Source organism: Mytilus trossulus, chromosome 14 (genome assembly GCF_036588685.1).
Source record: "Mytilus trossulus isolate FHL-02 chromosome 14, PNRI_Mtr1.1.1.hap1, whole genome shotgun sequence".
NCBI classification, from domain to species: Eukaryota; Metazoa; Mollusca; class Bivalvia; order Mytilida; family Mytilidae; genus Mytilus; species Mytilus trossulus.
Genome location: NC_086386.1, coordinates 79,819,388 through 79,891,476, shown reverse-complemented (window position 1 = coordinate 79,891,476; position 72,089 = coordinate 79,819,388). Strand labels below are relative to the sequence as shown.

General features: G+C 31.8%; 2 protein-coding genes across 4 annotated transcripts; one reads left to right on the top strand and one right to left on the bottom strand.

Annotated features, from left to right (window-relative positions):
* The first annotated feature begins 3,934 nt into the window (after nt 1-3,934).
* LOC134696148 (uncharacterized) lies at nt 3,935-22,141 on the top strand. Of its 3 annotated transcripts, none has more exons than XM_063557795.1 (6): nt 3,935-4,149; nt 11,801-11,914; nt 12,240-12,318; nt 14,204-14,319; nt 20,589-20,735; nt 21,725-22,141. In XM_063557795.1, the coding sequence occupies exons 2-6, from the start codon at nt 11,833-11,835 to the stop codon at nt 22,027-22,029; spliced, it is 729 nt and encodes a 242-aa protein (XP_063413865.1). In that variant the 5' UTR covers nt 3,935-4,149; nt 11,801-11,832; the 3' UTR covers nt 22,030-22,141. The 3 variants fall into 3 exon arrangements, with proteins under 3 accessions (XP_063413865.1, XP_063413867.1, XP_063413866.1); XM_063557797.1 differs by having other exon boundaries at nt 11,762-11,914; XM_063557796.1 differs by lacking the exon at nt 3,935-4,149 and adding an exon at nt 10,661-10,770.
* A 6,859-nt stretch (nt 22,142-29,000) lies between these two features.
* LOC134697243 (rho GTPase-activating protein 6-like) lies at nt 29,001-67,655 on the bottom strand. Its single transcript, XM_063559391.1, has 12 exons — nt 66,381-67,655; nt 48,503-48,659; nt 42,036-42,149; nt 41,386-41,524; nt 40,846-40,930; nt 39,248-39,446; nt 38,234-38,289; nt 37,377-37,527; nt 36,865-37,016; nt 34,193-34,372; nt 30,770-30,867; nt 29,001-29,929 (listed from the first exon to the last, which is right to left on the bottom strand). Exons 1-12 carry the CDS (start codon nt 67,197-67,199, stop codon nt 29,185-29,187), a joined length of 2,895 nt encoding a protein of 964 aa, XP_063415461.1. The 5' UTR covers nt 67,200-67,655; the 3' UTR covers nt 29,001-29,184.
* Nucleotides 67,656-72,089: the final 4,434 nt, after the last annotated feature.

Below are 72,089 nucleotides of genomic sequence, written 5' to 3'. Positions count from 1 at the left end.
ACTAGTTTATGTACTAAAATTGCAGCACAAATATCACATTTAACAAAGTTTTGTAACTATTTACTTTTGTTTTCGTTTTAAATTCATATATATATATTTTCATATTAATAACGTATTTATTAGTATTACGTTAAAACTTTAACTTTTATTTTGCGTTAGTTGTTTCAATATAAGAGTAGATACTATAATACCATTAAATCTATGACATAGAAATCTCTACAATTTTTTTCAATTACATAAATGTGTAAGGATGGCCCCATCGTAGTTAGGACTGTCCTAAGACAGCTTTGTTTTACATCCTGAGACATGTCTCAGACACGTCCGAAGACCATCCTAAATAATGTCATAAGACATATTTTAGGACATAGTTATCCTAGGTTACTTTAATTGACCCGGCCCCTGACTTCGTGTTACATTTTTTTGTAAAAGCCGTACTTTGACTTATAATTGTGAACTTTTTATACATTGCGACTTGGATGAAAAGTTGTTTCATTGGTACTCATACTTCATCTCCTTATTCATATTGCAAAACTATGTAATGCAACTTGTCGTTATATTATTTGTAAAAATATAGAAAAAAATGTATGCTAGTTCTGAAATTCATGTTGGCCATGCATAACTATAACAAAAGAGAGTCAAACTACAAGCATTGTGCACCGTTTATCTTATAGGAACAACGATGAAACGACACACAACAATAACAAAACATACACAGAAAACTATAAGATTGAACAACACGAACCAAAACAAAATCTGAGAATGAACGCGGGTCTCCGATAGTGATCAGCAGTCCGTAGAGAACTTCTAGCTAAGCTAGTACCACCTCACCGTGATCTATGGTTGAAATACGAAGATGGTTCAAATGAGGTAAATACGCATACTATACTAGTATGAAAGCAGATCGGTGTAGTTCTCTTTTCTGCAACCCTAAACATCGATTATTAATAACTGTTTTGGTGTACTGTTATACCACTGTCACATGTTAGGGTTGGGATCCCGCTAACATGTTTAACCCCACCACATTATTTATGTATGTGCCTTTCCCAAGAGCCTGTAATTCAGTGGTTGTCGTTTATTTATGTGTTACATATTTGTTGTTCGTTCATTTTTTTTTACATAGATTAGGCCGTTAGTTTCACGTTTGAATTGTTTTACATTGTCTTATCGGGACCTTTTATAATTATAGCTGACTATGCGGTATGGGCTTTGCTCAGTGTTGAAGGCCGTACGGTGACCTATAGTTGTTAATGTATGTGTCATGTTGGTCTCTTGTGGACAGTTTTCTCATCGGCAATCATACCACATCTTCTTTTTTTTTTTTTATAAAATGTGAAATTTTGATATAAATCTACAGTTTTAGGACAAAGAATGGACACGACTGTTATCGTTAAGAAACAACACAGACATTTCGAAATAATATAGGACAAAACACAACACTGAAAACTAATCCAAAAGCAGCATTCGTAAAGATTACGAAGGAACGGCTCTACCATTGGAACCCATTGATGCAACAGCTTTCTTGAAAGAAACATTTCCCAAAATCAAGAAAATCATGATACGAAGCGCAAGCCTTGTAATAACGTATCGTATTTTCAATATCAAGTGATGGATTGTTGGCTTGCTGCACAGAAAATCGAAAATCGAAAATCGAAAACCATCCCTCTTGTTTTAGTAACAATTTATAGATGTAAGACAAGTCAAAACAGAGGCCGACTTAACTGTAACAGTAAATGTGGCATATCCTCAATAAAAAGTGTAATTAACAGTTGGCAAATTAGTTTAGTGACAGGACTAGATAATCGCTGTATTTTCATTTAATCGTTCTTCACGCATAAATATAGGATTAACACAATACAATTCTCCGTATTATTAAATGCTAAATTGTTTTGATTATCATTTGAATCCAAATCAAATAAAACTGGTGGTTTGGATTCTATGTTATGGTTATATTATCTTATATTATAGTTGAGTATAAAACATAAAGGCAAGGGGGTGAGGTTGGTGAGCGAAAGATTTTGTTTTGGAAACAAAAAATGTTTCCAGTTTTTTGCCCTGAAAAAAATTTGTTTGTTTCACCCTCAGCTGCTACTATATATATGCTAAAATTGATTTCGACTTGTCACAAAATTTGTCCTGAAAAAAAAATCAATAGTCCATGAAGTAAATATCTCAAACCTTTTTTTCGGCTGTAAGCACGCTGCTGCAGCTAACGTTTTCTAATGCGTAATCGAGACATCTCTAGTATATTCAAACTACTGCAAATTATAAAAATGGCTTCCATAAAGAAGTAACCACTTAACTTAAAAAGGGGAGGGTTATTTTTTTTATCTGAGTCAGATTTTTTTTTCGCGCGTACATTTTTATTCCTTGTTTTTCGATGCTGGTTATCAAATACTTTTTTCAATATTTTACACTATAATGTACAAATGTATTGGGAAACTCTTGATTCAGAATATTTTTTTTATCACCTGTATGACCATTTATTTTTTTTATTATCAAATTGGGGATCGGAATATTTCCATTCCCACCCCCGCCCCCCTTTTGAAGTCAAATGGTTGTTCCCTTACCGCTAGAAAAATTGTCTAAAAATTTTGAATTCAGTTCTACGTAATGAACATTTAAATGGCATATAGTTTACAAATGGGAACAAATCTTATGTACAGGTAGCTAAACAAGGTGTATAGATGTGAACAAATGTAATGTGAAACCAGTGTACACTATACTAAACTAATTGTAAACATGTTTACTCTATACGGCGTTTGGTGTGAACACGGCCTAAGATGTACAGCATTGCCAGTTGTGCATTCTTTACATGTACGGTTTGAAATAAATATCTTTTTTTCTGTTTAAATATATGTATGTTGGATGTGTACGGATTGATTGTTTAGTCTTAGAGGCATGATTTTTTTATTAGTTGTTAGTGGCTTTGAACTAGCTGTCAGATAACTGCAAGTACTCTCAGATCTGTTAATTGTGTCTTTTTGTGTCGGGATGTATAAGTACCCGGCCACGTCCACTTGTATTTTTGTCTATCTGATGAGTTGAGCCTTTTTAAACTAATTTTTATAGTTCGTTCGTATGTTGTACTGTGATACCACTGTTCCAGGAAAGGGGGTTGGGATCCCGCTAACATGTTTAACCCCGCCACATTATTTATGTCCCTAGTCAGGAGCCTGTAATTCAGTTGTTGTCGTTTGTTTATGTGTTACATATTTGTTTTTCGTTCATTTTTTTAACATAAATAAGGCCGTTAGTTTTCTCGTTTGAATTGTTTTACATTGTCCTATCGGTGCCTTTTATAGCTGACTATGCGGTATAGGCTTTGCTCATTGTTGACGGCCGTACGGTGACCTATAGTTGTTACTGTTTGTGTCACTTTGGTCTTTTATGGATAGTTGTCTCATTGGCAATCATACCACATCTTTTTTTTTATATGCTCGATGGTCGGGTTGTTGTCGCTTTGACACATTCCCCATTTCCATTTCCATTTTATATGATTAAATATTTACATTCTTTTTGTATCACTGTTTTTTCTTGTTTCCTTTTTTTTGGAGTTGTAATTCTGGAATAATAAACATGCCTATTTTTAAAGAGTCATGTTTATTATTCCCGAATTACAAAAAAAAATGAAACAAGAAAAACCAACTTAGAACTTTAGTTTTCCAATGTTACATTGTGGTACTATTTATAGGTTTTTTTTGTATTATTTATTATCATTCCTATTGTTTGAATGTTATACTTATAAATCTAATCTTATCCTTTGGAATTGAACCGTCTCGTTAGGATAAGCCCCTTGAATATGTTCTAATTTCAGCTTATTATGTATGATAAAAGTGTGAATATATAATAAGGAACCATAATAAATCCTTTAATGTTTACACAATTTATATTTTAAATATCAATTTTTTTAGCATGTGACGCTAATCCTAATAACTGTCTTATTTATTTTTTAATCAACTGATATAAGTTATACATGTACTGTAAAATATTCCTTGTTATTTAGTATTTTCGGTACTTTTTAATATAGAGTCCTTTTTAAATTTGTTTACTGGAACCGTACAACAACGTATTGCTGGTGTTATACTGTATATTGAAACCGGTATACGCTGAGAATTGGAATAGTCCAGACGGACAACAAACACAAGTCAGGTATGATTTTTCTATAATCTTTAATCAATTTATGAAGCTACATCACAAGAGAAAAATGGGTCCTAACATGATATAATACAAGATCTCCATCTCCTTATACTCAACGATTAGCGGATCTAAGATTCTGAAAGGATGGCTAGCAAGCCAACTTTTGATTGATACTCGTAAAAAGTCTTTATTTAAACAATTTGCTGCATAAGGGCTTGTTACTTGTTTATGTCCCCATGTGATAAAATTATTCACGCACATTCAGCTTAAGATGAATGTTTTCAAACATTTAGTTATTTGTATTTTATGCCCAGAGTTAAGTGTGTTTGAAACCAAAATTAAAGTGTATTTTTTGCTCAAATTAAAGGCCTGTATTGCCAAAAGTTAAGTGCCTTTGTTTGTTGCTCAAAGTTAAAAAAAATATCATAATAAAATAATGTAAGATATGGTATCATTGATAATGAGACACCTCCCTACCGGTGAGACGAAATGGTGTAGAAGTTAACAAGTATCATATATGAAAAAAGAAGATGTGGTATGATAGCCAATGAAAAAGTTCTTCCAAACGAACATCACCATTAACGAAAATAACAGTATGTAAAGAAAATTCGTTCCTTTTGTGCATGGTTACATTTTGTGTAATGCTAGCCCTTCTAGAGAAAAACTTAAATATCTAAATCGAGGAAAGGAGGTTTTTAACTGTTGATCTATTTTGAATTAAGTGCCTTTTCTTTGTATTTATGAAATAATTAAATAAAGGTGATTCTCAGTAATATGCGATAATACAATCCTTGACTTAGCAGTAATCCATTGATTATGTTCAATGAAATCTAAAAATATCACAGACTTATTCGAGACGATTGGAAGTTTCAAAGTAAATAAAATGGATAATTAGATCCCTTCACTATGGAAAGCCAACGGGGTCAAAATTCTTAATTCGTAACATGTCAATTCGTAAATTGTAACTGTGTAATTTCTAAATTGTCAATTCGTAAAATGTGTATTTGTAACTTGTTATTGTTAAATTCATAATGCCTAATTCGTAAATTGTCAATTTGTAGCTTGCACCTTTGTAGTTTCAACATTCTTAATCGGTAAATTGTCAGTTTGTTACTTGTAACTGTGCAATTTCATAATGCTTCATTCGTTAATTGTCAATATGTAACTTGTATCTTTGTATAAAAATTCTTCATTTGTTAATTGTCAATTTGTAACTTGTAGATTTCATAATTCTTTATTGGTAAATTGTCTTTTTGTATATTGATGTTTTGTAACTTGTAACATGCGATTTGTCGATTCGCGAATTGTCGATGTGTGAAATGTCGAAGTGTTAAATGTCCTCGTTATGTAATTATGCTAACGATCATTATAACGACAGATGGCGCTCGGGTTCTTCTTCGGTGTATAATCCTCTTGTAAGTAGGAGCACCGCCATATGGAATATATACCAAAAGAGTTTAATTCAATTATGTACAGCGCATACATATAAAAGATAACAAATAAATAAATACATTGTTTGTTTTATATGGCATGTATAACAGGGACTCGGTTTTATATTTAGGTAACCTCGTATTAACATATTTATTTAATGTACTGGTCACCAAACCTGCAATGAGGTATGTCACTTCCTTTATGAAGGTATACATGGTATATAGACGTGTCGCTGGAACGCGCTTCTTTATCAACTTCGCAAATATATGACTGTCACTTGGCAAGAAATTTCTAATTAATATTTAACCGGGTCAAAACAAGACTCAAAACATGAAATATAAGACGGTGCTGGAAAAATACTAATATTGTCCTGGGCCCGCAAATTTTGGACTCGATGCATAATGGCAGAAATGGTTTGACAACCATCATTCTTTAATATTATAATCTCAATATTGAAATTTCAGAAAAGAATGTAAATATATAATGATATTTTTTAATCCAAGAAACAAATGGACGAACAGTCTTTATTTAGCTCCTGAGTAATGAACAGTTACATAAATCAGGAATCTGATGTACTGTAATTGTCGTTTGTTTATATAATTTATATGTGTTTCTCGTTTCTAGGTTTTTTGTATATAGATTAGACTGTTGGTTTTCCCGTTTGAATGGTTTGCACTAGTAATTTAAGGGCCCTTTATAGCCTGTTGCTCGGTGTGAACCAAGGCTCCGTGTTGAAGGCAGTATCTTGACCTATAATGGGTTACATTCATAATTTGTTATTTGGATGGAGAATTGTCTCATTGGCGCTCATAACACATCTTCCCATATCTATAACATGTTTAATGATAACATATAGGTACTTTGCAAAACAAACTGTATGAAAAATTATTTTAAATGAGTCACTTATTTAATGTATACTATATGTCAAAACTGTGTTGAATATGCACTATTTTGTAATAGAATATAAAGGAACGAGAAAACTAACCGAGGTCCTAAAAGAGATATTGTCAACCGGAATGCGAGAAAACAGCGTATATTTAAATGTTCAGGTCAATAATAAGATATCATACCGACAATAGTATGGGACCAGTTCATATCTACAAACATCAATAAGCTTGAAAGAATATACCGACAACCTGTCAGATTTATAACAGGAGAGTTCAAATCCAGAGAAGTTGGTTGAGTCTCAAACACGCTCACCAATCTGAAACTACAAGACATACAGACAAGACGCTCAAATCAGAAGCTAATATTTCTGTACGAGGTGGTCTCAGTGATATAGAACCAGACAATTTGAAAAAAAAGCTCGTCCAAAAAGAACACTAAATTGCTGCCAAGGACCCGATGAAACAATAATCAGTCAAGAAATATTGTGAACAAACATGCAGATTAAAAACTACACGAAACGTTTTGAGATCTCAACGAGTAAAATACAACAATATTCTAACTCATTTTTTTTCTCTCCTAAAAACAGTATTCAAATAGAACCACATTGAAGAAGCGTAGTGCGTACACCGAGCGTTGACAGCCGTTCAGAAACTACTCTCGTGCATCGTCAATACATCTACGGCGCTCTCTCTACCGGTATTTGTATCTACAAAGTTCTCCTACAGATACAGATCTAAAATGATCATGGTACTAGATCGAAATATACTAAGAGGTGTCCCCTCTATATATTTTTTAATGACCATGGTCGTTAAACTATGAAACTGTTATTTTTTTACTACACGCGTTACCTACATAAATTTGAGAATGGAGATGGGGAATGTGTCAAAGAGACAACAACCCGACCATAGAGCAGACAAGAAACGAAGGCCGCCAATGGGTATTCAATGCAACGAGAAATTCCCGCACCCGTAGGAGCTCTTCCGCTGGCCCCTAAACAAATATGTATACTAGTTCTGTGATATCGGACGTCATACTGAACTCCGATTATACCCAAAAAAAATTTAAATAAAAATCACACAAGTCTAACAAAGGCCAGTGTTTTTTTTTGGCAATCTCAAACCCCCCTTCCGAATATTCCCACTTTTAAACAAATTGACGCCCTCTCCCTCTGACTTGTCAGAGAAAAGATCTTGCCATATCGCCGTTTGCATGAAAGAGGCAATTATCTCTTATATGCTTACACTAATTATACCCCCACGCAACGAAGTTGCGGAGGGTGTAATGTTTTGACCCGTCCGTCCGTACGTACGTCATTCTCTCGGTCCTGTTTCTTGTCATCGCAACTCCTCTCAACCCACACAACAGAGTTTCATGATAATAAGGACATACTAAGTAGATTTGCATATCGACAAGAAATTACAATTCATTTTTTTTTCTAGAAGTTACGCCCCTTTGAACTTATGTGCTTCGATATACCTCTGCAACAGTTTATCGTCGCAACTCTTCTGAAACCACATCACAGAATTTCATGAAACCTTGTACATAATAAGGACATACTATTTAGATGTATATATCGACAAGAAATTATAATTTTTTTTTTTTCTTATACAACTTTTTTTCTTAAAGTTATTTTATTTCTCCAGTGCCAATGTGGGGACGTGGGGCATGTGAGCGCGCTCACTAAGGTTCTTAAATTTTATTACTCCACGAAAATATTTGAACATTATTTGGGGTTTGGCCAAAGGAGTATGTATTTGGTCATTTTCAGAGTAAAATGATAGCCTTGGATCCTGGCTGACTGCTCGACAGAAGAGACAGGCGGAATACAACCTGGTTTATCAATAGGATATTAGGATTATATTGTTACGAATTCATTGCAAATGATTTTTTATTTTATATTTGACAAAAATGAGATTTATTGATTAAAATCGTAAATCATTTCAGTTAATTAACGATTGACAACATGTTAGATTTAGTAAGGTTGCCGGGCTATAAGGAAGTGTGGCACCAGGTGGGGTTCATATTGGGAGTACGGGGCATTCGGCAGCTGTTGAGATCGAGGGACTCGTGAATATTTTAGTCTTTTTGGTTGTACATTTTTATTAGGAAATCTGGTAGAGGCAATTTTTAAGCTTCTAGACCAGAAAAATTCAGAAGGCAAATATATTAATACATAAAAATGAGAATGGAAATGGGGAATGTGTCAAAGAGACAACAACCCGACAATAGAACCGACAACAGCAGAATATAATATATATGTGAGCCCTTCACTGTCAGAATAAAATGGTCCGATAATAGCATTTTATGATTAATAGAAATCGTTTATTACTAGAACCTGGGTTTTCCAGTAATGATGTAGCCTTTTAAAGCCGACTATATGGTATTAGGTTTTGTCATTGATGAAGGCCGTAGCCAGGTTGCCTATAGATGCTTTCATCGACTTTATTTGTACTTCGCGTTGGTGGATAGCTGTCTCATTGGCAATCATACGGTTTATTAACACATCTCCTTATTGTATATACCTGAATAATCCAGTCGTAATATTACACTGACCAACGACTATTACATTAACCCCGTAATTAGGAGAGATCAATTACCTTTAGGGACTGAACTAGTCGGGATGGTTTTTTTCTATAGTTTCCGTTCTCAAACAAAAGTCCACGTTAGTAAACAAAATAAAACTGGGATCCTGTACATTTTTGTTTTTCTTTTTTTAGACGCATTTGCTGTAATTAATGGATTAAAATCACTTAGGAATACATTCCACATGGAGGTACTCCGACTTACAAGAGGATTATACACCGAAGAAGAACCCGAGCGCCATCTGTCGTCATAATGATCGTTAGCATAATTGCACAACGAGGACATTTAACACTTCGACATTTCACACATCGACAATTCACGAATCGACAAGTTACATGTTACAAGTAACAAAACATCAATATACAAAAAGACAATTTACCAATAAAGAATTATGAAATCTACAAGTTACAAATTGACAATTAACAAATGACGAATTTTGATACAAAGATACAAGTTACAAATTGACAATTAACGAATGAAGCATTTTGAAATTGCACAGTTACAAGTAACAAACTGACAATTTACTGATTAAGAATGTTAAAACTACAAAGGTGCAAGTTACAAATTGACAATTTACGAATTAACAATTTAGAAATTACACAGTTACAATTTACGAATTGACATGTTACGAATTAAGAATTTTGACCCCGTTGGCTTTCCATACTTCACAGCAGAATGCATTAAGTGTGTATGTAAAGGGAATAACTTTGGTTAGGTAGACTACCGTTCTTTCGGAGAAGACGACTGGTCTACCCCGAAAGGAGGATAGTATACTTCAATATAATACTTCCATGTCAATATAATACTTCCATGGTATACCTAACCTAATAACGACTTCACGGTTTAGCTAACAAACAAGCTAATCAAAGATGCTACCTTTAATACTTCATACTCAATGCTGTAAAAACAACAAGCCCTGTATGGAGTTGGAAGCACATGATTTGTCTTTTATATTGGTTTCTATTGAATCATATAAAAATAAGAAGATGTAGTATAAATAACATGTACCAATGAAACAAATATCCACAGAAATTCAAAAAGGGGATTTAAGCGAGTGTGTTAACACACATAATTTAGTGGGGCTACATGATACAGCTATTCAAAAACTATAGCAATCCTAAAATGTACATACATGTAGCTGTTTCACATAAAAAATGAACTAATCAGTGCTCAAAAATTGAAGCAAAACATGACAATAAATGTTTGAAAATATCACTAAATACATCCAGATAATTGGTTTTAAGATGCAAAGTTCTGAAAATATTCTTATAAACAAAGTGAAGTCTCACTATCATGTCTTGTATATGTAATTTTCGTACATTTGTCCCTAAAATTTAATTAAATTTGAGGAAGTTCGTTTACAAATAAAAAATAGACTAGAAATCAGTAAATGTATATATTATAGAATTGACTAATTCTTTATTTATATGCATAGGTTTAAAATCGTGTATTGTCGAAGTGAAGATTTACACCAAAGATAATTTAAAAGTAAGCAATAAAGTCAACTTTAATTATTTTACGACACGCTGCTATTGTAAAATGTACAACCTATTTGTTTTTTAACCTTAAATTAGAAAAACAAATATCTTTGCGACACTTAAAGCAGTTCAAATTGAGATTACAGTAAATTAAAGTTTTTCTAACGATCTGACATATTGAAATCGTTCTTTTACGAAATCTTCATCGTGTGAAAAATGTCTGGAAAATAAGAAAAAATACATTTTTATTCAAGTAAGTTAATTCTTTAATGTTCTTAAAATTATTTTGTGACTTAAAAATGAAAAAGAAATTAACTAAATAATGTATAATAGGATATTTTTCGAACACACTCTGAACTCCGCGTAAGAGGATCTTTACTGGATTTACTTTTACCAGGAACGCTCAAATTCGAATATTTAAAAGCCAAAATGGTGTAGGAATAAGTTATTTATGTCATGAAGCTATTAGTGGAATAGACTAAGTTATCATAATTAGTCAGAAGCTGGTGTTAAAATGCAACCCTTTCCGATATTTATGCACTGTAAAAATATTACATGAAATACATTCATTTAATTGTACCGACGTAAAACGGTATATTATGTAGTTCATCTGTTTTTCTTTTACATTTATGTACTGTTTTTGCAGTTTCATGGCGATTTCAATGCAATTTCTGTTGCCAGTTTCAAAATTTGCGGCTCCATTTCAAACTGACTGTAACGACTTGAATTCGATATATATGATCATATATCTCACACTCGAGAATAAGTATAGAATATTACATGGCATTTTTCATATCAAACCCTTTATCGGCCCAAGGTTGTGATATCAGCCCAAGAGCCGCAGGCTCGAGGGCTGATATCATGAACGAGGGCCGATAAAGGGTCTGATATGAAAAATGACATGCAATTATCTTTTTATCATATACTTCAGCAGAAGATATACGGACAAGAACTATTAGAATTCAATTTTGTTTGTCTTTGCACTTTCAGAAAATATTTACAGACAACCAAAACAAATTCTTTACTTTAATTGTTTTATTGATATAGCAAGCATTTTATTTGTTTTGTCACAACAATTATCATGTTCTTCAATATGTCACCTCATTTATGTCTTTCAAAACAGAAGTACATTGAAGCAAATAAGTTCAAAGGGGCGTAACTCCTAGCAAAAAATTAATCGTAATTTCCTGTCGAAAAATATTTCCAGGAAAATATGCTTACACATGTCAACTTTTATTTTTAAGGATTCAGACACCATAATCATTTATTTCCTTAATTTTTAGAGACTTTCCGAATGATGTGAAGTTGGAACTGCATGATGGTCGGAAAATACTTGTTTTGTATCTATTTAGTTTTTGTTTCCAATTACATTCTCCCAACAGCTGCGCAGTCGACAGGTAATTAGTTTTAAACATATATATATCGATATTTTTATTTGGTTTTCAACTCTTTACACGTTTAATAAAACTTTAAGACACTAGAAGTCATTAGAATTGTGATATTTTATCTGATCACTTGTCATCCAAAGACAACGTAGGCGTTTGTTATTTCTTTCTTTCTTTCTTCCTATTTTTGGGGTTTCTTCAGATTAATAATGACAGAACATTTCTGAAGATTTTTTTTTTAAAGAAAAAAGGAAGCTTACGTTCAAGTGTTAATTGTAAACAATATTCAGTTTTATGTCGATTAAGTCAGGAATATGTACTTGTAATTTTATTTCAGGTTCATGTGGCGTTTCAGCACTTACCCGGAATTCCTCTGAAACGAGAATACAATTCATAGAATTTAGTGGAGATAATGCGTGAGTTAAAGACAAAATAGCCATTAAACTTAAATACCAATTCGCCGTATTAGAATCTTTTGCATTCTGAGTTATATTTTCTAAAGCGTACACCATAAGATTGTGAACCGTTTTGATTGGTTTTTAAAGCAATGGCAATCTATCAAATGACGTGACGTTATTTTCATTTTGGTGTACTAACAATGACATTACCCATAGTCCTTTAGATTCTGAAAAGGCGAAATTTCACAAATATTTCAAATTGTCAAAACCTTTTAAAATTAAAAAGCAATACCATTGAATAAACAGTTGAGTACGAAAAATATGAAGGATCGACTATTTTCACCATTTCATTTCTTTCTAGATCTGAACTTGTTGAACATTTTGTCAAAAACGTCTAATGAAATGTTAAAAATCGTCATTAAAGATGTACTTAGGAGAGGTTTTGGAATTTGTGTCAAATGTTCGGACTCCTTGGTGTTTCCATACAATACACTGTAAAATATATTGCCCCATAACACCCATTTATTTTTACATATAAGACTTAAAAGCTCATAAAAGTACGTAATTTTCCAAAATTTTAAAAGATTATTTAATTCTAGATTTTCTTTCTTTTGTTCTGAGACCCAAATAATACCAATGCAAATATAAGGTATAAAAAAACGAGTCAACCTTTTCCTGCCATATTTTAAATCTCAAATATCTCGAAAATGAGGTTCATGACCTATCAATATTTTTAGCTTATCTTTATCCTTAATTGATGCTCTACCAGCTTAATTTCTAAATTTTTACCTAACCTCACTCAAGTACATCTTTAAGGTTTTGATTGTTATTGGTCCTTAAGGAAAATAATTATAAAAGAAAACAGGTCGGCTATTAAAAGTACTACAGTAGTAGATTTCATCATTATGTACATTTCTGCCCTGTCAGATAATACCCTAATGATGATCGGGTCCAGATTTGGTACAATTTGGCGTTGAAGTTTCAGAGGATAGCAGACGACTACGACGACGGACGACAAACGTCACGTTATGAGATTAAAACACTTGACCCTTTCCCTTTTTGGCTAGATGAGATAAAAAAAAACGTGTTTCATTTGGATACAAGTACATCCGTAATTAATCGGTTTGTTTATTTTTTTTAATTATCCTTCTCTAATGAACACTGATTAATTGAATTGAAATTCGTATTCTATCTCATGATCTATCTATCTGTAAATATCTTCAGCCAATCAAGGCACACCTCCTGGAACCTGGAGTGCGGTATATAAAAATGTAAGATATATCAAGGGGTACAATCAAAATCACGTGATGGATATACACGCACCGGAAGTAACAGTCGAGCAGACCGCTTGAAAGGTAAGTAGTCGTATTTACTTGATATATCAATAAAATTTAATAAATAAGGTAGTGCACCGAATGTCGGATACTATCTAGTTTTGAAATACACAATTATCCTTGCTGGAAAGCGTGCAGTTAATGATAATTAACACTTCGACACAGTTCCAAAATTTCACCATATAACTGTGTCGAAGTGTTTGCAATAACTGCACGCTTTCTAGCAAAAACAATTGTGTATTTTAAAACTACATACTATCCGACATTCGGTGTGCCAACTTATTAATCAAAATTTAATTGATATAAACAAGCAAATGCAACTACTAACCTTTCAAGCGGTGAGTTCGACTGTAACTTCCGGTGTGTGTATATCCATATTTGATTGTACCCCTTGTATATATACACTAAATATCCTCCACCAGTATTTACATTAAATCCATAAGAATTGTTTACACTGATGAAAGTTCTTTATCAGCACATAAAATAATTATGTCCGATCTTGAAATCTAAAATTAATATTGTAAAATTGCATTTTAGATATTTTGCATTTTATGTTTTATGTTTTGCAGATTTGACTGTAAGTGGTTTATAAACGGACCTGCCGGGAAACCAATCTACCTTGCTCTCAATTATCTAACAATCGGAGGGGATTGCTCACAATCTAGTATTGATTTTACGTTTACAAGTAAGTTTTATCAGGCAGTGAGTGATATGTAATGCAGTTTGTGTAAGTAAATCATACATATATATATATATTAAGGTTCATCATAAGGAATTGAAAAATATGGCCGTGTTAAGGTTCATCATAACAAATGGACAAATATGGCCGTATTTTCACCTTAACATTTACTCTATGTACAGACTTACCTGTGCTGTTTGGAAAATTTTAAGGCCTAGCATCCACTAGATATATAAAAGTTAAATGCATTTTATGTTTAAGAAAGCTAAAATCTTTTCTGGTTTTTGATGGGCATTTTTTTTCCTTTTTGCAGAAGATGTAAAAATAAACAAACACCTGAATTACTTTGATATTGTCCACTCAGCATGCTCAGATAAACTCTTTATCTCACCTGTAGTTGTAAAGATACCTACTGTCCAAGTCAATTAAGGACAATCAAAACAATACAAACCAGTTTTTTTACCTGAGGGAGCATCTCAAAGTTGTTCCACAACTTAGTCAATTTTCACACCTAATGCATGAAGGAAAAAAAATGCCCACCAAAATCCAAAAAAGATTTCATCTTTCTGATATGCAAAATACATGTAACTTTTATATATCTAGTGGATGCTAGGCCTTAAAACTTTCCAAACTGCACAGGTAAGTCTGCAAACAGAGTAATTTTTGAGTTAAAAATTCGGCCATATTTGTCCATTTGTTATGATGAACCTTAACACCTCAAAAATTACTATGAGTACAGACAAACTGGTACATCCAGGAAAGTTTTAAGGCATGGCAGGAACTAGATATATAAAAGTAATATGAAGTCTACGTTTCAGAAAATTAAAAACTTACCTGGATTTTGATGTCCATTTTTTTCCAGTCTGCAGAAGATAGCAAAATAAACAAACACCCGAGTTTCATTTGATACGGTCCACTCAGGCCGTGTTCACACCAAACGCCGTGTAGAGTAAACATGTTTACAATTAGTTTAGTGTAGTGTACACTGGTTTCACATTACATTTGTTCACATCTATACACCTTGTTTAGCTACCTGTACATAAGATTTGTTCCCACTTGTAAACTATATGTCATTTAAATGTTCATTACGTAGAACTGAATTCAAAATGTTTGGACAATTTTTCTAGCGGTAAAGGAACAACCATTTTGACTTCTAAAGGGGGTGGGGGTGGGAATGGAAATATTCCGATCCCCAATTTGATAAAAAAAAAAAAAAATGAGGTCATACAGATGATAAAAAAAATATTCTGAATCAAGAGTTTCCCCATACATTATAGTGTTAAATATTGAAAAAAAGTATTTGATCACCAGCATCGAAAAAAAAGGAATAAAAACGTACGCGTGAAAAAAAATCTGACTCACATAAAGAAAAATAACCCTCCCCCTTTTTTTAAGTTTAGTTGTTGCTACTTTATGAAAGCCATTTTTATAATTTGCAGTAGTTTGCATATACTAGAGATTTCTCGATTGCGCATTAGAAAACGTTAGATGCAGCAGCGTTCTTACAGCCGAAAAAAAGGATTGAGATATTAGGGATCACTACATTTTTATCTTTTCTGTTCGTTTCAAATGGTATTTCTTCTCCAAGGAGTATTTGATAAAGGAATAGGGTAACGTTTATTTATTTATTTTAAGTGTTATTTAACGGATCTGAGATACTAGACAAACATATCATTTACCTCACACTGTTTTTAGTCATGCATTTATGAGTGAATCGTTGTTTGAGTAAAGACCAGTGGCGAATATTTCTGTGTACGTCAAGTAGATTTGGGAATACCTTTTCAAATGAATTAAGGGCATCCGATACAGTTTCTCGATTAAATGTCATTTTTATAATTTTGTAATATGTTGTAGGCCTTGGCGAGTTATAAAATAAAACACAAAATAAAACATAGGTCACCGTGCTTGTTTTCGAGAAAATTGAGGCTGAAAATTGGGGATTTGTGCAATTTTGTAAAAAAATTGGCAATGTTATAATTTTTTTGGAGCAGATATTTTTCGTCGTAAATTATTAAGATTGGGTTTAATCTGAAGCTGTGATAAATGACAAAAAGGTAAAAAATAAATCACTACACGAATAACTATGCAATTATTCAAGCCTTGCTTGACATTGCAGACCAGATGCTCAAAGTGGTATTTTTTTAAACCTAAAAAAATGGAAATAAACTGTTTCTGAAAATGTCATTTTTATCATTTTTCTGCATAAACTGCATTTTGTCATGCTTTCTCCAAATCTCAAATAAAAAATATAGGTCACCGTGCTTGATTCCATGATAAACGCGATTTATCCTAAACATTGCGTCCTCCCTTTGTAACCTCAACGTTAGCGCCAAAGTGCACGACGTCGCTGGCAGACAATTCCGACGTTATCTCTAGCTGCAAATTACCGGCGACATTTTTCAGATGTATAAATATTGCTTGTAAAGTACTAACTCTAAATTGGTAATATTGTTTCCGGGAAAAAAAGCATGTGAATGATAAATACCTCTCTCTGTTTGTGGTCTAAGTGAGAAACATCTCAAGAAAAACTTTTTTTTAAAGTTATTACGGACTGTTGATAATTTTTACGGCTTTTGAAATTAAAGACTCGGCAATTTAGAACTTGACATACAGTTACAATAACATGTACTGTACAAACTCGTGTATTAATTTGATGTATTAATCTATAAAATATGTTGACCTCTAGATGTTGTTTTTTATTTTGTTTGATCTGCTGCTGTTTCATTACAATACTCCTTTACATCCCTCTATTCACGTTTTAATCACTTTTTATAATTTAACATTTATTCATAAAATCTAACTTTTTTTTCGGGTCATTGATTACATTTGAATAAAATTGAGAGGCTCCTAAACAGTTTAAAATTCACAGTTTGTATAGCTCAAAGACTATGCGGTATAGGTTTTGTTCATTGTTGAAGATAACTTTGTTAATTTCTGTGTCCTGTTTGTTTCTTGTGGAGAGTTATCTCATTTACAGTTATGCCATATCTTGTGTTTTATGTTGTGAGAAAACAAAAACAAAATCTTATAAAGGAGATTCTTCAATATCATGAATATGCTAAAAGATGCTTTTGTCCAGAGAGAGAAACTATACAATTATTTTGATTTTTTTTTATTCGGAAAAAATGATTGAGTTAATAGCGAGAGGACTGGACAAAGGGGCCTATTACCTATGGGTAATTTCATTGGTAATTTACTATATATATTTTTTCACCACAGTGCTACACATTGCGGGGTACATACAATATCGCACATGCTTAGCATCTGTCTGTCCTTCCGGTCCTTGTGGTTAATTAGATTTTTCAAGTGTACAATTCTTGCCAAATTTCTATGAAACTGATATCGTATGGACACGTTCGAAAATCACTGCATATCAACTATTCGTTTAAAGAGTCAGTATGCCATTCGGAAATATTAACTATATCGGAAATTGCATTGTACTTGCTGTCATTCCGTCATTTCTATAGTGTATTTGTAAAAAAAAAGTCAAGAATAAACATCTGCGCTACAAGCTCATGATACGCCCGTAGTCTAATGAAAAAACCCATAATGCATGTTTTTAAACTAACACGGGGTGGTACAGGAATTTATTGGAAGTATATCCTGACTCATTCCTTATCCTTATAAATAAAATTTGAATACAGATCGTTTAACCATCCTGAAAAAAGAACCATGTTAAGTTTAATGACATTAGGATAATATGATATTATACTGTACCATATTTACGACGGACAGCCGGACGCCGGACATTTGTATACCATACTACGTCCAATCAAAATGTTTACGGGCGTATGAAAATATTGTTGGCTATTGCCTTTAGAAATTTCCTCGGAGTTCGGTATTTTTGTGATGTTACTTTTTGTTTGATAGAATACGTGCTACGTGGAGGTAATATAAACTTTGTTCTTTTATTAAAGTTGTATCATTGTTGATATTAGCGGAATACCATTATTTATCTAACATAAATAAATTGAATAAATTGTTCAGTAATGAAGTTTACTTCTTCATGTAAAATATTCGGTATCAGTTTTAAAATAGCATTGTTGGTTCTCTGTGCTGTAATAAATTGACAGGAAATCGGATCCGGACTAAATCATGGTTTATGAAGGATAATGATATATTTGCCACTGGACGTTAAGCAATCAAAAATCAATCAATACATAGGACATAGTCTTGGTATATAGCTGAGATTTAAGGTGGCGCCTTCCCCATATCAAAAATGATAATTGACATGCATTATATTACTAGTAACACCAAAAAGGTTAGTCATTCTTGGGATTGCTTTACTATACGATATTTTGTTAAAGATCTCACAGAAACAGTAATGTGTTTTATTTCTTATCATTTGATTAGCCTGTTATCCTGTTAGAATCAACTAATATTAATGTTGTAGAAGTTAGCATGCGGGAGAAACAGAAATTGGAGCACCGAAAAATTCACATTACGTTTCTTATAACGGAAAATTACACGCATTACGTCCCGCAAAAAGTGACGTTTTGCGGGAATTCAAACGCTTAACGTCGCGCCAAGAGTTAACTCCCTTGCAACTGTATCGGATGCCCTTAAGCAGCAACTATTTACTTCATTTTTTGTGGAGGGGGAGGGGGAGCGGAGATAGGGGCGTGAGCTATTGATTTTTTTCAGGACAAATTTTGGTGACAGGTCAAAATCAATTTTAGCATTATATATAGTGGCAGCTGAGGGTGAAACAAACAATTTTTTTTTTCAGGGCCAAAAACTGGAAACATTTTTTGTTTCCAAAACAAAATCCATAGCTCACCACCCCCACCCCTTGCCTTTATGTTTTATACTCAACTATAATAGCCCCCCCCCCCCCCTCCTCCCCTCCCCCCGAAAATCAATTGGTTGCTGCCTTATGGGTTCGGCAATGATACTGCTTTGAGTGTTGATCAGGGGTTGATAAAGTACGTTAATCTGTAAAATTTAAACAACAATTTCTGTAAAGAAATTTACTAATTATTATCAAAAATATCAATTTTACTCAAAAATAGTTTCCTCCTTAAATATATACACGGTAAAACCAGGAACATATATATTAGATATACTATTCCCAGGTAAAACTAATGTCCTAAATGCCTAGTTTTGTGTACACTTAACCTACACAAGGCCTACATTGACTATCGACTGTGTGTAGATAAAACATGATTTAAACTACATGTAAACATTGAGTTTTATCAATGGGAACGCAATTGTGTTTAGTTTACGTGTGAGTAACACTAACACAACACCGAATTTAGGTCAATGTGAACACGGCCTCAGTTACACAGTTTAAACCTGTTAAATCACCTATTGTTTACAGGTGTCTATTGTCCATCTATTGTCCATTTAAATCAATACTACTCACAACATTGATTATATGAGGGGAGCTTCTCAATCGTTTTCACTACTTACTAAATTTTTGCACCTTCTGCAGGAACGAAAAAAAAAAAAAAGTTTATAATTTTCTGAAACATATAATGCAATTAAAATTTATATATCTAGTTCCTGCTATCCCTTAAAACTGTTGCAGGTGTATAGGTTAGTCTGTACTCAGAGTAAAATTTGGTGTGTAAATACGGCCATTTTAGCCAAAAGGTTATGATGAATCTTAAGTCAATATAAGATAATTTAAAAATCATTAGATATTAAAAGATGTGGTATTAGTGCCACCGACTCTCCATCCTGGTCACAATTTGAAAAGGTAAATAATAATCGGTGAAAGAACTGCCTTCAACACGGCGCCTTCGCTCACAACAAACAGCAAGCTATAAAGGACTGAAAAAATAACACGTGTAATACCATTCAAACGAGAAAACCAACAGTCTTATCTATATAAAAAAGAGAAACGAAAAATACTTATAAACTAGTATATAAACAATAATAACATTATGAGCATTCATGTAAAGCAAACAAATTCAAAAGATATTGTATTAACCGTGTATAAAAAAAAAGATGAGAAATAAATAAATAGATTAAAAGTAGAAAAGAAAAAGGAGCAAGTCGTATTTTTTCGGTGATGATGACAGTAAATAGATCTAACGAAATGGTATTAATGTATTTTTCAATCGAACTCGTTCTTTACTTTTTCTTATATGGAGAAACCATATGAATTTGAATGTAATTTAAATAATAAGTACAAACATTGACGGGTTATTTGCGCTGGTTTTCCCACTTTTGTTCAAATTTCGTGAATATATCAGCTGTATATTTCTTATTCTAAATTTATAGTTAAAAAAAATGTCCAATGATACGACCGTTTTGTTTTTAATTTGTAGATAATGCAAATGAGACCTATTGTACCGAAAATATCACATCTGAAACTCCGCTACCCATAGCGACAGGACATGCTACCATACATTTCCGTTCAAATATTGATAGTTTTCGACATGCATTTAAAGTCTCCTTTAAATCATATATAGCAGGTTAGTATATATATATATATAATATAAATAGATTTTACCACTGCATAGAGTGTAATACGATATGTATCCACTCGAGACAGTTAAATTTTCAAATTTAAAACGCGAGGCTTGATATGATTGCGAATGAGACAATTATCAATCAGAGACCTAATTCACGGTGTACATGTGCTTAGGGTGCTATAAACAGTTTCGTATAAAAAACTAGGGGTTATTCCCCAACTAAAAATAGACTTGGAGGGAAGTCCCTTTTTATCAACATAATTGGTAAAAAGGTATCATGTTTTTTATATTTGATTGTAAAAATAAGTTAATTAGCTTCAGTTAAAACAGGTTGTATGATTAAAATAATTTTTAAAATTAGATTAAATACACATGTTTTAAGGGGAGACAAACTGTAAACATCCTGTTTTTTTTGGCAGTGAAAAGTGCAAAACTTATTTGCACCCAATGTATCTCTTTTCGGAGCAGGCGAACGTAGCCTGAAGCATAAATTTTTAGAAAGACCAGGTAAAAACCTATGAAATTCATACAGTTTTGAATATGAAAAATGTGCATGTATCATGTCTGCATGGGTGTGCACATGGCCTGCTTTCATGTTTTTTATGCATAGATTAGGCAATGTTTTTCCCATTTTCTCTGGATAAAACTTTTTGGTACTATTAAAAGTACAATTTATTTTTATTTCATCATAAACTAGAGTAAATTCTGATTCTAATGATATCTAGTTTTATACAAGTATCTTCATTAACATTAACACCACTAAGGGTCAATTATAGATGGTCCCTCAAAATATGACGTCATAGGAAAAAACTGTTGATTGCACCCTTAAGTGTGAGAATACTTCATCATAGTTTTTACGGCCTTTATCAGTGAACAAAAAACATAATGTATGGCTACCTATTAAAGCAGTTATTGCATTTTGTCTTCGTGATGAAATATCTAATAGTACTTTGTATTCTGACAATTTTTATTTTTGTTTTGTTTCATAGTGGAGGAACCATTTAGCGACAATGTTAGGGGAGACATCGGAGTAATACTTGCAATAGTCCTTGGTGTAGTGTTACTGGGGTCAATGTTTGTTGCTGTTACTTTTTGTACCATCAAGCTATATCTGAGATGCAAAAACAGGGATCCTGAACCATCTGAGATGACGGCTATCACTAATATCCGTGCGGAAACAATGAGGGCGATTACATTAAAGGACGACTTTGACATAAAACCATTATCAAGATTGGTTAGGGCGAAAACAGGGTCAACAGAAAGAATACTACAGACAAGAGAAGCTTATGCTTAATCTTTGCTGTGAACTTAAAGAGGGACGAAGTGACTGTAGAGTACTAAACATGATAAAATACGTACTAAACTTGTACCGGTGATATAAATATTAAAAGGTGATAAAAGACTTAGTTTTATTAATTTACAAAATAAATTGATTTCTTCACACTCATATATTTCTGTCTCCCTGGAAAACCATCCTGCATGTAAAAACTTATTGCAGTTACAGAAAACAAATCGTACGTTGCTAGAACGAAATACGGACTTCATTTTTTTAGTATACTGTATTAGTTACGCTAGATATTATCATTCAAAGTATGAGAAGTCTACTTTACTTCCCTTTGGTTGTTTAGTTTCTAATATTTCTGTGTTTTTATAATCCCTGGCTTCAAATGTTTGGATTTGTGTGCTCCTGATAAAGGTAAATCCAAATAAGCGCGTTGGATATTCGAAATTATTTTCATATCCGGCATATAAATAACAAATTTAAACCAAAAAGGGTTAACATAATATCTATATGTCAAGCACTTAAAGGATACGCACATTCAAACGCTACTTCAAGTCGACATAAGGTGGCAACTAACAAGAAAATGATGACCTATAAAAAGATACATTGATTCCGATATTTGTTATGTATTTGCAGTTATCATATAACAATAATAGTTCGTTTCTTTGTATGTTGAATTGTTGTTTTTTTTGTTTCAACAGCTTCTGTGTTCTATTACTTTGTTGCTTTCCTCTTATAGTTGATGTGTTCCCCTCGGGTTTAGTTTGTAACCCGGATTTGTTTTCTCTCAATCGATTTATGACTTTTGAACAGCGGTATACTACTGTTGCCATTATTTCTATCTTCTGTTCATAATGGACCATAAGTTTTATTAGTTGTATTTTGATATAATATTTGATATTTGTTCACATTATCACATGTTTTTTGCATTGTTGACTTATTATAATGCTGACGTATACTCAGTATTGGATTTTATCCATAAGAAAAATAAACCAAAAGCAAAATATCTTAGAGAAAAAAGTAAAATCTCAAAAATACTGAACTTAGAGGAAAATCAATTCGGAAAGTTCATAATCACATGGCAAAATCAAATAACAAAACGCATCAAAAACGAATGGACAAGAACTGTCATATTCCTGACTTGGTACAGGCATTTTCAAATGTAGAAAATGGTGGATTAAACTTGGTTCTATAGCGCTAACCCTCTCACTTTAATGACAGTCTTATCAAATTCCGTTGTATTGAATGTCAAAGGTTATTTAAAGTATGCAAATATTCTAAATGAAACAAAGCAGTTATTGTACGTTGAAATATTTGTACCCATTTTCGACTCAGAAAATAAAAGAATAATTGTTTATATGACTCAAAGAATTAAACTGGATTATATTAATTCTCCATGGAGGTTTTAAAAATGTCTTGTTTATTCGCTAATTCATTGTTTATATATTAAAGTAGTTTGACTAAAATTATTGTCCTTTGCACATGAATTCACTACTTTGTAGACTTATGAATTTGTCTACAAGATGAGGATGTAAAGTTGTATTTTGAGGGGTCTTTTTTGTTTGTTTAATTTGTGTGTTTGTTTGTTCCTAGATCAGATTAATGTCCGATTCAAAAGAAAAGTAATTCTTCCATCATTCATGAGCATATATAGTGAACCAACATCCAAACTGCACTAGTATATTGAGTAGTTTTCTTTAATTATAATTATATATATACTATATTCCACATGTTACATTGGCTTGCAGATCCACAATTCCCTTGACAGTCCGTTGCTGCTTACTAGAATGCTATTCCACCAATACTTCTAGCTATACGTTTGATGATGTAATGGACTGTTTTATCATTTGGAGTCTGGATCTACCCCATACGGGTATATACTGCATTTTTTCGTAGCCACAATCCTATCTGTTTTTCCTAATCAACTTGGACAATGGTGAACATCTGTCGACTTAATTTAAGATATCACAAGATTTAAGTTAGCAAGATCAACACCATGGGTTCCAATTAATGCATGGTGCAGAAACAAACTTCTTGATTCCAATTCAGGGAAAAAATGAAAAACCAAAAAACTTTAATTTTCCTCTAGAAATGTAGTATTTTTGTTTTCTTTCTTTTCAGCTTACTGTCGTTTCTATTTTATTCAAAGAACTATTTGGGGATACATTTGTAGTTAACACATATATAATAAACATATGTTTGGTTTTTGATTTAACAGGAAGGTCTTTATGTATAAACATACATATTTTCAGCTTAAGGTCATACATAGGTAAACTATTGTTGACGGTTAGAGGTCGATTTCACCACAAAATACATTAATTCAGTTGAAAGAAAGTTCCATCATAAAGATTTAGTTATTCTTCTCTTTTAAATGATATATCTTCTATCCCGTTATCACTTTTCAGTATGAAATACTGATGCATAAATAGTTGGAATGAAACTCTTTGATAAGTTGATCAAAAAGACCAAGATGTTAAACTTGAATTGTTTAAATCTGTTTATATTGGCGGTTCATTAGCTGAATAAGTGCTATATCAAACTAGTTTTGACTAGAGTTATTGTCCTTTAATCATGAGTTTACTACTTTGTAGACGTTATGAATTTGTTTACATAATGTAAAATTGTTTGGTTTTTTTCTAGATATTTGTTTATATGTTCATAAGATAAGATTAGTGTCCGATTCAAAATAATAGTAATTATTCCATCATTCGTGACTTAATGAACCAACATCCAAACATTTCTAGCATATATAAATATAGTTTTCGTTATGATTATAATAGTACATTCCACTTGCTTGCAGTTTCTTAATTCCACTCCTCCAGCCTGTTGGTGCTTACCAGAAGGCTTTCCCGCCAATACTCCTAGCGATGCATTCGATACGGTAATGAACGTCTCCGGCTATCACGTAGCGGTATATACTACAGTTTTTGTACTCACAATCCAATCTGTTTTTTCTTATCAATATATAGTTCGATGGCCAAGTGGTGTAAGTAGTTACTTCTGTACTTACTGTAATGATTAGGATTGTCAGTTTTTCTACCGAAGAACTTTGGTTTTTGCTGGGCACTCCGGCTTCCTCCACCAATAAAAACTAGCCGCCACTAAATAGCTCAAATGTAGTGCTTAAAAGTGGCCCTAATCGGTTTACTAGACTTGGACCTAAGTCAACTTCTGTCCCCTTAATTTTGTGATATCACAAGAATTTAAGGAAGCAGGATCAACACGATGGGTTCCAATCCATGCTGTAGAAAAAATATATTTTCCTAATTCCAGTTTATGTTTGGGTTGTGTTGCTTCACATTTGTGTGTAGTATTTTGAGGGTAGTTGTGGACTTTGGACTTATTTTTTTCTTTTTCGTGTCGTTTTCTGTCTTGTTTTACCGTTTGGTTTGGAATACTTGTGTAATTTTCTTACTATTATCGTCCAACAATTTTACATAATAACAAGACAAGATACGTGGAAATAATAGACATTTCCCATGAGCTAAGATAACTGCCCAGTTAAATGAAAATCTGTAAAACATAAAAGAGACATTGAAACTTTTATTTTCCTTGGCATAATCACCTATAAAGATTTTTGTTTGTTTTGTGTTCTGTTCAGTTACTGTCGTTTCTATTTTATACCAATAACTTTTTGGATAAAGCTAACACTATATAATGAAACATATTTGCGGTTGTCGATTACTGACGAAGTTATTTCTGTATACATTTTCCTGCTTAAGGTCATACATAGGCATGTTTGGTTAATCACTGTAAACGTTTAGAGGTCGATTCGACCACAAAATGCCGTAATTCGGTTGAATAAAAAAATCCATCATAAAAAAATGACACCGGTATTTGGAAAGCTCTGTGAAATAAATATTGGCTCGTTAGTTCTTTCTGTCTTTGGTAAATGATATATCTCCAATCTCGTTATCACTTCTCAGCATATAATATGTATCAATCTCTTAATTCACGTAAATTTGAGAACAAATGAAGGCCAATCATATTTAATAATTCTATTAACTTTTGTACATGAATTTAGATCCATTAAGGGCATACGATACAGTTTTGATCCCGTATTTACAGTTTGAGGAAAATATTTCCATAAAGACTTTTTTTTGCCTGATTGAATCAAGTATGTAATAAAAAAAGAAAGAAAGCCATAACTTTTTTGTTTTGAAAGATAAACACCAAATTGTTTTTTTGTTAAATAATTTGTAATTTCTGTGTTTTATAAGTATTATAAAAATTTATGCAGAAATTTATGCAGAAAAAACTCATATTTATCAAATGGTCATGAATTGAGAAAAAAAAACGTAATTTGTTGCTGTATATATCAAAATTAAAAAAAATTGCACTATTTACAGTTTTATCAAATTTGATCCAGATAATCTTCCTGCAAAATGAAACAAAATATCGTTTTAAGAAAATAATATTTTACGTTAGCAACGTCATTACCTTCCCTGTAAATGTATCGTATGTCATTAAGTGGAGAACTTGCCATATGCTTTTCCTCATGAAGACTGATGTAATATCAGTCAAAATTATTTCTATTTAAACTGTATGCAATGAAGATGTGCACTATTGTTAAGTTTCTACATTATAATTTCTAGAATATGAGAAGATGAAGTACCTGGGGCGAGGATTTTGAGTGACATCTTCTTTTCAATTCGTTCTATTTATTTATTGCAAATAGGAACGAATTAAAAAATCGTTACCGCTTCAAATTTTCGAATTAAGTCATTGTAAAAATCTTTTCATTTGCAAATGGAAGTTTTTAATGACCTTGCATGACTGGCTATACAGTCCTTGCACTTTTTCATTTTTGAAAGATATAGTACCTCTTATAAATAACAACTGAAATGCTCTGCGGTAAACTGTGACCCCACCACATTCTGTATATGCCTGCCCAAGAAGTCTGTAATTGAGTGGTTGTAATTTTCGTTGTTTCTCGTGTTTGTTATTCGTTTATTGTGTGACGTGATGCTCTTGGATGGAGAGTTGATTCATTGTCACTCTTACGACATCTTCGTCTTCAAATAGTAATGCACGCAAATATAAGAAATGTAATAAATCACTAGTTAAGTTAGTTAGAATTAAATAACTTATTTTGTCGGGAAAGTAATGTAAGAAGGTATATACTATTGTTCATGAGCGTCTTGTTTATAAATACAGTAAAGGATTATTCGGGCATAAGCCAAGGACGGTGAATTATTTAACGCATTTAACACAGAGACATGCAGCAATTATGTAATATTGTTATTATAAACATGTACTGCATTTCATTCTACTTGTTTTGAATACGTAACAATATGAAACTTAATACAGAAAGTATAACATAATAAGACTGATTTAAATATCAAAATACGAAAAAAATAAGTAGATAATATGGTATGATTTTTAACTAACCAACCATTTATCTAAGATCAAAAGACACACACAAATGTAAACAAGTAATGGACACTGAAAGGAATCCAACAAAGAAACCATACCGTATAGTTTTAGCACATGGATCAAAAATAAAGCGAAAACAACCAAATTATGAAATTAAAGGCATGAAAGTCCGTTTCTGTGTGTGTTACATTTTAATGTTGTGTCTTCTCTTATATTTAATTAGTTTTCCTCCGTTTTAGTTTGGTACCCCGATTTTGTTTTTTTGTCCATGGATTAACGAGTTTTGAACAGCGGCATACTGCTGTTGCCTTTATTTAAGCTAATACCATCAAACAGTTTCTGTTGGATGGAAAATGCTAAACGGCATTGCAAAAAGTAAATAACAATATTATCGAACTCCGAGGAAAATTCAAAACGGGTAATTCCTAATCAAATGGCAAAATCAAAATCTCAAACACATCTAACGAATTGATAACAACTGTCATATTTCTGACTTGTTACAGACATTTTCTTATGTGGAAAATGGTCAATTAAACCTTGTTTTAGAGCTAGCTAAACATCTGACTTGTTTGACAGTCACATACAATTTTATATGGTTATCTCCTTTTGCAAGGAAATCACGAAATAAAGTCACAATTAAAGCTAATGTCGCTCCAAAAGTGTCGTTTTTGTTGTAATGTTCATATCCATATTGAATATCTGCTAAATTTAGTCAGTATATGTGTACATTGTATGTTTTATGTTTCTTCTTTCAAATCAAACAGTTTTGATCCTTCTTATACTAGCTATTGTGTAAGTGTATTATACTCCTTTAGGAGAATATGGTAATATACATTCCATAGATTGTTAATGGGTCATATATGAAGTAGACCCAAACAATACTACTACAACATTGGCTACACATGAGGATCCCGATTACTTGCTTAATTGTTCAGGTTTGGTATCATTCAAATTTATATTGTACGTCTCTTTTTGAAAACGTTCCCTTATATCTAGTGTATTGTTCTCATTTAAAAGTCCACTTTCCAAAGTGCCTATACCAAATCAGAAATATAACGGTCAACCGTCATGTGGTCAAGGAGTATTGTTTTGAAGACATTTTTGCAAAGCCAGTGAGAAACCCAATGACAGCAAAAGTTAACGACAGAAGAAGTAGCGATATTGATCAAATGGCAAATATTCACCAGACAAATGCAATTTTGTTTTTAAGACCGCTTTTTTCCTTATCTAAGTATGTTGGCGTTTGTTTTTGTAGGGATACAGTGTTTCTGTTGTTCTGTTGTTTTACTCTTATAGTTGATGTTTTTTCCTAGGTTTTGGTTTATGACTTCAGTTTTTTTTTCTCGCTTTAATCAATTTATAACCTTTGAGCAGCGGTAGACTTCGGTTTCCTTTATTTAGTCATAAATAGGTTAGGTTTTGGTTTGTGACTAGAATTTGTTTCCGCTTAAACGATTTATCACTGTTGAACAACGGTAACCTTCGGTGCCTTTATTTTGTCAAAAATAGGGTACCACCTTGATATCTGAAGTTGAAGATTTTGCGACTACAGTATGTAAAGAAGGTATAAAACATGAATGTTGGAACAAAGACATACAACAGTAAAATATAATAATATAATTTTATTCTATTTTATATAACTGCCTGTGAATCCCCCCAATGAATAGTTAACAAATAAATAACATGTCCAATTATTAATAACTGTTCTTGATTGATATTTTAACAAATGCACTCTGTGTCTGTCTAGAACATTTATGGTAATATAAATAAATATACGAACAAATCAAAAGATCAAACAAGTGTTTCTTTTTCATATTTTTCATCAACATTTTCCTTTGCTAACATCTCCCATTGACGCCATCGTTCTCTCTCCCAATCAGAATTGGCGAATGGTGTTCTTGGTATTCTAGGAATTCCTCCGAGTCCAAGAGGTCTATGCCTCGATGAAAAAGCTCTAGGCGTTCGTGGTGTACTGCCTGCCGTTGATGGTGTTGACGGTGATGATGATTGCATCCATTGTCCACCCTCGCCACTGATTGGATTTTCATCAGCAGAGGTATTTGTTTGACTGTTTATTGCAGATGTACTAAGTTGCCGCGAATACTGAGGTTTCGGAATGGCAAGACAATTACTTAAATTTTCTGATTGAGGTCTATCTGTTATATTTGATCGATGCCTTCTCACAACGGCTGGACTAGATGTTTCTTTTGTTATTTTAACCTTGGGAGGTCTAGCGGACCTTGGAGTTCTTAAAGGTTGCGGACTAGGACTTCTATCAAGACGAAATTGAGGCCGTTCCTTTTCAGTGTTATTATTATCATTCTTCTCTGTTTTATCATCGTTTCCTGATAAAAAGAAAAACCTCCGCCTCGTTCTAGGTGTCATGACCTCTTCACTTTTGGAATTTCGTAAAGGTGTGTGATCATATTGTCTTTGTGGATTAAGTTCTGCTTCACTACACGGAGATCGTGGAATCGAGGCTGTATCGCTGTCATCGTAAATACTACTTGATGTTGTATCTGGATCCGGTTCAATACTACAATAAATAGAGAACAATCTTGTTAAAACAGGTTATTTTTAATGCTAATTGTTTATTGCGTCTAGGTTGTTTACTGAACAAAAATAGACTAGACTAAATGGCAAACAACACGATATACAGATTTCCGTGACCAAACTGACAACAGTTGCACTGAATGTAATAAACAATAAACAAAGGATTTTTTTGGTAATAACACATGCACCATTTGAAAAATGGTCATGACAACTTCTTTGGTTGTCTTTTTTTCCTTTCGTATATTCTAGTGCTTTTCTTGTGTGTTTTTTTTTATAATTAGCTCTGCGTATTGGTGTAGATTTGTGCTTTTGCATTTTTAAATATACCTCTGTGTCTACTCTCTGTCTGTTTTAATGACTATATTACATATGTGAAGATTAAAGTGCTAATTTTGCAGGTTAAGGGAACTCAAGAACATGAAAATAATTTTGTGGACTTTTTTCGAACGAATTATAGATACATAGATAACATAAGTTGAGTAAATATCAATGTGACATCTACCCTCCAACTCAAGTCAACAGTGATCAACAGGGTATTTCCTATTTTTTTCTACTTTAGAATCGTCTCGCATCTTTCATTGTTGAAGTCTCAAATAATAACTGTACGCTTCAGGCCAAGTGTTTGACAACGCACCGTCATACTTTTTCTTCTAAAACAATTATATCAATACTTTTGAAGGTGTGTATCATGACGAAAATCCTGATGATTCCAAAAGTTCTTTGAAACAGAAAGAAAAATGAAGCGTTTTCAAACCCTTTTAATCAAAGCATGGGCACCGGATCTGTATTCTAGTCAGCTTATCAGTTAGTAAAAACTATTTACCTGACATCACTTCCGAAAGATTTTAAAAGGTGATCAGCAGTATCTGGGTCGGTCTCCAAAAGCAACCGTAAAACCTCATCTCTCAATAAGGCAGGTACCTAAAATATAAAGAATAGAAATGTTTTTGTTTGTTTTTTTACTACAATTTCATCCGACCTTCCATGAAATTTGTTCAAACTAAATGGCTATAGTAAAAAATCTTATTTCACAATTTGCAAATTGAAGATACTAGGGGTAATTCTATTTTGATCTAAGCCTAGAATAAATAAAATTAAGGACGAAGACCATAAAAAGCTAAAACTAGGGGAATTAAGTTTTAAATCTGTTGTGAATACATTAGATCTTTATTTATTCTACAAATAAATTAAAACTAAACCAGTGCATGTACTTTTCTTTAAGCCTTTAGATAAATAATTATTTTCCATGAATGATTTATTATAGAAATTTCATAAAATTATACCAATGCATATGCCAGTAGCAAAAACATATTAACACATTTCATACAAATGGATTTTGTATTATTTTCGGGTCAAAAACCATAAGTATGAATTTAATATGTTACAATTAAGTGCACTGTGAGGTTACATTTTTTGCAAGTTTAATAAGCATCTAATTCAAATTCGCCGCATTTTAATAAGTAACACAATCATTTTGTCCTTGCGGTATGCAAATTTAAACAATGACATTCAATTCAATAAAAGTCATTTATCTTTACTTATTGCTAAATAGGCACTAAGTTACTAATTATAATATTTTATGATAGTAATAGTACTAGCTCGTATCATTTAACAAACTCTGTGCTGTCTCATCAGTTAAAAAGTTATGAATATATAAATTTAATATATATTTAAAAGAATATAATATGTCGATTCGACATTTAGGACAGATATACTATATTACAATATCTATATTATCTAGATATACTTTAATATCTCCGATGAAGAGGTGTATCAGGTTTATGAATTATATCTAGACGATATTCAAGAATATATTCATTTGATATGTTACTTTTAATAGAACAGTCTGCAGACATTATGGCAAAGTTTTGAATTTCAATTTCTTTTAAACTAGTAACCTACTGCCCCTTCTAGTGGACAGTTCAAAAAGTGGACACAAAATGGTTACTATAACAATTTAGATAGTCTGGCAATACACTGTCAGCCAAGGCACGGGGGTTTAATAAAAGAAATGACGTTATTGAAGATTTAAAATAATAAAATATCAAGTACTTAGAAGCTAGAGTATGGATTGAGAGGTCGTATTGCCTTACTCTCAGAAGTTGGGGGAGGTTACACAAATAAGTGTTTCTCTCTTTACAGGGAAAAAAAATTTAAAACATTAAATTGAACGAGTAAACCTTTCTATTCAAACGTTTGGGTTTGGGTTTTTTTGTTGTGCTGGTCATTTTCAGAAGTACCCCATAATATAAATCAAATAAACCTTTATTTTAAATAAGTGTAGAATTTAACTCTTAAACATATTTGAAAAGTAAAAAAAAAAAAGCAACATTCAAATCTTTTTTCAATTCCTTTGTCAACTGGATACGAAAAATTACAATTCTGCACTTAATATCTTAAGTAGGTCATGAACATCATAAAGTATTATAATTTATGACGGCTCCAATTTAATATGTTTATCTGATCGTCACATGATCTGCTTCTATTCTGGTATAATTTTAGGATGAGATGCAAGCTTTATGAATTTATAATTTACTTTCAATCCGGTTTTTTTTAGAATATGTCTCCGAACAAGTCCATCACAAGAAACTTCAAGGCCAGCGTATTGTATTCTGTACTTGTCAAAACACCCTTAAGTGTCAATAGCATTTAGTTCAAATATGCAATACAAAATTAAAAAATTTGCAAAAAATCTATTCATATTTTGTAAAAATTTAAAGGATGTTATTTAGAAGATTAATAAAAAAATTTCATTTCAAGGGACCTAAAAATTACCTTATCAATTTACCTAATAGGTAAATGTCCTTATTGTACAACATAATGACCCAATCATTTTTTAAATGTGATAGTACCTTTTTTCGTTATATGACAAATACAAAAAAAAACGATACTATGTCTTTAAATATTTTAGGTTGAGGACAATGATGATACACAAAATGCAAAGGAGTAGGTCCGGTAAGAACCGATTTTGGCCTCAAATTTCAGATTCATCTGACGAAAGATTTTGACCACTTTTTTAACACTTAAGTGTCTATTTCATTTGATTCAATTAATTTATGTTGAATATTTTAACTAATTAAGTCATTTAAAACGTTGTTTCAAGCTTAAATATGAAAAATCTACCAAATATGCCGAAAAATGTCACTTTTCAGATGGTTTTTATCAAAAATGAAAGTGGCCGCATCCGTGTTTATCCTCAACCTTTATATATGTTATGTGCTATCATCAAATACAACTTACATTTCAATATTTAGAATGAACACGAATGCGGCCACTTTCGTTTTACACGGAAACCGTCTAAAATTTAACTATATGCTAGAATTATGAAGATTTCAGTAATTTCGCATGACTTATTGGTGCTAGTATCCGATATTTGTCCATTGTATTGTCAAAAATAGCCCATATTTATGTAGCAGAAGCATTCTACTGTCCATTAAATAACTAAATCTTTACATTTTAACAATTTTGTAAAACTGCTATATTTTGGGCCAAAAAGGGGTCTTACTGGACCTACTCCTTTTAATCCTTGTTACTAATATCTAGAATACGATAACGTATTTAATCTAAGTAGTTATTAAGAAAACATTGTTTTTATTTCATATTTAATTAAAATACAGTCTTAAGAAATTGATATTCATTTTAGATTATAATTAAAGTAAAAGTCGGCTTTTAGAACTTATAGCTTTCGTCAATAACCTCAAGATAGATTTACTGTCTCTTTGACCTTACAATGAATTAAAGTCACTATGTCTTGACATTTAAGCACGCTTGTTTATTCAAAGCTTTATTTTCTATAAAATGGGTTATATATTAAAACTCTCGTAGTGTAGTACACAATTATGTGAAAGAACGTACATGTGCAAACGTCGTAGCCACGCGCAAAAAGTTAGTCATACTTCTGTACACACTATCAATCTTGGTATCTATGATTAGCTTATATGTTTCATAGATTTTGTTGCAGAATAATAATTTTCATCCTGTTATATGCAAGGTTATTTATTTTCCAACCATGCCGATATATTCTTTTTTCAAAATTCCTTTGTACCCTGGACAATCAAATGGTCGTCCCTTCATCAAAGTTGAATATCCCCTTTTATAAAGAGACGAAACACCACTACTAAATGTGTATTGAAACAAGCCCCACCAAAAACCTAATATGAAATATACACGGTCTCTTCGCGGTTGCTTTTAACCAATCATATTCCAAGGAATGTACAGGAGGTAAGATAACATAACTGAATATTACCTCAAATATTTTGTCATAGTTCTCAATCATATCCTTCACTACTTCGATAACTTCTTTGCTTTCTTCTAATCTTTCTACACTCTCTACATTAAACTCCTTTTCGGATCCCTTAGTTTTCCGTAGTATATTAGGACCGAAAAGAGTGGCAAGATTGTGTGCATCCATCTTGTTTCCAGGAAGCTGTAAATGAGATGAGTAATTTAGTTATAATTATTGTCTTTTTAAGAGAATAATTCTTAAAACAATTTTAACAGAGGTTTTCAGTCTTGTGCATTTATGATGTCTGCTTTGCAAAGAAGACCGATGATGAGAGCGTGTCTCTATTCCATGCAATTTACAATTGGCATTGAATATGACATCACTATTCCGACCGAACGTAATTGCATGTCCATCCCGAGATACATCAACGCGAAAATTCCTCTCAAGCATGGATTATACAATCGGAGGTTATACAATCAGAAAACGGTCAAGAATGAGCACATGTCTTTACCCCAGGTCAACCAACTCGGGTTCAAAGTATCGAATGGGTTCACTAATGTATTACAAAATATAAGTTGACAATATAATGACTTGTAAAAAGATAGTTTTATAACTTGCACCCAGAACACGTAATTTATTGAAAAAAAACTGACAACCAAAATATATTTGCAACAAGAATGTAAACTAGAAAGTTTGTACTAAATATCTTAGGTGATATCCAGATCTATAATTTCATGGGTGATAATAGTAAATTTATTTGTCTTAAATTCACACCAATGCTGTTTCTTTATCATATGTACAAAATTTCATGTAATCCATTCATCTTAATATTAAACTATAAATTTTGAATAATTTACGTTCGAATTTTTTTTACATTTTAATAATACGTGCTTTATTAAAGAGTTGCGCAAAATGATTGTTTTACGTGCAAGGTGAGAAAATAGTTAATTTCAAGGCTTGGTACATGGTAAAATATATACATTTAAATCCATTAACCTTTATTATTCTTTTTATGATATTTGCACTTATAAAGCATTTGAGATTTCAAATCATATTTAATTTTATAAAATTTACGACTCAAAAATGAGGGATTGTGGAAAACACCTACTTTTCCATTAAAAAGGACCTTGTTACTCTACTTATTATTTAGTATATAACGTATATAGTTACTTATTTAGATTTTTCCCACATTAATTTTATTCATAAATCTACAATTATCACATTAACGAAGCAGTGAGGTATAGTCGAGTTTAGCTGAACAGTCACATAAATGTCACCTATACATTTTAAATGCTTTCTGTTTCGTTTAAGCCATTTTATATATGTTTGCTATTATACGACAAGCTATAAAAAGTAAACAAAACTATCCTTAAATTAAAATACATTTTATGTTCTCAAAACCTTTAATTCCTACAATTTTAAAGTTTATTTTGTTATTATTTTATTTAATATCATTAATCTTCAAAATCACCCAAAATAATAGACATTTAAAAGTGTTTCAGATACAGTTTAAAATTTTTGTTAAATCATCATGATATCTAAATTCTACCCGTCAGCCAAACACATAACATTATATCATAATCCGTGATCTGGTCCGTGCTAATAGTAACATAATTTTGAATCAATTATTAAAACGTTTCAATAAAAAAAAATCTAATGATTTGTCGATCATTACTATCCCTTTTCACTGCCCTAGTGTTATTGACTGTATAGGGCTTGAGGTGTAAATATGACATAAAAAGATTAAGTGATATCAAAATATGATTTATTTATGACCGTACGTGGACACTCATGGCACCTATGGTATCCTTCATTCACTATCCATGAAGTTGGTCACTGGATTTCATGCTTCACTATTCACTAGAGAGAATGTTGTGGGCGCATTGTGTCCAAAATCAATATCCCGGGGCTAAAGTACACTGATATATCGTAAACTACCTTAAATAATCCGAACAGATTTAATGGCGTAACAGTATGATACTGAAGTGTAAGATTAATGTCTGCTTAAGTTTACTGCAATTATAAATCGTCTTAAGCGTATGATTGATGGTCAATCGTCTGTGGGGGTATTATGATGACTGTTTCTGAGGAGAAGCAAGTACTTGTAAATACATTGATGTTGGTCATATGTCTGTCCTATAAACATCGACCGAACAAAAACAGCTTTACTTTATCTATACAGTGCAAAGATATTAAATTGTGGTGTTTAATGATGACAGGAAAAGCATACTGAAACAAGAGTCCCGTAATCTCAATAATGCGGTCAGTTGGTCATATCAGTAACTGCAGTCAAAGAAGTTAAATGTGGCGGTTGTTCTAAACCAGTAACCAAAACGCCCACTACTTTTCGGAACTAAGAGTCTAGTTCTTCTGGTGATAGCTTCAATGGTGTGCTTAACAGTAAAATGAAATATATGAACACGCGAAAGCACATTAATCAAATATCAGAATAAACTAGTCATTACAGCAAGGAAGTATACTGTTTTGTCCAGTTTTTACCTCAATACCTGACTTTTTTGCAAAGTCAATAGTAAACAGACAAAAATATATGAAGGGTACCGACAGATATATTCAAGCACGGTAACAAAACAAAAAAACATAGGATCAAGAAGCAAACAATAAGCTGAATATATCTATATTGGCAATTCAAGAATATATATTCTAAATTTATTTGTGTTTATCAAAATACTAACCGTTTCTCCATCTGCATCGAGAGTGTCTGTGGAATGTTGAACAACTTTGGCTAGAAAATTCAGCAGTGACTGTAGAGTATCCCTACTTGATGTTGGAAGTAAAGCGACTAGATATTGCATTGCAGCATACTGATTTTCTCGTGAAGAAAGTTCTGCAATAAAAAATAACAATTAGCATTTTTATCTAATTGTCTTCTTTATAAATGCAACAAATTGTAGTTTATCATTGTACAATAATTGTGTAAATACGCAACTAAAATTAATATCTCCGTTTACTATATAGTAGTTTGATGCTTTAATAAGCATTTTTAAGACTGGATTTGTCATTCTTAAAATGTGCTCATTTGACTAAAAGATGGGCGAAAAATACCAGAGGGACAGTCAAACTCATAGATCAAAAATAAACTGACAACGCAATGGCTAAATAAAACAAAACAAACAGACAAATAAAAGTAACCAAGACACAACATCTTGATATCAGATTGAAAATGTAAAGTATACTTTATACTTACTTCTCGTTGCAACAAATGGGGTATATAAATCTCTCGTGAGTAATGGATCTGGTAAATCCCGGAAATACACTTTTAGTAAAGCCCCAACATCATGTGGACTGTGAGATTCGTCCAAATGTACGTCCTTTCCACTGTCAAATTCATCTCGAATCTAAAAACAAAATAAACGCATGAAACTAACAATGTATACTGTTTATGCGTTCTTATATTTTTTCAGTATTCAATATCATACAGGGAGGTTTTTTTCGAGCTAAGAAATAATTATACAATGTGTGAGAGTTCTATTAAAGAGGAACGGTTGTTGGATATGCAACCAATCATTCTTCTTGAACGACCTGGACAAATATCCTTTGGGTAGAAATATAAGGTCTAAATGTGTTGTTCCTTTAACTTTTTTGTCTTTAAGCATTTCATCCTTTCTTATTTTCGCAATATATTTACCCTGTCTATTTGATTGTACGCTAAACTTTGTTTTATATATATAGTGTATATCGGTTATCACTTTGTAATTTTACAGAAAGACTCAATTAATACAATCTACACCATAAAGTTTATATACACTTTACACTTCTATAGAGCTGTGATGCAAGTGTTATGTAATAACCTCACGTTTTCTTTGATAAAATGTTATATTCGAGCTTTTATAAACATTTATAGGACTTGTCACGGTACTTTTCTATCCCAAATTGATGTATTTAGTTTGTCACATTTGTTATTCTCATCGGATTGTTATGTCGTTGTTCTCCTCTTATATTTAATGTGTTTCCCTAAGTTTTAGTTTGTAACCCGGATTTGGAGTTTCTAACAGTGGTTTACTACTGTTGCATTTATTTATGACATAGGTTTCTTCTATTTACCTGTTTCACACGTTTTTTAGAAGCACCAACTCTAAAAATTCCCAATACCCGTAATCCTGAAAAAAAACATGGTCATTAATTAAAGTAAGTTACAAGAATGAGACTTTGTGTATACAGGTGTGGTCCATTTGTGAAATCTATTCCTGAACCAAATGTCTATAAAAAAAAAAAAAATATCGAACTCCAAACAAAATTCAAGACGTCGAATTCCACAAACATTGATAAAATCAAATACTAGTAAATATTTTTTCAGATAAGTTAAAACAAATATAAAAAATATTCTTCAATTAAAGATGAAAAAAACATATTTGGAAAAAAAATAAAAAAACAAAAATCCCGGAATTTTATAAACTTTATTCAAATATGGCGCAAACATTTTCAAGTCAACAAATTTTGTATAAAAAGAAACCAAGTCTTGCACTTGCAATTACCAATGCATACTCTGTGACTTCCTTGAGTCTGCGTATTCTATGACTGAGTAAAACATAACAACCTCCGTAGTTCACTTTGGAGGACACAAGGTCAGTATCCAACAATAATATCGGTCATCAATATTTACAATATTTTCACATTTTTATCAAACAAAATGTAAAATAAATTCATGTAATTCAAAAGTCGTTGAGATTCTTTTGCCTTTTATTTTCTGTATTTATCTTGTGCCATAAGGGCCATAAAAATAACTCATTCATAAAATTTGTCATTTATATGTCATGATCTGAAAGCTGTTGAACATTATATATCCCTAATCTGTTGAAGTATGAATCAAACAAAAAGAATGGAATTTATTGATCCGTAAGTCTTGTCATAAGACAATATTTCGCAAGTACCTATGAACGTTACTGATGCTCGGGACCGCTAAGGTCCAAGTAGTACACTTAAGTCATCATGAATATAAAGTAAACCGATCTTATACATGGTAGTTATAAATCCATGTTTTCACATTTTATTTTATCAATTTATCTTATTTCATCACCAGATAATAAGATGTATGCATATATTTCTTTAAAAACTTACCATAAGTTTCTATATGTTTAAAACAACAATTGACTATATGTGGCACTTGTGGACTATCTGAAGACACATTTGGCAAGGTATCTGTGAGTAAACTCCCCTGTCGTGATGACGTAGACAATGACAAGGCATCTACTAGACTTGAATTAGTTGTATGTCGGCTGCAATCCGATTCTGACAGCGAATCTGAGCTTGCAGCACACTGCAAACATTAAAACAATAAGTGAAGAATATATCACTAGCATATGAATTTGAGTCTTGAATGGTCATTTTGATCTAAACGTGATCTGAATCATTTAAGTCATGTTTACTTTTGCTGTCAATTTTCGTTCTTGACAGTTTTATCAAATGCTGGTCAGACAAATCGTTTGAAGTCAATTCAGCACTGTCATGCAGCTTTTGTGACAATTCAGTACGATGTTGATGAGTTGTATTATGTTGATCTATCTACTACAGGGAATTAAACATGAATCAAATGAAAATCTTTTCAATACTTGTAAACAAAGAGTGTACAGAATGCCTAATTTGTAAATATCGAACAGTCTGAAAATATACTGAATAGATCTGAATTCACTGCAAGCTAAATGTCGAAACAGAACTGACTTGTGGGTCAGTTTAAAAATTGCATGAAAATCTGCAAATGACTTTATAAAATATTGATGAGTCTTTTTTAAGAGCTGATTTCAGATCGAATTGAATGTTTCAAGACAAAATTGGTTTACTAGTGTATAAGATAATTTTTTCAAAGTATTTCATTGTGTACAAATTAAACTAAAGTTATCACAACGCATTTGTTCAAGAATGTTGAAGAAAAAATAAAAACAGCCGTTCAGAATGCCTCTCCAAAATACGATATAATTCAATTATATCAAACTGGTATAAAACTAACATACATATTATGACATAGCTATGCAACCGGATAATCTGGATTTATTAAACTAAGTTAACTACAATAATGTAATTATTTTATATCGACTTGTTTACAGTATGGGTCTGCTTTCTAATGACTCTGTAAAATTATCTCAGATTTACTGCTTTCGAGAAATTAAAAGACTAGGGATTTCTATATAGAACTGTAGAGATTAAAATAGAAGCTGAATCATCTTCTATACATTGATCACCTTCAGACAGACATACAGATGATAATGCACTTAGTGTATGCCAAAATACACATTTCTCATCCATGCTGAAAGAGCTAATAACAACTAATGATCTTTTTCGCGTATTCTGTTCATATTTCTTATATATCTAAAAGGATTTCTGACTTCATTTACACGTTTATCAAACATTGCAAAGCTACATGCGGATCATAGAGATCTCTAAAGCCAGATAGAAATATGTGTATGGTTCCAGTTACCATACTTACCTTACTTTTTAGTCTCAATAATAGCCTACACTTAAGATTTTTCTGTCATTTTCATTAAGCACTGTTAAAGTCAGGATATTATTCCCATAGCCTCAATGTAAAAAATTATATAAAAAAAAACAATCTCACTTACTAACCCTTACTTTTTTTATGTTACTGGAACCACACATACTATTTTATTTGGCCTAAGGAAAAAACATGTGTTTTATCAATCCCATAATCCTTTTTTACTTACCCGGGTGAGTTTATCAGGTGACAATGTTGAACCACCATTTTGCGTGTAGTTGTCAAGGGAACCATGAGATGAACTACTGGATTTCCTATAAAAAAAATACAATAAAAAAACTTCAGTATGCTTAATCGATTTTTCCACTGGTAAAACGTAAAAAGTAAAATTACAAAAATACTGAACTCTGAGGAAAATTCAAAACGAAAATTACAAAATCAAATGGCAAATTCAAAAGCTCAAACACATCAAAAGAATAAATAACAACTTTCATACTAAATGATTACTGGCTACATATTCAAATACTAATAGTAGGTATCTGATTCGGATTTCGGATCATCTTATCAATTATTTTTTTCTACATGGATGTAACCAGTTATAGTAATTAACAGTTCAAATTGGTCAAAATTTATAGTTATAAGTTAGGATGTATCGTTATTACAATCTTCAAAGAAAAAAGCAACAATAAAATGCTTCTATTACATTTAACACTGAAAGATCTTCAATCTTAATATCTTTACATAAAAACCCATCATTACGTTATCATACCTTTGATCTCTTCTAGTTATCACAATATCCCCATCATTTGCTTTTTCTTTCGTTGCCGCTCGCCGTTTTCGAAGTTCATTGTCATTAGCGATGCACTTTGCGAGAGGTATTCCGAACACAAGCCCAACAGGCTGGGAATCTGTAATGCAAAAATTTACCATATAGTTTATCTAAAAATAATTCAATGTTGACAATTGGTAATTCATTATTAAATTGTTACATTTTATGTAATATGAAAATAAGGAGATATAGTATAATTGTCAAGGAGACATCAAAGGTCAAAGATGTAAAGAAATCAAGTTCATATTGCGGCCGTATACAGTGAGCAAAGCGCATACCAAATTATAAACCATGAAGGACTTATGTTTGACAAAAGATGAAACAGTTAGAAAAGAACCAAGGAACAACTAATATTGATAAGAAGGTGTGGTATGAGTGCTAATGAGACAACTATCCATCCTAGTCACTAAATAAAAACAGTTAACAGGTCGAAATACGGCTTTCAACAAGAACAGCAAGCTATAAAGGGCCCCATAATGACTAGCGTTAAACAATTCAAACAGAAAACACATTGTAGGTCTGAAGAATAGGCGTGTAAGTTGTTTTTTCTTGCTTACATGTCTGTTGTATAATGGTTCACCAATGCTTACCTTTATTTTCTTTATCTTTAGTATCATGGATTTTATCTATTAAGGCACCAAGGTTTGCTGAATGGGATTTCTTAAACGCTAAAACTTTTCGTTTTCGCTTTGTATCAGGTGACTCTGGAAAAAAGAAAATTATTCATTAGAAAAAAAATCAAGTATATACAAAACGATAATGTGTGTATGTGTATTCATTGCAGAAGCATATAATTAAATTTATATCAAAGTAATGAATTAATTTGTCATGCAAGTTGGTGCTATTTAAATCTTAACAAAATATTAAATTCAAACGAATGACTTAAGGGATAATTCTGGAGAGATTATATTGTAATTTTCATTGTGATTTTAGTATTGTGGCGTGGTCAATTACATGTGTGGTCTAACAATAAAATATATTAACATTTCTTTAAGCTAAATCGTAACTAACTGATAGACACAAATAGCATAAATACTAATAAAGAGTGAAAGATAACTAGGAAGAAAACAGCTTTATTTTTGCTTTTGGACATTTTATTGAAATCCAAAATTTATATTATTAGAAACGATTCAATCATCTATTTTCTGATAAAGCAGATAAAGAATTAAAACGTTAGACTGGCTTTCGGACAATTTTATTAAACAATGACATTTAGAATGCATTCCATCATATTCCAAAACATCCCTATGAAAAACGTGAAATAGCACCTAAGATTACGCACCACCCCATAAAAACAAATAGTGTTAACAGACAATCTTTGTTGTTCCTGATTACTAATTAAGTTTTTCTCGTTTAATTAATTAGTCATTACTTTAATTAGCAACGAGAGGGTCATAAATTTCATTTTAAATAAGAAACAAGTTAATTCAATTTTTATGACGTAACAAGATGACAAGTGTATATAATTATGACAACTTGTTTCCGTATAGGTAAGATTTATATATTTATCACTGTTCATTGAACTTGAGTGTGTGTGCGTTATTTGTTCACGTCGTAGATTTCGTACTTGTCAATCAAATGTTGTTTTTTCATCATAAGTCAATACTTAGTTCATATGTCTTTGAGCTAGTCCACGTATGTAGTGACGACACCTCTGATCTACCGATATATTTTTTTCTGTATCATTCCTGGTTATTTATTAGGGTTTGTGGTTTGTGGTTTGTTTGATGCATCTGTAAACCAGGGTTAATGACTCCTTCGTCAAGTTCATACATTATTTATTAAGGGAACGACCATTTAACTTTAAGGGGGGTTATGTTTTTTTCTCTAAAAAAACTTAACCCTTCTTTTACCCATACCTTATAGTGTTAAATATTGAAAAAAAAAATTCGATTGATAGCGTTGAAAAAATAATAAAAATGTTCGCGCATAGCTAAATAGAAATTTGACTCCGACAAAAAAAAACTATAACCTCCCTTGAAGTTAAATGGTTGCTCCCTAGATTGAAACTTTCAATAAGATTGAACTTTTTTTTAGCGCAAAGACAAACAGCGTTATATTTTACAGCTATCAAATATGCCTCTGGACGTTGTACATGTTTTAATATTTATATGTCTATAATAACACTATACAAAATTCATTTATTTACCTACCGCGTGATAAAAAAAATAACATGCTTACAAGTATATATGTCAGTCTATTATGATCGATAACTCCAATTATAAGACAGTTTCTTGTTAACCCTATCAATAAACATACACATATATCTTGAATGTAGAAGTGTGATGCCCCTTTCAGATGCCAGTATTTTGAACTATTTTCATGAGACTAAAAACTGTTTAGAAAGTTTAAAACTCAAAATGTTTTTGAGCATGTGTGCTGGAATAGTGGCCATGTGATGTAAACTGGAAAAGTGGCCATGGGGTCTAAATGTTCCAAATCTAAAAGAATAGCGGGTCAACAGGGTTGCAAAAGAGGGACGAAAGATATCAGAGGGACATTCAAACTCATAGATCTATTAAAATCTGACAAAGAAATGGCTGAAAACGAAAAAAAAAAACAATAGTACACAAAACACAACATAGAAAAATAAAGACTAAGCAACTTAGTAATGATAATTTGCTTTCTCCTTCTTTTACATGACTTCACATATTAGCTGACAGAAGCTCGTCGGTTTGTATGGAAAGGACCACAAAACATGAATTACAGTCAAAAGCCATCACAAGTTATACATTTGACAAATACGGTCAAATAGGAGACAATGTACTAGAATCAACGCCAGACGACCTCTACTTTTTTTTATTGTGGAATATATGTAACTAGAAAATAGGTCTGACATTAATACAAAAAATGGAAAAACTGAGTCAGCATTTTCAGACCAATAAATGTACACATGAACAAGGAAACTTGACTTCGATGGAAGAATCAACGTCAGACGACTTTTACTTTTATTGTGGAATATATGTAACTTGAAAATAGGCCTGACATTTATTTCATTCCTAATACAAAAAAAAATAAAAACTAGGCCTTTTCAGACCACCAAATGTACACATGAACAAGGAAACAGGGCTTCGATGCTGGTTTCAACTTCAGACGACCTTTACTTTTTATTGTAATATATATGTATATTTTTGACAGTTCCGACTTTTGATATAATTAAAATACCAAAACGAATGGAAAATAAACTGTTCGATACATTTCATTTCTAATCTCAAGTATTAGCATGAACCAGACATCTGGACTTCAATCCTAGGCCATAAACGCCAGCCTTTCAAAAATGTTTTTCACAGACATAAGTATTACCACAAATATCTAAAATATCTGGTACATGTATGCTCGAATTGATCGATGTAGGTCACGGCTCATTGGTAAATTACTAATATACAATAAAAAAAAAAATGATTGCTTTTCAAAGACCTTGAGGTCTATTATTTTTACACATTTTAACCCACGTAATTGTACCATTAGATATATGTTTTTTTGGATAGGTGACAAAATAAAACAGAGGGATTGTTCGTACAAGACAAAAACAACTGTAAAACAACTAACGTGTTAATATTTCCTAAAAACAATTTATTGATTTCATTCATAAGAACATTTTTGTGGTTTTATAAAGGTTCATAAATAATATAAACAATATCGTAATCGACTATCACTGGAATTTCTCCTTAAAGCATTTTAAGTCTGTAGTGGTCATTTGTGACTTTTGGTCTTAATCCGACTTCTTACATGGATAATTGACATTCTTGACATTGTGTGGTCTACAATTGGCATACCACGGAAGGCATGTTGAAGTATACTTTTTGGATCTTTAAAACAAAAGATCGACATCCAAAATTTCAATTGAGACAGATACAAGTTTGCAGATGTGAATGAGAAATTGATTGTCCAGTCACAAATGAAAAGATTTTTTGAAGCTTTAAAATTTTAAATTAAACAAAAATGACGTTATAGATTATAGGTATCATTGCCGAATATGTGAATACTTTAAACAACAGATATATATTCAAACAACATGGTGTGACTTAACCAAATACTTGCAGACTCAAGATACAACATTCCAGAAGTTTAAATACTATATAAATTGAATCTTCAATTATTAGATAATTTTTATTTTAATATTATTTTTTTGTTTATAAACTGCATATTATGATTTTTATTTTTCAAATTGTCAATTAATTATATTATAAGTGCTTGCCCAAGTGCAGTGCATATTTGATACAGCAAACATTGTATTGGTTAAATTTTCAAAATCATTTGATATTTAATCTACATAGAACACATTTCATCTCATATAAATTTCGTATCCAAATACTTTTCAGTACCAACTTAATGCGAAATTTGATCATGCCAATAAGTGTCTAAAATCTAAATCACAAAGATGCCATGGAAAAAAAAATTGCTCAAAGCGTATTATTTATTTCCTTTATTTACTTTAATTATAAGTTCTAAAGTTTCAAACCGACAAAGTTTTTCCTACTAATTTCCAAATAAATTATTTAAGTTAAACTTTAAACATATAATTGTTTTTCATTTTCCCTATAACTTTCAAGCTGATATACGATTTTAACAATAGGTATTTCTGACATTTAGAATTGGCGTGACATTTTTTGTTATTCGTTTTTTCTATCGACCCGTAAGGTGTCAGGTGGGGATATAAACCCAAACATTCAAATCAAATTTTTTGTCACAATGTTTGTTTTGTATAACGCCGAAACACATATGTTTCAATTGTATGTAACCTACTGCTTGTAACTGGTACCCCTCTGTGTGCTGACAATACCGAGACGACTAAATAGGTAACACAAACACCCGATAATCCAGATCAACAAGGTTTAATGTCCGATTTATGTAACCATTTGAATAGAATACAAACAGGTCAATTTGTCAAAGAATGCGTGATATCCTCTTCCTATTTTTTTTTAATAATTGACACAAAAACATCTAAACATCTGTATTTTAAACAATATCCATCACGTTCCCAATATAAAAAAGAAGATGTGGTATGATTGCCAATGAGACAACTATCCACAAAAGACCAAAATGACACAAACATTAACAATTATAGGTCACCGTACGGCCTTCAACAATGAGCAAAGCCCATACCGCATATAGTCAGCTATACAAGGCCCCGATAAGACAATGTAAAACAATTCAAGCGATAAAACTAACAGCCTAGTTTATATTAAAAAAAAAACTTTAATATTTTGAAGTTTTGTTATAAAACGGAGGAACATAAACACAAATACCAATCTCTGCAAGAGAAGGTCAAAACGGAAAGTCCTTTATAAAATGGCAAACTCAAAGGCTCAAAAACATCTAACGTATGGAAAACAACTGTCATATTCCTTGACTTATATATATATAGTGCAGGCATTTCCAAATGTAGAAAATGGTGGAGTAAACCTGGTTTTACTAGCTAGCTAAACCTCGCACTTGTATGACAGTTGCATTAAATTCCATAATATTTTTCAAAAATGTGTGCGCAAAGCAAACAGGCATAGTAGGTAAAAACGTCAAAAAAAGGAATAAACTGTGTTTTTCTGAAAACTCAAATTGAATTATATTTCTTAGTACAGAACTGCGATAAGTTCCTATAGTTGATTCATGACAGAGAGCTATTGTTTTTTTTCAAAAGATTGAGCTTCTATTTACATTGATTTACCGTAAGCACTCAATTACCGCAAGTGGTCTGCGTGCAGACGCTGTAAGAAACTTGGTCTTAAATGATAGGTATGCTTATCCTGGTGTTTGTTTAGCTTAAAGTATGCAAACATTGAACAACATCAGTCATCAGCTTATGAATTAATAGATACTGACACATTTAGTACTTGTTGATACATATGTTTGTTGGTTCAAGTATTCGACAAAAACATTTCTCAAAAGTTCGTTTAGGATTGAAGAGGAGAGGGCAATTCTCTCGTTTTTTACACTATATTCCTCTATCTTTTACTGTTGCAGTACATCATCACTTCGAATGTAATCTTGGGAGTTGAAATAACATCATGACAAATTTCTGAATTAAAATCCAAAGTCCTGCAAATGCCTCAAAACTGCAATTTTAAAAGAGTTTTTCAAATTTCGGGTACTTATCCTAAACTTGAACGAGTGGAACAAAATCATAATTTACACAATAATTCACTTTGGTTAAACAAGGAGGTTTCAACAATATATTTGTTTATTTTATACGAAGTAATTATCAAGCTTTAAGAAACATTTTTCGAAAAAAAAACTGTGGTTGGAAAAGTCTAAAAATATGATATCATGTTAATTTAAGTCTATTAATATTTAAATTAATGAAGCCGTTTTAATGATCTACGACTGTATGACTCATATTCGTAAAAATTAGTCTGAAAGTCTGACGAAAAAATACCATGTCTAGTCAAGATTTTAAGTTAAAGAAATTAATTAACACACTTTTTTTTTCTTTTTTTATATAAAAAAAAAATATACTTCATTTACATTATATAAAAAAATATAATAATAAACTCATCAAAAATACACGAACTAAAATTTTTGAATTCAGAGGCGCGTTTCGTCTATAAAAAAAACCTCATCAGTGACGCTCGATTAAACACAAATAAAAGGTGAAACATGAACCCTTTTTGGACCTCTCCTTAGTACATTTTTTATATTTTCAACTTTTTTATGATGACGATAACATTTATTTGAAGTGTCATAAATGCTTCGAGTATACACAAAAAAAAGGTTTATCGTGACAAAACTTATATGTTCCTATCTTCTTTAATTTAGTTTTTCCTTCTGGATATATATAAAAGTTTAAGCTTAGCTGGAAATTTCGTATATTGTTTTTGCTAATTGAAATTACTAATATCGAGGTCGTAGATCAGTTACATCGATTACGAAAGAGAATAAATTAGTACTGACAAAAAAGAATAAATTAGTTAGTTTTATATTTCCTGATATTTGAGGTTTAATATTATTTATGAGTGTGGTTGAATAAATTGAAGTTTTCAATACGTCATAAACTAATCTACGTTGTACCCATCAAGATAATAAAAAAAAACATAATTAACTACTAGCATTGTTTGTTTACCTTTTGGAATTGTTATCGAACAGCCAAGGTCCAACGCCTGAAGTTTTGATAGCACTATTTTCTGTAAGGCAAGTCTCTCGGCATTAGTTAACTGAAGTAAACTGGATGGTTTGAGAACTACTTTTCTTCCACTGACATTGCACCAGCAGCAGTTACCCTGAAAAGATAGAGTATGAATATAAATAACACAGAAACGCATGATGAACATTTGTTTTTTGACTAACGCTGACTTTACAATGTTCTTTTCTAGTTTACCTCAAATATTTTCATTGTCGCGTTACCACTGTTCCTTTTACTAGAAACTCTAGAAAAACACAAAATATAAGATTTTTTTTACACATATATAGACAGGGACAAAACTGTCAACAAATCTGTTATTGATAACAAGTTCTGTGTAAATCATTACATATTCTATAACCTACTTCGAAGAAATGACGATCTATGTGTAATAAAAAATGGTGTATGACCGTAAACATGGCGGTAAAACCGTTATTTACTGTTTAGTATGTTTTTTTTGTTTTTAGAATCGTCGTTGTTCCTTGTTTATGTTTTGTTAATTGTCTATGACAGTCGTACGTACAGTATAATACACGTAGACCTAAAAAAAAAAAAAACGCCCCCTCCGAGAAAAGACACTTAAGGTATGGTTTATAATCCACCCTCGTTCTTGTTTGTAAGGAAATTCATATATAGACGGTTTGACCATCAGCACACTATAACCGCCCCCTCCAATGAAACGCATTTAATACATGGTGTATGAACCACTCTCGTTCTCATGCCATATGTAGTTTTTAACAATTCAATGTAAATATAACGGAATTTTATTAGACTGTCATCAAAGTGAGACGGTTAGCGCTATAAAACCAGGTTTAATCCATCATTTTCTACATTTGAAAATGCCTGTACCAAGTCAGGAATATGACAGTTCTTGTTCATTCGTTTTTGATGCGTTTTGTTATTTGATTTTGACATGTGATTATGGACTTTCCGATTTGATTTTCCTCTAAATTCAGTATTTTTGTGATTTTACCTTTTCGCATTTTGTTATTGAAAAGTCGTTCCGAATAGTAGCATGATGGAAACGTTGTGTCGTTTTTCTGTCGTTATCATCGATTGTCTGGTTCCGAATGATCATACATAAAACGGTAGTAGGATTCACCAGAAAACATTTGGCAGTACAACAGTACAACAGTCCAACAGACCCCACACATTACTAACGCTAGTCATCTCCGAAAAATAGATGTCACAAAATGTACCCAGTATATCATCGGAAGGGTTATACATATGTCAATAGCCTGATTTGTTTTACATTTTCCGACTAATGATAACTTAATAAATCAATATAGTTATATCAGAGTATTTTCCGGGTAGTCTTCAAGTCCTTGTTATTAAATTTTCTTTGGCAAATTAGCATCGTTAACCCGACCCTCCCTTTTTAATGGAGACTCAAATATCGAATTCAGTTGATAGCAATTTATTTTTAGCTGTATGAAACATTTCTGTTCCAAAAATGGAAAGTTGCAAACGGAATAATATAGACAGTTTTAATCGTGCTTTAATTGGGTTCTTCTACATTTTTGAATTACTCATTATAGTCGAAAACGAAAAGTTGCAAAAGGAATAATATAGAGATTTGTAATCGTGCTTCAATAAGCCACTTATAAATTTTTGAATTAATCATAATCGGTTTGAAGACAAAGGTGAATTAAGTTACAAGGATATACTATCTGTATTAAAATGTATCCCCAATGCCCTCGTTGTGAAGCTAATAATGGAATGTACGTGTTATAAATATATTTATCACATTTAGCCTTCGTCAAATCACTTTAATATAGGATCATAAGATTATTTCTTCATTTTTCTCTAAAGGTGTTGTCAAAATGCATGCATCTCCATGATAAAACCCCCTTCAAAAACATTTGTGTCCGACGAAAGCATTTATGTCTTTCTTTTTTTATTATGTAAAACTGGAAGGTTATAATATGCCAGTAAAATTTAAAGAGGTGGAATTCAAAATGTCGCAAATGTTTAATTCTAGATGGTAGTTTTCTAAGGTTAAATCACTTCTAAAATGTCAAAGGTTTTAATGTCTAAAACTTCTTGACACTACTTTAGTGCGTGGGATCCTTCTGTTATTTTAAGAGTGCCTCCAAGTAGCAACTCGAACAACGAAATCATTCTTAAGTCATTATCAAAATCTCTGATTTTACATAACAATATAATTTAAAGATCGAAAAACGAAAAGACCCCCTACTACCAATCATTTATATACGGTATCTCATCTTAAGAGATAGTTTAAATAAGTCATATTAATATTTAGGGATTTGAAAGCCAATCCAATAGTAATGCAAAAGGATTTAATTGAGCATGCCACCATGGCGTCAGAATGTCAATATTTAAAATAGGATAATAGTAAAATCTATTTTTCATATTTGTTAAACTTTGCTGCCTTTTTATATTTTTACCGTTATTGTTAGACGTTTTGATGTGACTTATATACCCAAAATATACAGTGTAATACATACGGCCCATTCTACGAACAGGTCATAAAACGGATTGATTGTTGGTTGCTTTGTGCCGTCTCGGCAAAAAAGGCCAAATCGTAGCGAGACATAAAACGGACTGATAACTGTATACAACAGAAGCTTTAAGACAAAAAAAAAACATTTACTAGCACTTACACAATTGTAGTATACGGATAAAGCAACAATTGATTTTGTAACAGAATCAAAAACTTAACCCAACCACATCAACAAACATTGATAGAAAATGCAATTTAAGAGGAATTTTACTGTTATAGTAATTGGGCAATTTGTGATGTGTTTCTTTAAATAATAGTTCAAAACTAAGGAAATTTCCTTTAAGAAATAAATCAATATTCTTACTATGGAAAACAATTAATACGAATGATACGGTTGTTTTTAAATTTCGTATTCCTATTGTAATGAACTTTTTTTTTTATATTTGACACATTTCCGTTCTGTATCCGTATTCTCAATCATAGTTAGAGTCAATATTACGGCGAAATTAGTAATTATACGCAAATTAGATATTACGCCCCGGATTCAGGATGGTAAATGCATTTGGCCAATCAAAAGAATATGTATTGCCTCATTTTGTCGTGTGTGTAACATGCACCTCTTACATGTTCTGAACAGATGATAAATGGTCAAGCAGTGAACATTGTCACAAATCCTGACAAGTTACATTGTATTTATAGGATAAAACATACCGCGCATGTTCCCTTTAGATGATAAATTATGACCAGTGTAATTATGTTAAATTATAACTGCTAATTATTTAGAATATATGGGGTAAAATTACGGTCAAACCCTCCCATTTAACTAGCTAATGTAGATCAAAACAAACATATATTGGAAGATGTAATTTATGGGTTTAGCTAAAACACCATACACGTGCCAGAAAACTGTTATTATTAAATTACGAAATATCCTACTTTCTAAAGACCAAGAGTCAATTTAGACCCACTTATAATGCTATTCCACCTGACCTTGAAAAAACAACAATCGTAATAATTTAAAATATTTGACATTTCTAAATTTTTAAAGTGTCACAGTTGAAAATCTAACAAAAAGTAATTATCTAATAAGAACGCCTAAATTACATACTATTTTACATGTTAAATCTAATTTTTAACATTTATTTTTTTAACATATAAGTTTTCTGGTAAACTGAGGTTGAAAAGAATTCCTTTTACAGTTATGTTAAGACATTGAATTCCACGTATGTGTGATGTTTCCGTGAACTTTCTATATCAAATAATACACAGACGTCAATAGATTTTGAAATATATTTGTATCTCCCTTGTGCACAGCTCTTATTCTTTGGCTGCATTTATACTTGAGTTTGAGCAGGATCTTGATCCTGATTCTTTAGCCGCTTTTGACTCTTTTTCCTTAGTTAGATATTGGCTCTGATTCTATAGTCGACTTTGATTTTATTTCTTTAGCTATATATTAGCTCTGATTCTTTAGTCAGTTTTGACTAAGTCAGATATAAGATCTGGGGCCGTGTCAATGAAAGTATCCTAGGATATGTCCTAAGATATGTCTTAGGACATTATTTAGGATGGTCTTAGGACGTGTCTGAGACATGCCTTAGGATGTAAAACAAAGCTGTCTTAGGACAGTCCTAACTACTAACTACGATGGTCCTAGGACCATCCTAACACATTCATTTAATTGAAAAAATATGTAGAGATTTCTATGTCATAGATTTAATGGTAAGTTAGTATCTACTTTTATATGGAAACAATCAGTAACGCAAAATAAAAGTTAAAGTTTTAACGTAATACTAATAAATACGTTATTAAATATGATAAAAGATATAAATGGATTTGATACGAAAACAAAAGTAAAAAAAGTCATGAAACTTTGTTAAATGCGATATTCGTGCTGCAATTTTAGTACATACTAGTTTTGTACTTGGGTCCATTCGATTTCGATTTCATTACATTTATCGAATCAGGATTAGTTACAAAAAAGAAGTCAACTTTTTACCATATTTAAATTAATATTGCACCCTTTTGGTTAGTCGCAAAATATGTTGCTTAGAATGATAGTATTTTTTAGGGTTCCAAATTTAAATAACCAGCACGAAAAAAATTAATGTAATACAATTGAATCTTTAACACATATTGAAAAAATTTTGTTTTGCTAATTCAATTCTAATAACAGTATGATTGTTTAATATTGTATTAGTATTTTTAGTATTGAGGTTATGCCATATTTGTTGTTTTTATTACGTTTTAGGACATTGTAACCTTTAGGACTATCCTAAGACACCTATTTGTATATCCTAACTTTAGGACCAAATTTAGGACATATCTTATTTTAGGAGACTTTAGTTAACCTGACTTAGGACTAAGACGTGTCCTAAGACCACCCTAAGACATGTCCTAGTCCTAGGACAGCTTCGTTGACACGGCCCCTGATTCTTAAGTCGGCTATGACTTTACTTTTGTTAGCTAAATAAAGGATCGAATTGTTTAGCAAGACTTGGCTTTATTTCTTTTCCAAGATATTGACTCATTCTATAGACAACTTTGGTGCTGATTTTCACCTATTCGGTAGTGACATGCAGCGTGTTAGTATTTCGTCAGCCTGTAAAATCACTAATAGGGACATAATTTCAGGATATACGCAAGTAGTTTTCAAAATCCATAACTAAATGATGTTTACAAGTGAGTATAATCCCGCGAAAAATATCAGAAACATTTCATAACTGACATTTCTTAGTACCGCGTTAACATTTGAGAACAACAGCCCGCGGTCAGTTGACCGAGTTATCAAACGAAGAGTGTCCAATCGTAACTGATAGAACTGATACATGACCTAACAGTTTGATGTATCGCACTATGCTGTTTACATAGAGTAGAAATACCCATCAAAAACGTTTTCCCTGTTAGTACGACCTCAAACAATAATGACGACATGATTCCATTTTGTGTATTCGTGTTGATAACTTCATTTTTACTGAGAAATCTATATTTATATAAATACATATTTTTCTAGGTAATATATATAATTTGTGGTCTTATATCTCTTTTGAAATTGAAATAAGATCAAATAACAATTCAAAATTTGCCTACCTCAGGTTGAAATGGAAATCATTTTATAACTAAACTATTTTGATAAAATTTTGAAAAAAATGGAAATGTTAAGATGGCGTCTAATAGAAGAGAAAGAGAGTGTTGCCACTGATTATCCCACCATTTCCTTCCTTCGTTTTTTGTTTTGATGTATACCTAAGTTCGGTTTCCAAAACCTATTTGTAGACCATGCAATTCTGACATTATGAAACCACTAAAATGTTTGAATAATTCCAAATTCCCAAATTTCATGTAAGCATCTTTGTGTTTTCAGACAAACAGAATAAATGACCAAAAAGAAATATATATTAGCTTTCCACTGCATGGTCGTAAATGAAACTCTTTTTAACACTTTAACTTATCACGTCTTTAACCGTTTTGCTAATGAAGCATGGAGTATGATCATAAGATAGATGTACTTTTATCAAATTTATCTTTCATCAATGCGTGTGAACCATTCGATGTAAGTGCTTGAACGGCCTATAGACATCTAAAGTATAGTTAAAACGTTGGGGGTTTTTTCTCACGATATATAATGGTTTTATTAATTTATTAAATATCCTTTTTTATGAAGAAGAAACATCTATTCAGAAAAAAACAACAATACATGTCATATGATGTTATTCCTCAAATCAGGTTTTGAATTCGTTTTGTTTAAAGTTCTGATGTCTTGTATTTTGTTTTCGAGTCATGCGCCAGAATCTTACAAGAGGATAAAACCTAGAACATTTTAAAACCATACCAGTTTTTAGAGATGTGTGTCAATGTACGCGGTGTTTTATCTCCTTGTAAATGGAGTTGCTAATCGCATTTAAATAGCTATTTCTAAAAAAAAAGATTCTTAAATATTTGTTTTGCTTTCTGTCTATTCTCAAAATTGTCTCATACAGGAGGAGTCGTCCCTTTTCCCCCCAATGGTGCATGTTGTCTTCGATTTATTTGACCTATTTATTATTCGTTTCATATAATTTTCCTTATATCAGTCATTATTTCATTTCAACCAATGAGGTCGACAAATAATATGTTTATTTTTACGTAAAGACATAATTAAAACTATAATAACATATTTATGAGCTACATTTCAATCAATCTAGAAGTCATCGTAATAGATAGAAATGGTGGTTTTTATATCAGATTTTGGATGACACAATAAAATTCTAAATTGTCATGGTGTTTTAATTTTTGCATTTAAAAATTTCTATAAAATTTCTATAATTCAAAATTTTAAATACTATTTTATGACGTGCAGAAGGCTATAATATGAAATAATGTCGAATGGTGACCTATTTTCTAGCGTAGTAATAAACTGTGACAGATGTTTTCGTGCCAAGCATAAAGGTAGTATTAAAACTATCATAATTATGAAATTCGAATAAAAGCCGTATTAGGATAGTTTTAAAAAAACTTCCTTCTCAGTAACTTCTTTTATGTGTTTTTTTTATTATAAATCTGTTTTTAATACGAAATAAGGTTTCCACTTATATTTCGTAAATTGTAAATTTAGAATAAGATAGAAATAAAGAATGCAAAATATTCTGTTCAATTATACTCTTTCAATTTATATCATATCCATTATCTCAACAGCGTGAACATTTTAAATAGCCAAAAATTTCATAAATGGATAATATTTCGTCAAACTGAATTATAATAATTATGCGTGCCTTTTATTGTGACTGGTCAGTGAAACTTGTAATAAGTAGACCACTAATGACAGCAGTTTGTAAAATGTCGCACACCTGCACGAAATGGCATACTTCAGTACTTATTCACAATCTGTGGTCAGGGACCGTAGCAATGGTTCAAGGGCGTTTGTATGTGCAACGGACAAATTATGTTTGGAATTTGCTAATGAAAAAGTGCCCATTGTCAATTTATTTCAACTCTGATGAATTTGCCATCCTTTGAAGAACTGGCTCAAATTTATTAATTGGCATATGCAAAAGGTCCAAACTATTAATTGCCACATGCAAAAGGTCCAAACGGAGATTACGAAAGAGGATCTACTTGGGGGTTCAGAGATATAGAGATTTATAAATAAAAAGTGCAGAATAAAAGGCAAACAATAAAGTATAGACAAAAATTAGGCAAACTAAAACAAGAAATACAGAATAATTGGATGCTAAAATATACAGTAAAACCGGTTTAACCCGAACCTCTTCGGGACTTCAGATTTTGATCAGTTTTGGCCGATATTCAGTTTAATCAGGTTCTCAACGCATACAATTGGATATGACGGTGCTTTAGAACATGTTTGGTTTATACAGGTTTTTGGTTTATGCAGGATTTTGTTTAGCCAGGTTTCACTGTATAAAGAATAGAGAATAATCGACAAAACACATAAAGGAAAGAAAAATATGGTATACAATCTTAACAATACAGACATGAAGGAACCCTCATTAAGACCCTTTCATATTGCTTCGTTTGTTTCATTCAGTATCTCAACAAGAGCAGAAAGGATATATGCTTTTGATTGATAAAACAGACAGGAGAACCAATTGACATTGGTGCCAAAGTAAAATTAGCAATCTAAGTCAGAATACTCAACCAAAAGAAACAAAACAGAGCCAAAAACAAACACAAATATGCATTGATCAAAGAAGAAATGTTCTGAAAGGAAAACGTCACATACGTAGACCGGCATAGTCATCAACATGCTAAATTATTTTGTAGTTTTGTTTAAATAATAAATATGTATCATAAAGATAAAGGCTTATGTAAGCAATGAGCAAAAAAATAGAAGTAGAGACATGTCAATTAGCTTACAAAACTCAGATAAAATAGAAGGTACAAGAGTAAAACAAGTTCACATGTACGTGCAATTGCGCAATTAGACAATTACGAGAAAAAAGGTCTAGGGTACACATTTGAACTTTTGCATTCATTAAAAGAAAACATCAGAGAAGTCCCAAACTTCATTTTGTTAAGATAATATCTAAATCTCATTATGATATCTATTTTGTTCCCGTAAAAAAACATATTAGTGCAGCCGCCATATGCATTCAATAGAAATTTTTAAATATGATAAAAGAAGTGCGTCTTTCAAGGGATATCTTATGACTGCAGTCAGATGCTTTAAAGGTACTTGTTGACAATACTGTGGTGAACTTGTTGACATAAGGTAATTTTATAATTGTACAATTGGAAATTTCATTATGAGACGAATTGTCGCAGTTGTTGCGATACTATCAAATATTGAATTTCGATCAGTATCGTTTGTGTGAAAATGATTTTAATTTTCCTCTTGCAATTATTAAGAAAAAAAGCATGGCAAATTTATACAAGGTTTTTGTTATTGAAAGGAAATAATTTAATTCGCTCCAGTTATGAAATGATGAATGGTGTAAATGTGGATTTAATTACATAATTACTTAGTAGGGGAACGGTGAATTAAAGGTTAATCTACACAAAGAATATATTTAATCCGTCAAACCAACAGGTGTAGCTTACAATTGTTATTTTAAAGTTTATAAAATCTCTAATATAAAGTTTAGATGAAGCTAATCTAACTATGGTTTATACAGTTGTGTTTATGTGACTTGTATACTGCAGATATTGCACATTGTTAACGTTAATATACTAAGGAACATGTAGATGACTACACGATGAAATTAACCTTACTATATATAGCACCAACATGACATTTGTTTCTCATTGTGTACCTGCATGTTTACATGCATGACACGCCATCTGCCTTTCCGTTTATTATTTTTTCTATGCTGACGTGAACACTGTCAAAGTGAAATAATACTTAAATTTTCTTGTATATGTAGCAAACATCAGACATCGAAAAGCATATTCGGGGTGTATATTAAAACATTCGCAATCAATAGCGATAGTTCTTTCATATTTTTGAATATTTCATGAAATGATGTCCAAAATAGACCATCAATAACTACTTCGTGTGTTTTATGCTGTGTCATGTCTCAACTGTCAAACTTTGGATTTTTTTATGAATTAATAACAACTTTTTAAGCTTTCGCCCTTTGATCTGAAAAAGTGTATTAAATCCTTCTTTCTACACTGAGAACCTGTATTGTTGCAGGCAGTTTTTTCTATTACATAAAGACTTCCCGTGGTAAAACTTAACTTAAAGTAAATAACGTGGGATGTGACATTAGAAAATTGAATATTTTCAGTGTTCTTATCTGAAAAGCAATGACACGCCTATTAGGAAATAATTACATGGTAGATTCAAATAAAGGGGATCGAATTGAGCCTTCAAGCTCTATGTATAACAGTAGATTTTAATGGTGATACAAGCAATTATTCATGTACATTTTGTAGTTTGTAAGGCTGTATGTACTGAGTTGAGATTTTATTATGTATTTTTTACCAATATAGCACGCGAATATCACCTCCAGCGAGAGAGTTGTTTATGGAGCCACTGAAGGTCAAATTGGTACTGTTTTTCAACTCAGTTGGTAGTCTTACATTTCGTAATCTTTTATGAATGAATGGAGACGAGCTGTATGGGGGAAATTAATTAATATTAGAGTTTTAGTCTAGCTACGCCAGGGAAATGTTTTCTTTGCAAGACTAAAGTAAACACTTGATTTCAGATGGGGTTTAGGTTGGCTTTCAAAGATTGATCAATGAACAGAAAGGTTAAAGAGGTGTTTGGGGTTATGTTGCTTCTCAACATAAAAATAAAATTATTTTTACGTTGAGGACTCCTCGACTAAACAGTGAATGGTTGAAATTAGACAAGGCCAGAGAAATAACATTATTTGCTGCGTATTTATACATTAAATTTTTTTATGTACATTGTAATCTTTTAAGTGAAAATTTATTCCTTCTGTTTTAAGAAATTTAAAATATTGCTGTGCTTGAAGTACGTTTTGATTTGAAGAGTTTTCGCTTCTATTGAATTAAAATACCTTTTGATTTAATTGGGTAATGGTATATATATATATATGTATGAGAAATACCATTTGCATTCTTTTTACCCCAATCCCAACTTAATGAAATGTAGCGTTTTATGTTAACAAAGTGTGTGGCTTTTAGTGCCTTTAGCGTAGTTAAAAAGCTATTTCTTTCATATATACATTATTCATGCCCCTGATCACATATATATGATAAATATTAAGGAGTAAAAATATGAAAAACAAGCTTTTTGATGGATAGTTAATAATTCGAACCTCTTGGCCAAATATATCATAAACGTACGGCAAAAACACGTCGGAGGTTAAACTAGGAGAGACTTCTTTTGTACAGACCTTTGTGTAATGGCTTATGACAAATTTGAAAGAAGATCGAATTAGTTACTCGAATAATCAGACCTTTGAACTATAAAGAAAACATTTAGTTTAGAAGGATGGTGATGCGTCTTGAAGGGTCATCTATTATGAGCTAGTTTTAACACGTTTTTATGCGTCCAATTCATTTTGCAACAAATACAATAAAAACACGACATCAAAAAGACAAATTCCTATTTACGGTATTCATATACGTATGAATGAGGGCGAAGATTAGGGAGGGATCATTTATTCTGTATTCTTTTAAATTGTTTACGCTCATTCAATATTTTTTATCTTTTAAAATACTGCCTATTTTGTAATTACTTGATACATGTATTCTGGACATTGATCTTTTCTGTAATCAGTATTTTTTTCCACTAAATTCTTTAATTTTTCCAGTTGTTCTTAATATTTGAGTACCCCCTTTATTCTTTTTATTCTTATTTCTGTATTAAGTCCCTATCCACACCTTCCTCCTGAACAAGACTAAGCCTAATTTTTCGAGAAATATTGTTTATTTATATGTACAAAAAATGAAGATTTGAGACTTGAATATTTACAGAAAATTGAAAATATCTTTTATAATACAAAAGATAATATAGATGGTTTTGATAAATTGATTTTATGTCTTTCGTGTCCTTCAATTATTGAGTATGTTGCTCCATTAGTTGAAAGACCAACTTTCAAGTACAATACACGATATAAATGTGGCGACAAGATTTTGTAATTTTGAACTTCGAACATTAGGGTCGCTGTGTCTGGATTACAGAAGATTATCCTTAGCTCAAGTACATCATTATCTAATCATGAAAACAAAAATTAAACATGCAAGATAAAACTGTTAATCTTGTCTGTGCAACATTTAATGGTTATAGACTTTTCCAACATATTTTGAACCCATCCCATTATCAATTTCGGTGCCCTTTATAGCTTGCTGTTAGGTGTGAGTCCAGGCTCCGTGTTGAAACCGTAATTTGACTTAATAATAATATAATGGTTTTCGTTTTACAAATTGTGACTTGGATGGAGAGTTGTCTAATTGGCACTCATGCATATATACCACATCTTCTTATATCTAAAAATCTTATAATAGACAAGTACATGTAGGTTACAAAACATATATGAATGCTTTAACTTGAAATGAACTCAAAACAACGTGAAAAACAATGAACTGCCGTGTATTAAAAAAAAAAGTTTGGCACACTTCGTTACCTTCTTACTAAAATTAGCTAGCATGGTTGATTGCTATATGCGATAAAGACAACAGTTTTACATGCATTTTCTTTAAACTCGAAACGTAAAAATCTGTTTTGAAAAAGAGCTTTCTGAGATTTGTTTCTAATTTTGCTAAACAGGTTGCAGAGTTATATTTTGTCATGAAAAGGTAACCATAGAGCATTTGGAACCAAGAGGACGTTTAGCTAAAAACTGAAGGTTGTAGAGTTATTATATTTTGTTATGAATAAGCAGCCATTGCACATTTGGAACCAAGATAACGTCTCCACGTGACATAACAGGAATACTGGTATCTTAATGACTGTCTCCTCATTACACATTACTCTATCCATCCAGTGATTGACTGGGATTGTTTATTATCGAAAACAGCCGATAGCTACAGAATGACATATTTACTTTTTTAAATAGAGTACACGTGACAGGTATCATAGCTATTTTGACATTTTGATTTGTATTTTCTAGTGCAGACCAAAGACCTATGGTGCAAAAATAGTGGTTGACAACTTGTTAAACATGACAGGTGACTAGGTTTTTTCATGTAAAATTTGTATATATACATGTCAAATTTCAATTGGAATGCATGAACTTGACCTGTTGTGTAATCTCTGGTGGTCAAATTCGTGAATATTTCCACGCTTTCGATATTAACTGCAAAGCTGTTCTTGTCGGGCATTTGCAATTATAAATTAAAAACAGCGTTCAAACCTATGATTGCGTTGGATAAAAACTACAATGTTTGTACGTGTGCATACAAAACTGACAAATTCATTGGTATAAAGGGGTCTAAAAACAGCACAAACAATATTTTCCAGATGACCAAAACTATAATGAGAAAATTATAATGAAAATTAACAAAACATCATACACGTCAGTGTTGTCGCATTTTTTATTTTTACATCAAAACATCTTTTATATTATCATTATCCTTTTTTATATTTTGTTTTGACAAGAAGATTGCTATAGTGTGAGCTTTAAATTGTTATTTGGATGGATAGTTGTCTCATACCACATCTTTCAATATATATTTGTTGTTTTGATATTAAGATATTTGGGGGCATGTGGTCGTTGTTTTACTTTGTAGGGTTAACCTAAAACATTGCCTGCATTCCTTCACACTCGTAAATATTAGAGAAAGTCCTCTCATTTGGCGCCTCGTTTAATTAAAAACTTTCAAGTCAATCAGTCAATGTGACAATGAGATACATCTCTATATGGTTGATAGCATCGATTATAAACCATCTTCGATTGTTCAATATTACTCATAAAACCGTAAAATATATTAATTCTACCTGATGGAACAGAAATTAGGTCATTATTTCTGATAATTTGAGTAAAGATTAAGAAAAATTACAATCATTGTTTCAATCTCGGCATGGGTCCAAAAATCTTTAAAATTTGACCAAAGTACGATATTTTAAATAGAACAGGGATTGAGAAAATTCTACCATTGTTTAATCAGCATATCTATTAATTCAACTGCATTTTAAGCTCCTCGTTGTTTTCAAATTTAGACATTTAAATTTCAATGAACATGTGATGAAAGACGTTAAGTAAATGTAAACAAACATAGAGAAAAACAGTAGATTTACAATTCATGTAACTTTTGTGTAAAATGTGGTTTGTGTAAAAATTTATATTACGGTTGACCACAACTGAAGATGGAAAATGGTTTATGACTTAATTCCAAAAATACTTTTAATATTTGTATTGATTTTTAGAGTACCCGTTAAATAAATAACGGGTGTCTAACATTATCTGACATTTATTTCCGGTGTAAATTTATAATGTGATCGATGAATGATTTAATCTTGAACTAATGTGCCAATATTGCGAAAAACCTGTGTAAACTTATGATGGTCCCATAAAATTGTGTAAAATTGATATATTTGGAAAATATGTAAATATAATTAGGACCTCCTCGGTTATGGTAGCTTGGATCCAACTAGCTAGGTACCATTTGTATACGCTAACAGAATTTAAAATCCATCCACATAATCTATTTCAAAAGTGACCACTTATTTCAAGCTACAAATCAGGTTTCAGTTAACCTATTGTAATAAGATTGCAAAACATACTTTTGGTTCTAGCTATATAGGTACATTTGAATGGGTTTACACTTTATTTTTTTGGGCCCTTTCATGATAGTTTCGAGCCTTGCTTTTCGGTGTGAGCCAAGGCTCCGTGTTGAAGACCGTACTTTGTAATTGTGACTTGGATGGGGACTGATTGTTTCTTTGGCACTCGTATACCACATATTCTTATATATATGCATACATTGGACCATTCTTCTATGTCATGAAGATAGGTCACTTCTGGCAGTATTTATTAATACTTTCCATTTGTCTAACATCTTCGTTCTCAAAAATCAGTGGCGGATCCAGGGTGGTCCGGGTTGTTGGAACCCCCCCTTTTTTGGACGATCAATGCATTTGAATGTGAACATGTGGTTGGACCCCCCCCCCTTTAAAATTGCTGGATACGCCCTGCTTATATACATATGACTTCCATCCATGTCATCTTACTGTGCGATTTGAAAAACATTTATAGCATCTATAATCTCAAACCCCAAAACAATCTACCATTTTTGTCCGGAACTCTCAGAGAGACGGAAGAGATATAACCATATTTAAGTATAATTTATTATGTCTAATAGTTGTTGACATATCAACTGGAAACATTCTAGTTATAAGCCTAGTCTCTGATGAGTTTAAAATAGTGAAACCACTATATAAAAAATAACCAGTAACTTCTTTCTATAACAAAAAGTGCTGTGTTTCACTTTTTTATATTTTTTATTTTAGACACGTCTTTTCGATCAAACCATCAAACAAAAGAACTACTATATGAATACATAAAGAAACAACACGTTATCAAATATAATAATTCATAACTGTCAAAATGACAGACCTTAAACATCTTCTATCTGGATTAAAATACACAGTACGGGACCAGGTCACACCAATTTATCATTTTGATACACATCGTCATATTTTTATAAAGACAATTTTCTATCGGAATGTTGATGAGAGATCAAATAAACCTAAGCTACTTTATATCTCTGGCCTTTCTTTTTAATGCAGACTTTTTTATTTACACTTTGTGAATATTGTAATCAAATTTTTATTTTCAAAGAGATAATTAATATTGTAAATTTATTGTACTTATTCATATCACCGTGAGATGACGATTCCAGTTTATTATTTATTCATATTACTAATGATTGGAAAATGAAGGACATCTATGTCATCAGATCGATATTTGATCGAATAATTTGGAATTGATGCAGGTTTGGTTACACAATAAAACAACAGCTCTAAACATGATTAAGTTTCAGAATGTTTTTTTCTATTTTTAATTTCAATATATATGTATATATATTTAACCACTTACACTTAATTTTAGAAGACCAGTGAATATGACGACATTAAAAGGCAGAAGCGGACTATGGGGACAGGAGTCGGGCCCCTTAAGAGGCTATATACATGTATATGGTAAATGCATGTTCTACTTGACTTGCGTTGTATATTTAAGGGACCTCTTTTTCAAAATTCTGGATTAGTCACGACAGTTATTATCCGAATTGGTGCTTTTAATATATTATCAGAAGTGTCTTTTCATTTGATAATTTTAATAACCAAATAACAACTCTATTGCCAGAAAAAAGTGTGGTCAACTCAATGCGGGGGAACCCCCCACATCCAACCTTACAAATACGAATGGTCATTTAGTAAAAGCTTTCTGGTATATAATCTCAGCATATAAATGCACTATAAAAATCTACTTGAGATGACAACATGTCACTTTTGAAGTTGTCCAGGTGATATTTCATGTCGTTGACCATTCAATGAGTCATGCGCATGGCTGAGACATTCCTAAGCATGTCGTTTGCATGTAAAAATATTGAAATGCGATTTAAAAGATGTTCCTTTGGTGGTTATCAGATCCAATAGATATTGATAAGTATATAAACATTGGGTTGTGATAAGGTCACCACTTATGATAAGCCTTTATTTGAACAGGTTGATAAAACTGGTGACAGTAAATAAATGCATACGAAAGCCCTTCCAGACAAAAGCATGACAGATGAAATTATAATATTCAATTTGAAGACAGTATTCTTGCCTCGCATTTCATACTTTGAATAGTGTAATTAATAAAGGTGTTTATTTCATAGTTTAAAGATCTGTCAGATTACAAAGATTTACTGCATTTGTCACGAATAAATATAGAACAGCGCCTATTATTTCAAAATATGATAATCGTTGATTTTATCAGTTTTTAAAGTAACAATTGTTTGAGCATCATTTGAAGTCTATACGATCTTTCTATATCGGCGTCAACCGTTGTTTGGATGTATTTTAGATTCTAAATTTTTTACAATGCCTTTTTCATATTTTGTTATACAGGGTATTTAAAAATTGTCCTAATAATTATTAAAAGCTACATTCATTAAGATATAGTTTCCCTATTGTTGCTATATATACTTGATTCTAGAATACAGGTGTTTTTAAGTCCCCAAAATTAAAAACTATGCATTTTTCACATTTTGTAGTAACACATTCATATAGACCGCAATTTAATTGTCATAATAATCAACAACATTATTTAGGAATATAGTTTCCTTATACATGGTTTAGACTTGATCCGTCTATACAATGTATTTTAGTCTTCTAAATTTGAAACTTTGGATTTTTCATATTTTGTCATACATGTAACATATTTAAAAAGCTACCTTTATATGAAGATTAAAGATTTCCTATTGTGAATGTATAAATTGATTCTCGGACAGGTCAACGGTGGCCCGGACCCCCTCTTTCAACAGCCTGTGAGTCCCCCTTAAGAAAATTCTGGATCTACCACTAATAATGGCTAATGTACAACCCATGTTCTAACACCAGCTGTCAAATGAAACCTGTCCGTCTTGTTATATGCACACGACAATTATTTTAGCTAATTATAATCACTGTCTAATTGACTTGTTTGGAATATATACATTTACATAAAATACGCAATTACTTAGTATACAAGTATGACTTTCTATTTATGTTTATTTATGCTAAAGAATATCTTGAAAGTTCTGGTTTTACATGGAGAAACGTATCGTACTGCCAGGAATACAATGTCAATTCCATTTAGACCTTTTTTCTGTTTTAGTTATAAATAAGTATATACTTTATGTATATCGTTGTTTCCTAACTAGTGAAATGTACTGTTTCCTTTTCATCTGGTGTGGGCATTCTACTAGCTATAACATCGCTACTTACTCAAAGCATGGAAGTATTATATTGACACTACTTCCATGCTCAAAGCCAAAGGCTTGGACAACCATATATGGCTAAATGCATGTAGTACTTTAAAATAAATTTTTTTTTTAAGAATATAGAGTTTTGTCAGCAACTTTCTGTTTAGGTTCTATTATAGAATCAGTATAGTATGATACTCATTGATAAAGGTGAACGACCTCTTGTACGTATACATCTGAAATATGATTTGTTTCCTCCCATATCAATATATTGTCTGTATAATCCTGAAATAAGGAAACTCTTCCTATTAATTGTCAATCGATTTTTGTCTATCCTGATTGATGATATAATAGGTTTACTGACACAACTGAACCAAACCAGGACAATTCACTTTCTATACCGAGCAATATGTATTCGGTCATCAAAAATGTGGCGGGAAATTATTTCGCTTGAGGATGTTTTATGTAGATTTAATCTACATTTCACCAAAATTTACTAATATGAGGACGAATACATTTGATACACAAACTTAGATAAATATAACTACGTACCTCGGGGCTCCATAACGTGGTATTGACAACAGGGACTGGCCGTGTTTTGCTGCGAAATCTTTTTGGAAGAATTTTGTGCGTGGAAGATGGTGACTTCGTCTTGTTCATCGCTAAAGAAAGAGAAGAAGAACATTTTGGATAATTTATAAATCCAAAATCATCATTGTCATCATCATCACTTAACCCGAGTTCAATACTATCCTCTTTTTCATATTTTGCATTTTCAACTATATCCCCAACTGACTTGCTACGCTCTCTCTTAACCGGCACGTATTCCTCTGGGAATCGTCGGAGACTCTCGCCTCCTCTTGGACTCAAACTTAAAACAGCACCAATGTTTGTTGCAAGTTTTCGCAAACTTTTTTTCTGCCATTTCCTATCTTTTAATGGCGATTTAACGCTGATCAATGATTGTGAATGCGATTGTCTTGTCAAACTATTTGTTTTATTATCGTTCAATTCATTTCGTTTAAAATCCAAAATAGATAAATGTCTTGAAGGGGGAGAAAAAGTCCTCAAGAAATAATTATTGTCTAAAGTGACGTATTCAGTTTCTGAATCCAAACTGTCAAATTGCGAAGATTCGTCCCCATCGTAACTCATTGAGAAGTTTGCTCTCATTTCATTACTAAATTTTGGTGGTCCGTGTGCCTTCTGGGGAGTTGCAATGTTCCCGTTTGGCAAACTAAGAGGGGACACATGAAACATATATCCATTCCAAGACCGGTTCATCATTGTTTCACTATCTGGGTAAACCATTTTACTAACAAATCCATTTTGATGTGTATTAGGCTTTTCTTGTTGTCCGTGGACGGTCATTATCAAACAGATATTTAAATACGGAAATAAAATTCGTTCTTCAACATTTATGACACACACTTCACGATGGACTATTAAAATTTGATGTACACATATTATAAATCCTATATTATTTAAAAATTCGCACAGAAGATGGGTATATATTTCACGCCTTATTGAATAGTAGGTAAACAAAACGCTGTTCCACTCCAGTGTGTCAATATTTATATGTATATGTCCTTGTTTTATAACACTATTTATGCACACATTATTTTATCGGAATATTCCCCATAATAATAAGTATTATGTATTAGTTTTCAAAAATATCCTTCAATCGATTTTTGAATTAATATACGATATGTCGGCTCAAAATTAGTAGAATAAACTATACGGTTAGAGGAATACTATATTTTTAAGAGGCGGAGCTTCGAAACCAAACTGCGAAACGAGGCTTCATAAAGTGTCACTCAAGCGTGACCCACATAAATGGATGTAATGAACCTCATATTCATAAAAAGTAAATTACATTGAGGCCTCCTAGGGGGGTCAACAAACACTATTCGGTTTGACGCTTATTATGAATAGAGGGTTAAATTCAATAGAGCTGTTAAAATTTAAAACAATAAAGAAGTGCCGTGTTTGAACTTGATTACTCACAACGAGATCTGGTAATTACGAGAACTTATGGCATCCTAAATTAATTCTCTAATCCGATTTCACACGTAAATGTTTGAAATAAATAAGGTATATAAAGATGTAATATATTTAAGCATATTTGTCAGAAATGTTTACTCTTTATTGATTTTGATAATAGACTTAGTTATCTAATCACTAGACTTATCTTTGATCTAAACTGTGGATTAAAAAAATCTACTTAATAAGATTATAAATTGAAATGTGGAAAATAATATGGGAAAAATAGTTTGGAGTTGATAAAATTAAATCCGCGTTTGTGTGTGTCTATTTTTTTTTATTCAAAAGGGTTGGAATATGTATCCCCCCAAAAAAATAAACTTGTATTTACACAATCTAATTAGATTGGTATTTATATGTTAGGAGTATGCTCCAGGAGCAGATCAGGATAAGCGGTTGTATGAATTCTTAAAAATCCAATTTATTAGACGAGAAAGGGAAAAAAAGACTTATAGCTAGTGTCACTGGTCTAAATAAATCACAATTCAGCGATATCCTTCATACTTCTTACAAAATTTACATCTTTTTAAAATTTTAAACACATTTAAAGAGCAAAATAATTATATGTTCTCATTTTAAAAGCCCTATACACCTAGTTAGAAATGCAGGCTCAATCATAGCGACTACTGACCGTGCTAATTGTGTTCGATTTATGATTAATTCGATATCTAGTATGTTCAGAAATACAACAAAAAACGACAATAATACCTTATTAACTTAAATCTTGAAGAATTGGCTCTGCGTGTGTCAAAAATGTGGTTTTAATTTCACACTGACAATGAATCCAGATGAACTAACTAGTGACTTTAAGTCTTTGTTGATATTCTAGATTATCAAAGAAAACCTCTTTGGTTTGATAAAGGTATGGTTAAAATCATAACAATGATAATTACTTGTACAAATACATAGAGGTTCAATGAATAAATTAAATTGAAGAGAAATAATTGTCGAAATTGTTCATAATGTGGTATGTCAATGTTCTGTGTAGGGGCTCGAGAGATGATAGAGTTCTTTAAATGAGCCATATGAAATACTATTATATATTTTATACTAATAATGTCTATTTATAATCTGTTTGGTCAAATATTGATATATATTTTTGTTGCACGGGGTGTTTATTTACACCGAGTACACTAGCTCTAAAAGTGCAAAAAAGTATAATTGTGCATTATTCATATTATACAAAAATGGAAAATTCTTTATTCGATCATATTCTAGTAAACAAAACTTAAGAAACGGTTGCTTTTTTTTGGGAGTTGAATTTCCCCCTCCCCCCAAAAAAATACCAATAACCGACGTGGGCACTTCAAACTTGAAACAAACTTTTAAGGCATAGTTACTACTCTGGTTTAAATTAAACTGAATTAATTTTTTTCATCCATCATTTCTCTGCTTAATAACTGCGATCCATTTTTTCAATAACTCGTTTTTGTTTTTCATTTCCTTTATTTGGTCAAGTTTCTTCTGAAACATATGAATTTGCTTCGCCCCGAACCTTGGAAATATACCGTTGTATTTCTCATTGGAAAGCTTAAACTTTTTCTTTTTCTTTTATTTGTTTTATTTTATGATGATTACGTATACGGTTCCGACTTGTGTATTGATACCTTTGTTTAGTATATATTAAATTGTTCTCACTAACACCCTTAGACCCATAATACTGCCTAATAGTTATTCATCAAAATAACTTTCCTCTCTCGCGTGACTTATTTCAAATGCGATTCCGGATACGAGACTATTACCGAACATGTGATAAAATTGAGTAACAAACATTTCAGTGTCTTGTAAATCAATTATCAACACAAAAAGGTATCAATATACTAGTATACAAACATAGATCATGTAGATACGACACTTACAATGTAATTGAATACATAAGTGGATAATGAATTATACAAAAAAATACCAGTAATATATGTTTTATCATATTTTGAACGATTTTAAAATTCAACGACGAAAACATTTGTAAGGTTTTGTTATATATATTGTTACCAACAAAGTACATAAAAGCTTTAAATACGATTTTGAGGAATTTATAAAATTCAACGACGGGAATATTTCTTAGGATTTGCTATTTATATGTACATAACAAATTACACAAAAGCTTGCAATATTATTTTGTAAGCAGTAAATTCCAATGACGAAAATATTCAAAAATAAGTCATTTGCCGTCATTCATTTTTAAAGCTTTATTGGTGTCAACACCTTTATTTATAGTGGTTTGGGAAACAAGTTATTGCAACTTATATTAATCCCTTTCCACTTGGCTAGTGTTGCCTTGTAGCGGCATTAGCCTGTTCTCTTTCGAAATCTACAAGGTTGTATTTTACGTGCAAGAGAGCTCTCTCTCTCTTAACACAGGCCAGTCATTTATCGTCCCCTTACGACGGACCATCATCGTTTCTCAAGACCATTCTAGAAAATGGTGTAAAAAAAGCTTGACTGCAAACTGTGATATTGTTCTATGGTTTGTCATGGTTGTGATATTGTTCTATGGTTTGTCATAGTTGTGATATTGTTCTATGGTTTGGCATGGTTGTGATATTGTTCTATGGTTTGTCATGGTTGTTATGTTGTTCTATGGTTTGTCATGTGATATTGTTCTATGGTTTGTCATGGTTGTGATATTGTTCTATGGTTTGTCATGTGATATTGTTCTATGGTTTGTCATGGTTGTGATATTGTTCTATGGTTTGTCATGGTTGTGATATTGTCCTATGGTTTGTCATGGTTGTGATATTGTTCTATGGTTTGTCATGGTTGTGATATTGTTCTATGGTTTGTCATGGTTGTGATATTGTTCTATGGTTTGTCATGGTTGTGATATTGTTCTATGGTTTGTCATGGTTGTGATATTGTTCTATGGTTTGTCATGGTTGTGATATTGTCCTATGGTTTGTCATGGTTGTGATATTGTTCTATGGTTTGTCATGGTTGTGATGTTGTTCTATGGTTTGTCATGGTTGTGATATTGTTCTATGGTTTGTCATGGTTGTGATATTGTTCTATGGTTTGTCATGTGATATTGTTCTATGGTTTGTCATGTGATATTGTTCTATGGTTTGTCATGGTTGTGAAAAATAAAAAAAAACGAAACGGTTTTGTTTGAGATAAGCTACATCCTCGAATCTGCATCGCAAGTGAAGACTGGACAGATAACTCAGATCCCACTCCAAAACTCTCTCAAGTTTCTCTTTAGAAGAATTATGGGGTTACAGTGGCAGATCCAGGGGGTCCGGGAGTTGGAACCACAATTTTTGTGACGATCAATGTATTTGAATTGGGGAAAACACTATTGCAGTTTGTTTTAAGAAAATAACTAACCTTTTTCTGTTTCATAAAAGCTTTTTTTTTATATGAATTTGAAACCTAAATTTTGCTTAAATGTTGAAAACCTATTTCATCTTCATACATTCATTGTGTATTTCTCATCACTGACAATAAATACCTTTAACAGGCTGATCAGGACATTACATTTTCTTCCTAAAAACTACTTCAAAAGGATTTTTTTTTACAAATGAATTGGATAAAAGAAAGATTTTTCTTCTGACTCAGTTTCCCTCTTTTATCCGTGACTATATATCAAAATGTGTAACTACATATTTGTGTACTTATTAACACCATTAGTGCCCAGGGCTGGACAATCCCATGACATAAAATGACCGATAACCAGATGATAATATCTCCATAATCACATCTGGGTCATCCTCGAAACATAAGCTGTCCTTTATATAAACTTTATATAATATATTTACAACTTTTTAATAAATAAAAACAACATTTTTGAGTTATGGATTTTATGATGAACATTTTAGATAAAACTTGTACAGATACTTAATAAAACTAAGAAAAACCAGGCGCTGGTTTTGTATTCTCAGTATACATTTAAAAAAAAAAGATACTGGTTACAATGTATTAAATCCGTTTTCGATTTTTCAATGCAAACAAAAATAAAACATAACATGTATTAGAGCTTTCTCCGACGGCTGTATAGCAAGTCAAGGTCGTTAAACCGTAGTAGGCTAATCGATATGAATAAAAATACATTTGGGATATCTACGTTAGTCAATGAGATATCGACCCAACGACCCCAAGAAAAAAAACGAAATATCTGGACTTTTAAGGGTCTGAGTTTTCTGGTAATTAGCATTGTGTAAGAGTGTCACAAATATTGGTGTGGGCAAACTTATTAATAAGTTAGAGAACGGAAACCAGATT

Excerpts from the sequence above, each read along its gene's own strand:
- LOC134696148 (XM_063557795.1), top strand. The coding sequence starts at position 11,833 with ATGATGGTCGGAAAATACTTGTTTTGTATCTATTTAGTTTTTGTTTCC. Across the intron at positions 11,915-12,239 it reads AACAGCTGCGCAGTCGACAG|GTTCATGTGGCGTTTCAGCA; the intron begins GTAATTAGTTTT and ends ATTTTATTTCAG. Across the intron at positions 12,319-14,203 it reads GAATTTAGTGGAGATAATGC|ATTTGACTGTAAGTGGTTTA; the intron begins GTGAGTTAAAGA and ends TATGTTTTGCAG.
- LOC134697243 (XM_063559391.1), bottom strand. The coding sequence starts at position 67,199 with ATGACCGTCCACGGACAACAAGAAAAGCCTAATACACATCAAAATGGA. Across the intron at positions 48,660-66,380 it reads CCACGTTATGGAGCCCCGAG|GGTAACTGCTGCTGGTGCAA; the intron begins GTACGTAGTTAT and ends CTATCTTTTCAG. Across the intron at positions 29,930-30,769 it reads TCTTTCGGAAGTGATGTCAG|TATTGAACCGGATCCAGATA; the intron begins GTAAATAGTTTT and ends TATTTATTGTAG.